We start from the raw sequence: 72,089 nt of genomic DNA, 5'->3' as shown, positions 1-72,089 counted from the left end.
TATTATAACCGTCATCATTATACAGGCTTTAGGTTCCTAGTGAATACCTCTCTGGCCTCCTTTATATTCATATTATAACCGTCATCATTATACAGGCTTTAGGTTCCTAGTGAATACCTCTCTGGCCTCCTTTATATTCATATTATAACCGTCATCATTATACAGGCTTTAGGTTCCTAGTGAATACCTCTCTGGCCTCCTTTATATTCATATTATAACCGTCATCATTATACAGGCTTTAGGTTCCTAGTGAATACCTCTCTGGCCTCCTTTATATTCATATTATAACCGTCATCATTATACAGGCTTTAGGTTCCTAGTGAATACACCTCTGGCCTCCTTTATATTCATATTATAACCGTCATCATTATACAGGCTTTAGGTTCCTAGTGAATACCTCTCTGGCCTCCTTTATATTCATATTATAACCGTCATCATTATACAGGCTTTAGGTTCCTAGTGAATACCTCTCTGGCCTCCCTTTATATTCATATTATAACCGTCATCATTATACAGGCTTTAGGTTCCTAGTGAATACACCTCTGGCCTCCTTTATATTCATATTATAACCGTCATCATTATACAGGCTTTAGGTTCCTAGTGAATACCTCTCTGGCCTCCTTTATATTCATATTATAACCGTCATCATTATACAGGCTTTAGGTTCCTAGTGAATACATCTCTGGCCTCCTTTATAGACGTCATATTATAACCGTCATCATTATACAGGCTTTAGGTTCCTAGTGAATACACCTCTGGCCTCCTTTATATTCATATTATAACCGTCATCATTATACAGGCTTTAGGTTCCTAGTGAATACCTCTCTGGCCTCCTTTATATTCATATTATAACCGTCATCATTATACAGGCTTTAGGTTCCTAGTGAATACCTCTCTGGCCTCCTTTATAGACTTCATATTATAACCGTCATCATTATACAGGCTTTAGGTTCCTAGTGAATACCCCTCTGGCCTCCTTTATATTCATATTATAACCGTCATCATTATACAGGCTTTAGGTTCCTAGTGAATACCTCTCTGGCCTCCTTTATATTCATATTATAACCGTCATCATTATACAGGCTTTAGGTTCCTAGTGAATACCTCTCTGGCCTCCTTTATATTCATATTATAACCGTCATCATTATACAGGCTTTAGGTTCCTAGTGAATACCTCTCTGGCCTCCTTTATAGCGTCATATTATAACCGTCATCATTATACAGGCTTTAGGTTCCTAGTGAATACACCTCTGGCCTCCTTTATAGACTTCATATTATAACCGCCATCATTATACAGGCTTTAGGTTCCTAGTGAATACCTCTCTGGCCTCCTTTATATTCATATTATAACCGTCATCATTATACAGGCTTTAGGTTCCTAGTGAATACCTCTCTGGCCTCCTTTATAGACTTCATATTATAACCGTCATCATTATACAGGCTTTAGGTTCCTAGTGAATACCTCTCTGGCCTCCTTTATAGACTTCATATTATAACCGTCATCATTATACAGGCTTTAGGTTCCTAGTGAATACATATCTGGCCTCCTTTATATTCATATTATAACCGTCATCATTATACAGGCTTTAGGTTCCTAGTGAATACCTCTCTGGCCTCCTTTATAGACTTCATATTATAACCGTCATCATTATACAGGCTTTAGGTTCCTAGTGAATACTCTCTGGCCTCCTTTATATTCATATTATAACCGTCATCATTATACAGGCTTTAGGTTCCTAGTGAATACCTCTCTGGCCTCCTTTATATTCATATTATAACCGTCATCATTATACAGGCTTTAGGTTCCTAGTGAATACCTCTCTGGCCTCCTTTATATTCATATTATAACCGTCATCATTATACAGGCTTTAGGTTCCTAGTGAATACCTCTCTGGCCTCCTTTATATTCATATTATAACCGTCATCATTATACAGGCTTTAGGTTCCTAGTGAATACCTCTCTGGCCTCCTTTATATTCATATTATAACCGTCATCATTATACAGGCTTTAGGTTCCTAGTGAATACCTCTCTGGCCTCCTTTATATTCATATTATAACCGTCATCATTATACAGGCTTTAGGTTCCTAGTGAATACCTCTCTGGCCTCCTTTATATTCATATTATAACCGTCATCATTATACAGGCTTTAGGTTCCTAGTGAATACCTCTCTGGCCTCCTTTATATTCATATTATAACCGCCATCATTATACAGGCTTTAGGTTCCTAGTGAATACCTCTCTGGCCTCCTTTATATTCATATTATAACCGTCATCATTATACAGGCTTTAGGTTCCTAGTGAATACACCTCTGGCCTCCTTTATATTCATATTATAACCGTCATCATTATACAGGCTTTAGGTTCCTAGTGAATACACCTCTGGCCTCCTTTATATTCATATTATAACCGTCATCATTATACAGGCTTTAGGTTCCTAGTGAATACACCTCTGGCCTCCTTTATATTCATATTATAACCGTCATCATTATACAGGCTTTAGGTTCCTAGTGAATACCTCTCTGGCCTCCTTTATAGACTTCATATTATAACCGTCATCATTATACAGGCTTTAGGTTCCTAGTGAATACCTCTCTGGCCTCCTTTATATTCATATTATAACCGTCATCATTATACAGGCTTTAGGTTCCTAGTGAATACACATCTGGCCTCCTTTATATTCATATTATAACCGTCATCATTATACAGGCTTTAGGTTCCTAGTGAATACCTCTCTGGCCTCCTTTATATTCATATTATAACCGTCATCATTATACAGGCTTTAGGTTCCTAGTGAATACCTCTCTGGCCTCCTTTATATTCATATTATAACCGTCATCATTATACAGGCTTTAGGTTCCTAGTGAATACCTCTCTGGCCTCCTTTATATTCATATTATAACCGTCATCATTATACAGGCTTTAGGTTCCTAGTGAATACCTCTCTGGCCTCCTTTATAGACTTCATATTATAACCGTCATCATTATACAGGCTTTAGGTTCCTAGTGAATACACCTATGGCCTCCTTTATAGACTTCATATTATAACCGTCATCATTATACAGGCTTTAGGTTCCTAGTGAATACACCTCTGGCCTCCCTTTATATTCATATTATAACCGTCATCATTATACAGGCTTTAGGTTCCTAGTGAATACACCTCTGGCCTCCTTTATATTCATATTATAACCGTCATCATTATACAGGCTTTAGGTTCCTAGTGAATACCTCTCTGGCCTCCCTTTATATTCATATTATAACCGTCATCATTATACAGGCTTTAGGTTCCTAGTGAATACCTCTCTGGCCTCCTTTATATTCATATTATAACCGTCATCATTATACAGGCTTTAGGTTCCTAGTGAATACACCTCTGGCCTCCTTTATATTCATATTATAACCGTCATCATTATACAGGCTTTAGGTTCCTAGTGAATACCTCTCTGGCCTCCTTTATATTCATATTATAACCGTCATCATTATACAGGCTTTAGGTTCCTAGTGAATACACCTCTGGCCTCCTTTATAGACTTCATATTATAACCGTCATCATTATACAGGCTTTAGGTTCCTAGTGAATACCTCTCTGGCCTCCTTTATATTCATATTATAACCGTCATCATTATACAGGCTTTAGGTTCCTAGTGAATACACCTCTGGCCTCCTTTATATTCATATTATAACCGTCATCATTATACAGGCTTTAGGTTCCTAGTGAATACCTCTCTGGCCTCCTTTATATTCATATTATAACCGTCATCATTATACAGGCTTTAGGTTCCTAGTGAATACACCTCTGGCCTCCTTTATATTCATATTATAACCGTCATCATTATACAGGCTTTAGGTTCCTAGTGAATACCTCTCTGGCCTCCTTTATATTCATATTATAACCGTCATCATTATACAGGCTTTAGGTTCCTAGTGAATACCTCTCTGGCCTCCTTTATATTCATATTATAACCGTCATCATTATACAGGCTTTAGGTTCCTAGTGAATACCTCTCTGGCCTCCTTTATACGCGTCGCATATTATAACCGTCATCATTATACAGGCTTTAGGTTCCTAGTGAATACACTCTCTGGCCTCCTTTATAGACTTCATATTATAACCGTCATCATTATACAGGCTTTAGGTTCCTAGTGAATACCTCTCTGGCCTCCTTTATATTCATATTATAACCGTCATCATTATACAGGCTTTAGGTTCCTAGTGAATACCTCTCTGGCCTCCTTTATAGACTTCATATTATAACCGTCATCATTATACAGGCTTTAGGTTCCTAGTGAATACCTCTCTGGCCTCCTTTATAGACTTCATATTATAACCGTCATCATTATACAGGCTTTAGGTTCCTAGTGAATACATATCTGGCCTCCTTTATATTCATATTATAACCGTCTATCATTATACAGGCTTTAGGTTCCTAGTGAATACCTCTCTGGCCTCCTTTATAGACTTCATATTATAACCGTCATCATTATACAGGCTTTAGGTTCCTAGTGAATACCTATCTGGCCTCCTTTATATTCATATTATAACCGTCATCATTATACAGGCTTTAGGTTCCTAGTGAATACCTCTCTGGCCTCCTTTATATTCATATTATAACCGTCATCATTATACAGGCTTTAGGTTCCTAGTGAATACCTCTCTGGCCTCCTTTATATTCATATTATAACCGTCATCATTATACAGGCTTTAGGTTCCTAGTGAATACCTCTCTGGCCTCCTTTATATTCATATTATAACCGTCATCATTATACAGGCTTTAGGTTCCTAGTGAATACACCTCTGGCCTCCTTTATATTCATATTATAACCGTCATCATTATACAGGCTTTAGGTTCCTAGTGAATACCTCTCTGGCCTCCTTTATATTCATATTATAACCGCTATCATTATACAGGCTTTAGGTTCCTAGTGAATACCTCTCTGGCCTCCTTTATATTCATATTATAACCGTCATCATTATACAGGCTTTAGGTTCCTAGTGAATACCTCTCTGGCCTCCTTTATATTCATATTATAACCGTCATCATTATACAGGCTTTAGGTTCCTAGTGAATACCTCTCTGGCCTCCCTTTATATTCATATTATAACCGTCATCATTATACAGGCTTTAGGTTCCTAGTGAATACACCTCTGGCCTCCTTTATATTCATATTATAACCGTCATCATTATACAGGCTTTAGGTTCCTAGTGAATACCTCTCTGGCCTCCTTTATATTCATATTATAACCGTCATCATTATACAGGCTTTAGGTTCCTAGTGAATACCCTCTGGCCTCCTTTATATTCATATTATAACCGTCATCATTATACAGGCTTTAGGTTCCTAGTGAATACCTCTCTGGCGTCCTTTATATTCATATTATAACCGTCATCATTATACAGGCTTTAGGTTCCTAGTGAATACCTCTCTGGCCTCCTTTATATTCATATTATAACCGTCATCATTATACAGGCTTTAGGGTTCCTAGTGAATACCTCTCTGGCCTCCCTTTATATTCATATTATAACCGTCATCATTATACAGGCTTTAGGTTCCTAGTGAATACCTCTCTGGCCTCCTTTATAGACTTCATATTATAACCGTCATCATTATACAGGCTTTAGGTTCCTAGTGAATACCTCTCTGGCCTCCTTTATATTCATATTATAACCGTCATCATTATACAGGCTTTAGGTTCCTAGTGAATACCTCTCGGCCTCCTTTATATTCATATTATAACCGTCATCATTATACAGGCTTTAGGTTCCTAGTGAATACCTCTCTGGCCTCCTTTATATTCATATTATAACCGTCATCATTATACAGGCTTTAGGTTCCTAGTGAATACACCTCTGGCCTCCTTTATATTCATATTATAACCGTCATCATTATACAGGCTTTAGGTTCCTAGTGAATACCTCTCTGGCCTCCTTTATATTCATATTATAACCGTCATCATTATACAGGCTTTAGGTTCCTAGTGAATACCTCTCTGGCCTCCTTTATATTCATATTATAACCGTCATCATTATACAGGCTTTAGGTTCCTAGTGAATACCTCTCTGGCCTCCTTTATAGACGTCATATTATAACCGCTCATCATTATACAGGCTTTAGGTTCCTAGTGAATACACCTCTGGCCTCCTTTATAGACTTCATATTATAACCGGTCATCATTATACAGGCTTTAGGTTCCTAGTGAATACCTCTCTGGCCTCCTTTATATTCATATTATAACCGTCATCATTATACAGGCTTTAGGTTCCTAGTGAATACCTCTCTGGCCTCCTTTATAGACTTCATATTATAACCGTCATCATTATACAGGCTTTAGGTTCCTAGTGAATTCCTCTCTGGCCTCCTTTATAGACTTCATATTATAACCGTCATCATTATACAGGCTTTAGGTTCCTAGTGAATACATATCTGGCCTCCTTTATATTCATATTATAACCGTCATCATTATACAGGCTTTAGGTTCCTAGTGAATACCTCTCTGGCCTCCTTTATAGACTTCATATTATAACCGTCATCATTATACAGGCTTTAGGTTCCTAGTGAATACCTATCTGGCCTCCTTTATATTCATATTATAACCGTCATCATTATACAGGCTTTAGGTTCCTAGTGAATACCTCTCTGGCCTCCTTTATATTCATATTATAACCGTCATCATTATACAGGCTTTAGGTTCCTAGTGAATACCTCTCTGGCCTCCTTTATATTCATATTATAACCGTCATCATTATACAGGCTTTAGGTTCCTAGTGAATACCTCTCTGGCCTCCTTTATATTCATATTATAACCGTCATCATTATACAGGCTTTAGGTTCCTAGTGAATACACCTCTGGCCTCCCTTTATATTCATATTATAACCGTCATCATTATACAGGCTTTAGGTTCCTAGTGAATACCTCTCTGGCCTCCCTTTATATTCATATTATAACCGTCATCATTATACAGGCTTTAGGTTCCTAGTGAATACCTCTCTGGCCTCCTTTATATTCATATTATAACCGCTCATCATTATACAGGCTTTAGGTTCCTAGTGAATACCTCTCTGGCCTCCTTTATATTCATATTATAACCGTCATCATTATACAGGCTTTAGGTTCCTAGTGAATACCTCTCTGGCCTCCTTTATATTCATATTATAACCGTCATCATTATACAGGCTTTAGGTTCCTAGTGAATACCTCTCTGGCCTCCTTTATATTCATATTATAACCGTCATCATTATACAGGCTTTAGGTTCCTAGTGAATACCTCTCTGGCCTCCTTTATATTCATATTATAACCGTCATCATTATACAGGCTTTAGGTTCCTAGTGAATACACTCTCTGGCCTCCTTTATATTCATATTATAACCGTCATCATTATACAGGCTTTAGGTTCCTAGTGAATACCTCTCTGGCCTCCTTTATATTCATATTATAACCGCCATCATTATACAGGCTTTAGGTTCCTAGTGAATACCTCTCTGGCCTCCTTTATATTCATATTATAACCGCCATCATTATACAGGCTTTAGGTTCCTAGTGAATACCTCTCTGGCCTCCTTTATATTCATATTATAACCGTCATCATTATACAGGCTTTAGGTTCCTAGTGAATACCTCTCTGGCCTCCTTTATAGACTTCATATTATAACCGTCATCATTATACAGGCTTTAGGTTCCTAGTGAATACCTCTCTGGCCTCCTTTATATTCATATTATAACCGCCATCATTATACAGGCTTTAGGTTCCTAGTGAATACACCTCTGGCCTCCTTTATAGACTTCATATTATAACCGTCATCATTATACAGGCTTTAGGTTCCTAGTGAATACACCTCTGGCCTCCTTTATATTCATATTATAACCGTCATCATTATACAGGCTTTAGGTTCCTAGTGAATACCCCTCTGGCCTCCTTTATATTCATATTATAACCGTCATCATTATACAGGCTTTAGGTTCCTAGTGAATACCCTCTGGCCTCCTTTATATTCATATTATAACCGTCATCATTATACAGGCTTTAGGTTCCTAGTGAATACCTCTCTGGCCTCCTTTATATTCATATTATAACCGTCATCATTATACAGGCTTTAGGTTCCTAGTGAATACCTCTCTGGCCTCCTTTATATTCATATTATAACCGTCATCATTATACAGGCTTTAGGTTCCTAGTGAATACCTCTCTGGCCTCCTTTATATTCATATTATAACCGTCATCATTATACAGGCTTTAGGTTCCTAGTGAATACCTCTCTGGCCTCCTTTATATTCATATTATAACCGCATCATTATACAGGCTTTAGGTTCCTAGTGAATACACCTCTGGCCTCCTTTATATTCATATTATAACCGTCATCATTATACAGGCTTTAGGTTCCTAGTGAATACCTCTCTGGCCTCCTTTATATTCATATTATAACCGTCATCATTATACAGGCTTTAGGTTCCTAGTGAATACCTCTCTGGCCTCCTTTATATTCATATTATAACCGTCATCATTATACAGGCTTTAGGTTCCTAGTGAATACCTCTCTGGCCTCCTTTATATTCATATTATAACCGTCATCATTATACAGGCTTTAGGTTCCTAGTGAATACCTCTCTGGCCTCCTTTATATTCATATTATAACCGTCATCATTATACAGGCTTTAGGTTCCTAGTGAATACCTCTCTGGCCTCCTTTATATTCATATTATAACCGTCATCATTATACAGGCTTTAGGTTCCTAGTGAATACCTCTCTGGCCTCCTTTATATTCATATTATAACCGTCATCATTATACAGGCTTTAGGTTCCTAGTGAATACCTCTCTGGCCTCCTTTATAGACTTCATATTATAACCGTCATCATTATACAGGCTTTAGGTTCCTAGTGAATACCTCTCTGGCCTCCTTTATAGGTCATATTATAACCGTCATCATTATACAGGCTTTAGGTTCCTAGTGAATACCCTCTGGCCTCCTTTATAGACTTCATATTATAACCGTCATCATTATACAGGCTTTAGGTTCCTAGTGAATACCTCTCTGGCCTCCTTTATATTCATATTATAACCGTCATCATTATACAGGCTTTAGGTTCCTAGTGAATACCTCTCTGGCCTCCTTTATATTCATATTATAACCGTCATCATTATACAGGCTTTAGGTTCCTAGTGAATACCTCTCTGGCCTCCTTTATAGACTTCATATTATAACCGTCATCATTATACAGGCTTTAGGTTCCTAGTGAATACCTCTCTGGCCTCCTTTATATTCATATTATAACCGTCATCATTATACAGGCTTTAGGTTCCTAGTGAATACCTCTCTGGCCTCCTTTATAGACTTCATATTATAACCGTCATCATTATACAGGCTTTAGGTTCCTAGTGAATACCTCTCTGGCCTCCTTTATATTCATATTATAACCGTCATCATTATACAGGCTTTAGGTTCCTAGTGAATACCTCTCTGGCCTCCTTTATATTCATATTATAACCGTCATCATTATACAGGCTTTAGGTTCCTAGTGAATACATCTCTGGCCTCCTTTATATTCATATTATAACCGTCTATCATTATACAGGCTTTAGGTTCCTAGTGAATACCTCTCTGGCCTCCTTTATATTCATATTATAACCGTCATCATTATACAGGCTTTAGGTTCCTAGTGAATACCTCTCTGGCCTCCTTTATATTCATATTATAACCGTCATCATTATACAGGCTTTAGGTTCCTAGTGAATACCTCTCTGGCCTCCTTTATATTCATATTATAACCGTCATCATTATACAGGCTTTAGGTTCCTAGTGAATACCTCTCTGGCCTCCTTTATATTCATATTATAACCGTCATCATTATACAGGCTTTAGGTTCCTAGTGAATACCTCTCTGGCCTCCTTTATATTCATATTATAACCGTCATCATTATACAGGCTTTAGGTTCCTAGTGAATACCTCTCTGGCCTCCTTTATATTCATATTATAACCGTCATCATTATACAGGCTTTAGGTTCCTAGTGAATACACCTCTGGCCTCCTTTATATTCATATTATAACCGTCATCATTATACAGGCTTTAGGTTCCTAGTGAATACCTCTCTGGCCTCCTTTATATTCATATTATAACCGTCATCATTATACAGGCTTTAGGTTCCTAGTGAATACCTCTCTGGCCTCCTTTATATTCATATTATAACCGTCATCATTATACAGGCTTTAGGTTCCTAGTGAATACCTCTCTGGCCTCCTTTATATTCATATTATAACCGTCATCATTATACAGGCTTTAGGTTCCTAGTGAATACCTCTCTGGCCTCCTTTATAGCTTCATATTATAACCGTCATCATTATACAGGCTTTAGGGTTCCTAGTGAATACCTCTCTGGCCTCCTTTATATTCATATTATAACCGTCATCATTATACAGGCTTTAGGTTCCTAGTGAATACCTCTCTGGCCTCCTTTATAGACTTCATATTATAACCGTCATCATTATACAGGCTTTAGGTTCCTAGTGAATACCTCTCTGGCCTCCTTTATATTCATATTATAACCGTCATCATTATACAGGCTTTAGGTTCCTAGTGAATACACCTCTGGCCTCCTTTATATTCATATTATAACCGTCATCATTATACAGGCTTTAGGTTCCTAGTGAATACCTCTCTGGCCTCCTTTATATTCATATTATAACCGTCATCATTATACAGGCTTTAGGTTCCTAGTGAATACCTCTCTGGCCTCCTTTATATTCATATTATAACCGTCATCATTATACAGGCTTTAGGTTCCTAGTGAATACACCTCTGGCCTCCTTTATATTCATATTATAACCGTCATCATTATACAGGCTTTAGGTTCCTAGTGAATACCTCTCTGGCCTCCTTTATATTCATATTATAACCGTCATCATTATACAGGCTTTAGGTTCCTAGTGAATACCTCTCTGGCCTCCCTTTATATTCATATTATAACCGTCATCATTATACAGGCTTTAGGTTCCTAGTGAATACCTCTCTGGCCTCCTTTATATTCATATTATAACCGTCATCATTATACAGGCTTTAGGTTCCTAGTGAATACCTCTCTGGCCTCCTTTATATTCATATTATAACCGTCATCATTATACAGGCTTTAGGTTCCTAGTGAATACCTCTCTGGCCTCCTTTATATTCATATTATAACCGTCATCATTATACAGGCTTTAGGTTCCTAGTGAATACCTCTCTGGCCTCCTTTATATTCATATTATAACCGTCATCATTATACAGGCTTTAGGTTCCTAGTGAATACCTCTCTGGCCTCCTTTATATTCATATTATAACCGTCATCATTATACAGGCTTTAGGTTCCTAGTGAATACCTCTCTGGCCTCCTTTATAGACGTCATATTATAACCGCCATCATTATACAGGCTTTAGGTTCCTAGTGAATACCTCTCTGGCCTCCCTTTATATTCATATTATAACCGTCATCATTATACAGGCTTTAGGTTCCTAGTGAATACCTCTCTGGCCTCCTTTATATTCATATTATAACCGTCATCATTATACAGGCTTTAGGTTCCTAGTGAATACCTCTCTGGCCTCCTTTATAGTCATATTATAACCGTCATCATTATACAGGCTTTAGGTTCCTAGTGAATACCTCTCTGGCCTCCTTTATAGTTCATATTATAACCGCCATCATTATACAGGCTTTAGGTTCCTAGTGAATACCTCTCTGGCCTCCTTTATATTCATATTATAACCGTCATCATTATACAGGCTTTAGGTTCCTAGTGAATACCTCTCTGGCCTCCTTTATAGACTTCATATTATAACCGTCATCATTATACAGGCTTTAGGTTCCTAGTGAATACCTCTCTGGCCTCCTTTATATTCATATTATAACCGTCATCATTATACAGGCTTTAGGTTCCTAGTGAATACCTCTCTGGCCTCCTTTATATTCATATTATAACCGTCATCATTATACAGGCTTTAGGTTCCTAGTGAATACCTCTCTGGCCTCCTTTATAGACGTTCATATTATAACCGTCATCATTATACAGGCTTTAGGTTCCTAGTGAATACATCTCTGGCCTCCTTTATATCGTCATATTATAACCGTCATCATTATACAGGCTTTAGGTTCCTAGTGAATACCTCTCTGGCCTCCTTTATATTCATATTATAACCGTCATCATTATACAGGCTTTAGGTTCCTAGTGAATACCTCTCTGGCCTCCTTTATAGTTCATATTATAACCGTCATCATTATACAGGCTTTAGGTTCCTAGTGAATACCTCTCTGGCCTCCTTTATATCTCATATTATAACCGTCATCATTATACAGGCTTTAGGTTCCTAGTGAATACCTCTCTGGCCTCCTTTATATTCATATTATAACCGTCATCATTATACAGGCTTTAGGTTCCTAGTGAATACCTCTCTGGCCTCCTTTATATTCATATTATAACCGTCATCATTATACAGGCTTTAGGTTCCTAGTGAATACCTCTCTGGCCTCCTTTATATTCATATTATAACCGTCATCATTATACAGGCTTTAGGTTCCTAGTGAATACCTCTCTGGCCTCCTTTATATTCATATTATAACCGTCATCATTATACAGGCTTTAGGTTCCTAGTGAATACCTCTCTGGCCTCCTTTATATTCATATTATAACCGTCATCATTATACAGGCTTTAGGTTCCTAGTGAATACCTCTCTGGCCTCCTTTATATTCATATTATAACCGTCATCATTATACAGGCTTTAGGTTCCTAGTGAATACCTCTCTGGCCTCCCTTTATATTCATATTATAACCGTCATCATTATACAGGCTTTAGGTTCCTAGTGAATACACCTCTGGCCTCCTTTATATTCATATTATAACCGTCATCATTATACAGGCTTTAGGTTCCTAGTGAATACCTCTCTGGCCTCCTTTATATTCATATTATAACCCGTCATCATTATACAGGCTTTAGGTTCCTAGTGAATACATCTCTGGCCTCCTTTATATCGTCATATTATAACCGTCATCATTATACAGGCTTTAGGTTCCTAGTGAATACATCTCTGGCCTCCTTTATATTCATATTATAACCGTCATCATTATACAGGCTTTAGGTTCCTAGTGAATACCTCTCTGGCCTCCTTTATATTCATATTATAACCGTCATCATTATACAGGCTTTAGGTTCCTAGTGAATACCTCTCTGGCCTCCTTTATAGACTTCATATTATAACCGTCATCATTATACAGGCTTTAGGTTCCTAGTGAATACACCTCTGGCCTCCTTTATATTCATATTATAACCGTCATCATTATACAGGCTTTAGGTTCCTAGTGAATACCTCTCTGGCCTCCTTTATATTCATATTATAACCGTCATCATTATACAGGCTTTAGGTTCCTAGTTAAAACCTCTCTGGCCTCCTTTATATTCATATTATAACCGTCATCATTATACAGGCTTTAGGTTCCTAGTGAATACCTCTCTGGCCTCCTTTATATTCATATTATAACCGTCATCATTATACAGGCTTTAGGTTCCTAGTGAATACCTCTCTGGCCTCCTTTATATTCATATTATAACCGTCATCATTATACAGGCTTTAGGTTCCTAGTGAATACCTCTCTGGCCTCCTTTATATTCATATTATAACCGTCATCATTATACAGGCTTTAGGTTCCTAGTGAATACCTCTCTGGCCTCCTTTATAGACTTCATATTATAACCGTCATCATTATACAGGCTTTAGGTTCCTAGTGAATACACCTCTGGCCTCCCTTTATATTCATATTATAACCGTCATCATTATACAGGCTTTAGGTTCCTAGTGAATACCTCTCTGGCCTCCTTTATATTCATATTATAACCGTCATCATTATACAGGCTTTAGGTTCCTAGTGAATACCTCTCTGGCCTCCTTTATAGTCATATTATAACCGTCATCATTATACAGGCTTTAGGTTCCTAGTGAATACCTCTCTGGCCTCCTTTATACTTCATATTATAACCGTCATCATTATACAGGCTTTAGGTTCCTAGTGAATACCTCTCTGGCCTCCTTTATATTCATATTATAACCGTCATCATTATACAGGCTTTAGGTTCCTAGTGAATACCTCTCTGGCCTCCTTTATATTCATATTATAACCGTCATCATTATACAGGCTTTAGGTTCCTAGTGAATACCTCTCTGGCCTCCTTTATATTCATATTATAACCGTCATCATTATACAGGCTTTAGGTTCCTAGTGAATACCCCTCTGGCCTCCTTTATATTCATATTATAACCGTCATCATTATACAGGCTTTAGGTTCCTAGTGAATACCTCTCTGGCCTCCTTTATATTCATATTATAACCGTCATCATTATACAGGCTTTAGGTTCCTAGTGAATACACCTCTGGCCTCCTTTATATTCATATTATAACCGTCATCATTATACAGGCTTTAGGTTCCTAGTGAATACCTCTCTGGCCTCCTTTATATTCATATTATAACCGTCATCATTATACAGGCTTTAGGTTCCTAGTGAATACCTCTCTGGCCTCCTTTATATTCATATTATAACCGTCATCATTATACAGGCTTTAGGTTCCTAGTGAATACACCTCTGGCCTCCTTTATATTCATATTATAACCGTCATCATTATACAGGCTTTAGGTTCCTAGTGAATACCTCTCTGGCCTCCTTTATATTCATATTATAACCGTCATCATTATACAGGCTTTAGGTTCCTAGTGAATACACTCTCTGGCCTCCTTTATAGCTTCATATTATAACCGTCATCATTATACAGGCTTTAGGTTCCTAGTGAATACCTCTCTGGCCTCCTTTATATTCATATTATAACCGGCATCATTATACAGGCTTTAGGTTCCTAGTGAATACCTCTCTGGCCTCCTTTATATTCATATTATAACCGTCATCATTATACAGGCTTTAGGTTCCTAGTGAATACCTCTCTGGCCTCCTTTATATTCATATTATAACCGTCATCATTATACAGGCTTTAGGTTCCTAGTGAATACCTCTCTGGCCTCCTTTATATTCATATTATAACCGTCATCATTATACAGGCTTTAGGTTCCTAGTGAATACCTCTCTGGCCTCCTTTATATTCATATTATAACCGTCATCATTATACAGGCTTTAGGTTCCTAGTGAATACCTCTCTGGCCTCCTTTATATTCATATTATAACCGTCATCATTATACAGGCTTTAGGTTCCTAGTGAATACCTCTCTGGCCTCCTTTATATTCATATTATAACCGTCATCATTATACAGGCTTTAGGTTCCTAGTGAATACCTCTCTGGCCTCCTTTATATTCATATTATAACCGTCATCATTATACAGGCTTTAGGTTCCTAGTGAATACCTCTCTGGCCTCCTTTATATTCATATTATAACCGTCATCATTATACAGGCTTTAGGTTCCTAGTGAATACATCTCTGGCCTCCTTTATATTCATATTATAACCGTCATCATTATACAGGCTTTAGGTTCCTAGTGAATACCCTCTGGCCTCCTTTATATTCATATTATAACCGTCATCATTATACAGGCTTTAGGTTCCTAGTGAATACATCTCTGGCCTCCTTTATATGTCATATTATAACCGTCATCATTATACAGGCTTTAGGTTCCTAGTGAATACATCTCTGGCCTCCTTTATAGACTTCATATTATAACCGTCATCATTATACAGGCTTTAGGTTCCTAGTGAATACCTCTCTGGCCTCCTTTATATTCATATTATAACCGTCATCATTATACAGGCTTTAGGTTCCTAGTGAATACCTCTCTGGCCTCCTTTATATTCATATTATAACCGTCATCATTATACAGGCTTTAGGTTCCTAGTGAATACCTCTCTGGCCTCCTTTATAGACTTCATATTATAACCGTCATCATTATACAGGCTTTAGGTTCCTAGTGAATACACTCTCTGGCCTCCTTTATATTCATATTATAACCGTCATCATTATACAGGCTTTAGGTTCCTAGTGAATACCTCTCTGGCCTCCTTTATATTCATATTATAACCGTCATCATTATACAGGCTTTAGGTTCCTAGTGAATACCCCTCTGGCCTCCTTTATATTCATATTATAACCGCTCATCATTATACAGGCTTTAGGTTCCTAGTGAATACCTCTCTGGCCTCCTTTATAGACGTCATATTATAACCGTCATCATTATACAGGCTTTAGGTTCCTAGTGAATACCTCTCTGGCCTCCTTTATAGTTCATATTATAACCGTCATCATTATACAGGCTTTAGGTTCCTAGTGAATACCTCTCTGGCCTCCTTTATAGATTCATATTATAACCGTCATCATTATACAGGCTTTAGGTTCCTAGTGAATACCTCTCTGGCCTCCTTTATAGACTTCATATTATAACCGTCATCATTATACAGGCTTTAGGTTCCTAGTGAATACATCTCTGGCCTCCTTTATATTCATATTATAACCGTCATCATTATACAGGCTTTAGGTTCCTAGTGAATACCTCTCTGGCCTCCTTTATACTTCATATTATAACCGTCATCATTATACAGGCTTTAGGTTCCTAGTGAATACCTCTCTGGCCTCCTTTATACTTCATATTATAACCGTCATCATTATACAGGCTTTAGGTTCCTAGTGAATACCTCTCTGGCCTCCTTTATATTCATATTATAACCGTCATCATTATACAGGCTTTAGGTTCCTAGTGAATACCTCTCTGGCCTCCTTTATAGACTTCATATTATAACCGTCATCATTATACAGGCTTTAGGTTCCTAGTGAATACCTCTCTGGCCTCCTTTATATTCATATTATAACCGTCATCATTATACAGGCTTTAGGTTCCTAGTGAATACCTCTCTGGCCTCCTTTATACTTCATATTATAACCGTCATCATTATACAGGCTTTAGGTTCCTAGTGAATACACTCTCTGGCCTCCTTTATATTCATATTATAACCGTCATCATTATACAGGCTTTAGGTTCCTAGTGAATACCTCTCTGGCCTCCTTTATATTCATATTATAACCGTCATCATTATACAGGCTTTAGGTTCCTAGTGAATACCTCTCTGGCCTCCTTTATAGTTCATATTATAACCGTCATCATTATACAGGCTTTAGGTTCCTAGTGAATACCTCTCTGGCCTCCTTTATATTCATATTATAACCGTCATCATTATACAGGCTTTAGGTTCCTAGTGAATACCTCTCTGGCCTCCTTTATAATTCATATTATAACCGTCATCATTATACAGGCTTTAGGTTCCTAGTGAATACATCTCTGGCCTCCTTTATAATTCATATTATAACCGTCATCATTATACAGGCTTTAGGTTCCTAGTGAATACCTCTCTGGCCTCCTTTATAGATTCATATTATAACCGTCATCATTATACAGGCTTTAGGTTCCTAGTGAATACCCTCTGGCCTCCTTTATATTCATATTATAACCGTCATCATTATACAGGCTTTAGGTTCCTAGTGAATACCTCTCTGGCCTCCTTTATATTCATATTATAACCGTCATCATTATACAGGCTTTAGGTTCCTAGTGAATACCTCTCTGGCCTCCTTTATATTCATATTATAACCGTCATCATTATACAGGCTTTAGGTTCCTAGTGAATACCTCTCTGGCCTCCTTTATATTCATATTATAACCGTCATCATTATACAGGCTTTAGGTTCCTAGTGAATACACCTCTGGCCTCCTTTATATTCATATTATAACCGTCATCATTATACAGGCTTTAGGTTCCTAGTGAATACCTCTCTGGCCTCCTTTATATTCATATTATAACCGTCATCATTATACAGGCTTTAGGTTCCTAGTGAATACCTCTCTGGCCTCCTTTATATTCATATTATAACCGTCATCATTATACAGGCTTTAGGTTCCTAGTGAATACACCTCTGGCCTCCTTTATATTCATATTATAACCGTCATCATTATACAGGCTTTAGGTTCCTAGTGAATACACCTCTGGCCTCCTTTATATTCATATTATAACCGTCATCATTATACAGGCTTTAGGTTCCTAGTGAATACCTCTCTGGCCTCCTTTATATTCATATTATAACCGTCATCATTATACAGGCTTTAGGTTCCTAGTGAATACATCTCTGGCCTCCTTTATATTCATATTATAACCGTCATCATTATACAGGCTTTAGGTTCCTAGTGAATACCCCTCTGGCCTCCTTTATATTCATATTATAACCGTCATCATTATACAGGCTTTAGGTTCCTAGTGAATACCTCTCTGGCCTCCTTTATATTCATATTATAACCGTCATCATTATACAGGCTTTAGGTTCCTAGTGAATACCTCTCTGGCCTCCTTTATATTCATATTATAACCGTCATCATTATACAGGCTTTAGGTTCCTAGTGAATACCTCTCTGGCCTCCTTTATATTCATATTATAACCGTCATCATTATACAGGCTTTAGGTTCCTAGTGAATACCTCTCTGGCCTCCTTTATACTTCATATTATAACCGTCATCATTATACAGGCTTTAGGTTCCTAGTGAATACCTCTCTGGCCTCCTTTATATTCATATTATAACCGTCATCATTATACAGGCTTTAGGTTCCTAGTGAATACCTCTCTGGCCTCCTTTATAATTCATATTATAACCGTCATCATTATACAGGCTTTAGGTTCCTAGTGAATACCTCTCTGGCCTCCTTTATAGACTTCATATTATAACCGTCATCATTATACAGGCTTTAGGTTCCTAGTGAATACCCTCTGGCCTCCTTTATATTCATATTATAACCGTCATCATTATACAGGCTTTAGGTTCCTAGTGAATACCTCTCTGGCCTCCTTTATATTCATATTATAACCGTCATCATTATACAGGCTTTAGGTTCCTAGTGAATACCTCTCTGGCCTCCTTTATATTCATATTATAACCGTCATCATTATACAGGCTTTAGGTTCCTAGTGAATACCTCTCTGGCCTCCTTTATATTCATATTATAACCGTCATCATTATACAGGCTTTAGGTTCCTAGTGAATACCTCTCTGGCCTCCTTTATATTCATATTATAACCGTCATCATTATACAGGCTTTAGGTTCCTAGTGAATACCTCTCTGGCCTCCTTTATATTCATATTATAACCGTCATCATTATACAGGCTTTAGGTTCCTAGTGAATACCTCTCTGGCCTCCTTTATATTCATATTATAACCGTCATCATTATACAGGCTTTAGGTTCCTAGTGAATACCTCTCTGGCCTCCTTTATATTCATATTATAACCGTCATCATTATACAGGCTTTAGGTTCCTAGTGAATACCTCTCTGGCCTCCTTTATATTCATATTATAACCGTCATCATTATACAGGCTTTAGGTTCCTAGTGAATACCTCTCTGGCCTCCTTTATATTCATATTATAACCGTCATCATTATACAGGCTTTAGGTTCCTAGTGAATACCTCTCTGGCCTCCTTTATATTCATATTATAACCGTCATCATTATACAGGCTTTAGGTTCCTAGTGAATACCTCTCTGGCCTCCTTTATAATTCATATTATAACCGTCATCATTATACAGGCTTTAGGTTCCTAGTGAATACCCTCTGGCCTCCTTTATATTCATATTATAACCGTCATCATTATACAGGCTTTAGGTTCCTAGTGAATACCTCTCTGGCCTCCTTTATAGACTTCATATTATAACCGTCATCATTATACAGGCTTTAGGTTCCTAGTGAATACACCTCTGGCCTCCTTTATAGACTTCATATTATAACCGTCATCATTATACAGGCTTTAGGTTCCTAGTGAATACCTCTCTGGCCTCCTTTATAGACTTCATATTATAACCGTCATCATTATACAGGCTTTAGGTTCCTAGTGAATACCTCTCTGGCCTCCTTTATAGACTTCATATTATAACCGTCATCATTATACAGGCTTTAGGTTCCTAGTGAATACCTCTCTGGCCTCCTTTATATTCATATTATAACCGTCATCATTATACAGGCTTTAGGTTCCTAGTGAATACCTCTCTGGCCTCCTTTATAGACTTCATATTATAACCGTCATCATTATACAGGCTTTAGGTTCCTAGTGAATACCTCTCTGGCCTCCTTTATAACTTCATATTATAACCGTCATCATTATACAGGCTTTAGGTTCCTAGTGAATACACTCTCTGGCCTCCTTTATATTCATATTATAACCGTCATCATTATACAGGCTTTAGGTTCCTAGTGAATACCTCTCTGGCCTCCTTTATAGACTTCATATTATAACCGTCATCATTATACAGGCTTTAGGTTCCTAGTGAATACCTCTCTGGCCTCCTTTATATTCATATTATAACCGTCATCATTATACAGGCTTTAGGTTCCTAGTGAATACCTCTCTGGCCTCCTTTATATTCATATTATAACCGTCATCATTATACAGGCTTTAGGTTCCTAGTGAATACCTCTCTGGCCTCCTTTATATTCATATTATAACCGTCATCATTATACAGGCTTTAGGTTCCTAGTGAATACCTCTCTGGCCTCCTTTATATTCATATTATAACCGTCATCATTATACAGGCTTTAGGTTCCTAGTGAATACATCTCTGGCCTCCTTTATAGATTCATATTATAACCGTCATCATTATACAGGCTTTAGGTTCCTAGTGAATACCTCTCTGGCCTCCTTTATATTCATATTATAACCGTCATCATTATACAGGCTTTAGGTTCCTAGTGAATACCTCTCTGGCCTCCTTTATATTCATATTATAACCGTCATCATTATACAGGCTTTAGGTTCCTAGTGAATACCTCTCTGGCCTCCTTTATACTTCATATTATAACCGTCATCATTATACAGGCTTTAGGTTCCTAGTGAATACCTCTCTGGCCTCCTTTATATTCATATTATAACCGTCATCATTATACAGGCTTTAGGTTCCTAGTGAATACACCTCTGGCCTCCTTTATACTTCATATTATAACCGTCATCATTATACAGGCTTTAGGTTCCTAGTGAATACCTCTCTGGCCTCCTTTATATTCATATTATAACCGTCATCATTATACAGGCTTTAGGTTCCTAGTGAATACCTCTCTGGCCTCCTTTATACTTCATATTATAACCGTCATCATTATACAGGCTTTAGGTTCCTAGTGAATACCTCTCTGGCCTCCTTTATAGACTTCATATTATAACCGTCATCATTATACAGGCTTTAGGTTCCTAGTGAATACCTCTCTGGCCTCCTTTATATTCATATTATAACCGTCATCATTATACAGGCTTTAGGTTCCTAGTGAATACCTCTCTGGCCTCCTTTATACTTCATATTATAACCGTCATCATTATACAGGCTTTAGGTTCCTAGTGAATACCTCTCTGGCCTCCTTTATATTCATATTATAACCGTCATCATTATACAGGCTTTAGGTTCCTAGTGAATACCTCTCTGGCCTCCTTTATATTCATATTATAACCGTCATCATTATACAGGCTTTAGGTTCCTAGTGAATACACTCTCTGGCCTCCTTTATATTCATATTATAACCGCCATCATTATACAGGCTTTAGGTTCCTAGTGAATACCTCTCTGGCCTCCTTTATATTCATATTATAACCGTCATCATTATACAGGCTTTAGGTTCCTAGTGAATACCTCTCTGGCCTCCTTTATATTCATATTATAACCGTCATCATTATACAGGCTTTAGGTTCCTAGTGAATACCTCTCTGGCCTCCTTTATATTCATATTATAACCGTCATCATTATACAGGCTTTAGGTTCCTAGTGAATACATCTCTGGCCTCCTTTATATTCATATTATAACCGTCATCATTATACAGGCTTTAGGTTCCTAGTGAATACCTCTCTGGCCTCCTTTATATTCATATTATAACCGTCATCATTATACAGGCTTTAGGTTCCTAGTGAATACCTCTCTGGCCTCCTTTATATTCATATTATAACCGTCATCATTATACAGGCTTTAGGTTCCTAGTGAATACCTCTCTGGCCTCCTTTATATTCATATTATAACCGTCATCATTATACAGGCTTTAGGTTCCTAGTGAATACCTCTCTGGCCTCCTTTATATTCATATTATAACCGTCGTCATTATACAGCCTGTGGGCTATCAAAATTATCATTAAGTTAATCTTCATGACGTGTTATTTGTGTTTAACCGTTATTTAACCTGTATTTAACTTAGAATGTCAACATGAGCACAATGCGTCCCATCTAGTGTAATATTTCTACACAGTGAGTCCCATCTAGTGTAATATTTCTACACAGTGAGTCCCATCTAGTGTAATATTTCTACACAGTGAGTCCCATCTAGTGTAATATTTCTACACAGTGAGTCCCACAGTTTAGTATGTTTGAAATAGTGAGTCCTATCTAGCTTAATATTTCTACAATAAGAGAGATACAATGGAGAGCTACCCTCCTGTAGGTTTTAACTCCAACCCTGTTCCTGGAGAGATACCCTCCTGTAGGTTTAACAGAAACATTCTTTCATGTATCTCTCCAGGAACAGGGTTGGACAGCCCTGCTGTATTTCTTTAGTGAACATCAACACAAAACGCTCTACAAAATCCATTTATTTTGTTCCTTTACAACGCATTATTAATATAAATCATCTTACAGACAGACATATGGACGAAGAGACAGACAGACAGACAGACAGACCTACAGACATACAGACCTAGAGAACAGACAGAATATCCAAAAACCAGGAAAAACATTCTATAGTTAAAACAACATTTCTCCTACAAAAGTAAAAAAGACATGATAGAAAAACAAGTAAATTGGTAATCATATTACTGGTATATGTACAAAGAAACAAACAAAGTTGTATGAATGCTTTCAGTAAACTGTTATTCTGTAAAGTATTAATGCTTTCAGTAAACTGTTATTCTGTAAAGTATTAATGCTTTCAGTAAACTGTTATTCTGCAAAGTATTAATGCTTTCAGTAAACAGTTATTCTGTAAAGTATTAATGCTTTCAGTAAACGGTTATTCTGCAAAGTATTAATGCTTTCAGTAAACTGTTATTCTGTAAAGTATTAATGCTTTCAGTAAACCGTTATTCTGTAAAGTATTAATGCTTTCAGTAAACTGTTATTCTGTAAAGTATTAATGCTTTCAGTAAACCGTTATTCTGTAAAGTATTAATGCTTTCAGTAAACTGTTATTCTGTAAAGTATTAATGCTTTCAGTAAACGGTTATTCTGTAAAGCTAAAAACGGTCTATGGTATCGTAACGCCTCGAAAACTCATTACTGCGACTGAATCAGTAGGGGGGAGGAAATAAAACGTGACACATTTAAAGGAAAAACGTTAAAGAAGGAAAGGAATGTCACGTGTAAAAGAGGACGTGGTCATCTTATAGACGTGACACTGATCTAAGGTCAGTCTACTAGTTAAGGTGAGGAAATGGAGAATGTTCTCCCTGATCTGTGCTTCTCCAGAGAGGCACTAGATCAGGGGTGTCCATGGAGGGCAGTCTCTGTCTCTGCTGGTTTTAGTTATTTCCTTTCAATATTTTTACATTTACATTTGAGTCATTTAGCAGACGCTCTTATCCAGAGCGACTTACAGTTAAGTGCATACATTATTATTTTTCATACCCCCTGTGGGAATCGAACCCACAACCCTGGCGTTGCAAACGCCATGCTCTACCAACTGAGCTACATCCCTGCCGGCCATTCCCTCCCCTATCCTGGACGACGCAGGGCCAATTGTGCGCCGCCCATGGGTCTCCCGGTCGCGGCCGGCTACGGCAGAGCCTGGATTCGAACCAGGATCTCTAGTGCGATGCAGTGCCTTAGACCACTGCGCCACTCGGGAGATGTGTGTCAGATGAAGCCCTAGACAACCAGGTGAGGGGAGGTCCTAACTAATCACTATGTGTCAGATGAAGACAACCAGGTGAGGGGGGAGGTCCTAACTAATCACTATGTGTCAGATGAAGACAACCAGGTGAGGGGGAGGTCCTAACTAATCACTATGTGTCAGATGAAGACAACCAGGTGAGGGGAGGTCCTAACTAATCACTATGTGTCAGATGAAGACAACCAGGTGAGGGGAGGTCCTAACTAATCACTATGTGTCAGATGAAGACAACCAGGTGAGGGGAGGTCCTAACTAATCACTATGTGTCAGATGAAGACAACCAGGTGAGGGGAGGTCCTAACTAATCACTATGTGTCAGATGAAGACAACCAGGTGAGGGGAGGTCCTAACTAATCACTATGTGTCAGATGAAGACAACCAGGTGAGGGGGGAGGTCCTAACTAATCACTATGTGTCAGATGAAGACAACCAGGTGAGGGGAGGTCCTAACTAATCACTATGTGTCAGATGAAGACAACCAGGTGAGGGGAGGTCCTAACTAATCACTATGTGTCAGATGAAGACAACCAGGTGAGGGGAGGTCCTAACTAATCACTATGTGTCAGATGAAGACAACCAGGTGAGGGGAGGTCCTAACTAATCACTATGTGTCAGATGAAGACAACCAGGTGAGGGGAGGTCCTAACTAATCACTATGTGTCAGATGAAGACAACCAGGTGAGGGGGGCGGTCCTAACTAATCACTTGACCTCAATTCATCAATCAAGTACAAGGGAGGAGTGAACCTGCAGACACACTGCCCTACATGGAATGAGTTCGACACCTGTTTTAGGTGCTGGACGTGGACAGGATGTGACATCGTCAACAGGAAGTAGTGATGTCTAGATGCTGGACGTAGAGAGGATGTCCTCCACCAGGCGTTTGTAAACCCAGGAGTCTCCCTTCAGCCTCTGTCTCCTCACACACACCACCTACAACACACAGCATCAATATCAATAACCTGATCCCTGCTGGGTGCTAGGAATCAATAACCTGATCCCTGCTGGGTGCTAGGAATCAATAACCTGATCCCTGCTGGGTGCTAGGAATCAATAACCTGATCCCTGCTGGGTGCTAGGAATCAATAACCTGATCCCTGCTGGGTGCTAGGAATCAATAACCTGATCCCTGCTGGGTGCTAGTAATCAATAACCTGATCCCTGCTGGGTGTTAGTAATCAATAACCTGATCCCTGCTGGGTGTTAGTAATCAATAACCTGATCCCTGCTGGGTGTTAGTAATCAATAACCTGATCCCTGCTGGGTGTTAGTAATCAATAACCTGATCCCTGCTGGGTGTTAATAATCAATAACCTGATCCCTGCTGGGTGTTAATAATCAATAACCTGATCCCTGCTGGGTGTTAATAATCAATAACCTGATCCCTGCTGGGTGTTAGTAATCAATAACCTGATCCCTGCTGGGTGTTAATAATCAATAACCTGATCCCTGCTGGGTGTTAATAATCAATAACCTGATCCCTGCTGGGTGTTAATAATCAATAACCTGATCCCTGCTGGGTGTTAGTAATCAATAACCTGATCCCTGCTGGGTGTTAGTAATCAATAACCTGATCCCTGCTGGGTGTTAGTAATCAATAAGCTGATCCCTGCTGGGTGTTAGTAATCAATAATGTGATAATTGCTGGGTGTTAATATTCAATAATGTGATCAGCCTATCTCCTCAATTCACCACCTAGAACACACATCAATAATCAATAGGGTGGTCCACTTTGGGAAAGCCTGTGGAAGCAAGAGGATTGTCAATAACCAACAGTAATCATCAATAACCTGATCAGTAGTAATAAATATGTACCTCAGGTCTGTGCAGTAGACACACCTCTAGCTCAAAAGCCATGGTGACCTTCCCAAAGTCCCCCTGGGTACGACACTTCAGAGTGTAGCTGGGGAGAGGAGACACACACACACACACACACACACACACACACACACACACACACACACACACACACACACACACACACACACACACACACACACACACACACACACACACACACACACACACACACACACACACACACACACACACACACATTATAGTGGGTAAGACATTCCAGAGTGTAGCTGGAAGGAAAGGGAACATTCTTCTGTCTAGATTATGTGTATTGTATTCCGTGTATTGTATTCCATGGCTGGCGGTCCTTTTACACATTCTCAGATGTGTGTGTGTGGGTGTGTGGTGTGTATGTGTGGTGTGTGTGGTGTGTGTGTGTGTGGTGTGGTGTGTGTGTGTGTGTGTGTGTGTGTGTGTGTGTGTGTGTGTGTGTGTGTGTGTGTGTGTGTGTGGTGTGGTGTGGTGTGGTGTGTGTGTGTGTGTGTGTGTGTGTGTGTGTGTGTGTGTGTGTGTGTGTGTGTGTGTGTGTGTGTGTGTGTGTGTGTGTGTGTGTGTGTGTGTGGTGTGTGTGGTGTGTGTGTGTGTGTGCGCTCACCCTTTCTGTGTGAAGTCGACGTGTTTCTCCGGTAGGATGGAGAGGATCTGGTTCAACACCTGGTCTGGGTTGGTCTGACTGGTCAACGTTACATTATACTGGGCCTGGGGGGGAGGAGAGAGAGAGATCCTGTCTGTACCTTGATCCTGTCTGTATTTGTGTACCTTGATCATGTCTGTACCTTGATCCTGTCTGTATGTCTGTACCTTGATCCTGTCTGTACCTTGATCCTGTCTGTATGTCTGTACCTTGATCCTGTCTGTACCTTGATCCTGTCTGTATGTCTGTACCTTGATCCTGTCTGTATGTCTGTACCTTGATCCTGTCTGTATGTGTGTACCTTTATCCTGTCTGTATGTGTGTACCTTGATCCTGTCTGTATGTCTGTACCTTGATCCTGTCTGTATGTCTGTACCTTGATCCTGTCTGTACCTTGATCCTGTCTGTATGTGTGTACCTTGATCCTGTCTGTATGTCTGTACCTTGATCCTGTCTGTACCTTAATCCTGTCTGTATGTGTGTACCTTTATCCTGTCTGTATGTGTGTACCTTGATCCTGTCTGTATGTCTGTACCTTGATCCTGTCTGTATGTCTGTACCTTGATCCTGTCTGTATGTCTGTACCTTGATCCTGTCTGTACCTTGATCCTGTCTGTATGTGTGTACCTTGATCCTGTCTGTACCTTGATCCTGTCTGTATGTCTATACCTTGATCCTGTCTGTATGTCTGTACCTTGATCCTGTCTGTTCCTTGATCATGTCTGTATGTCTGTACCTTGATCCTGTCTGTATGTCTGTACCTTGATCCTGTCTGTATGTGTGTACCTTGATCCTGTCTGTACCTTGATCCTGTCTGTATGTCTGTACCTTGATCCTGTCTGTATGTCTGTACCTTGATCCTGTCTGTATGTCTGTACCTTGATCCTGTCTGTATGTGTGTACCTTGATCCTGTCTGTACCTTGATCCTGTCTGTATGTGTGTACCTTGATCCTGTCTGTATGTCTGTACCTTGATCCTGTCTGTACCTTGATCCTGTCTGTATCCTTGATCCTGTCTGTATGTCTGTACCTTGATCCTGTCTGTATGTGTGTACCTTGATCCTGTCTGTATCCCTTGATCCTGTCTGTATGTGTGTACCTTGATCCTGTCTGTATGTCTGTACCTTGATCCTGTCTGTATGTCTGTACCTTGATCCTGTCTGTATGTGTGTACCTTGATCCTGTCTGTACCTTGATCCTGTCTGTATGTCTGTACCTTGATCCTGTCTGTATGTCTGTACCTTGATCCTGTCTGTATGTCTGTACCTTGATCCTGTCTGTATGTGTGTACCTTGATCCTGTCTGTACCTTGATCCTGTCTGTATGTGTGTACCTTGATCCTGTCTGTATGTCTGTACCTTGATCCTGTCTGTACCTTGATCCTGTCTGTACCTTGATCCTGTCTGTATGTCTGTACCTTGATCCTGTCTGTATGTGTGTACCTTGATCCTGTCTGTACCTTGATCCTGTCTGTATGTGTGTACCTTGATCCTGTCTGTATGTCTGTACCTTGATCCTGTCTGTATGTCTGTACCTTGATCCTGTCTGTATGTCTGTACCTTGATCCTGTCTGTATGTGTGTACCTTGATCCTGTCTGTATGTGTGTACCTTGATCCTACGTGGTCCGTCCCTTAGCCCTCGTCTCTTGCTGGGTGTTAGCATGGTGATGACTTTATCCAGCCCTCTCTCCAGACTGCCGAACACCTTCCCCCCTCTCCTCTTCTGGCTGCTGTCCCCCCCAGACACCCCCGCCAGGTCTAACGACCGAGACCTAAGAGATGCAGGGAGGAGGACAATGATCTCTAGACCAGTTTACTTTTCACCCCCTTTTTCCTCCCAAATTTCATGATTGGTAGTTACGAGCTTGTCTCATCGCAGCTACTCCCCAACGGACTCGGGAGAGGCGGAAGTCGAGAGTCGGCTTGCAGGCGCCCGGCCCGCCACAAGGAGACGCTAGAGCGCGATGAGCCAAGGCCAAACCCTCCCCTGACCCGGACCACGCTGGGCCAACTGTGCGCTGTGACAGCCTGGGATCGAACCCGGGACTGTAGTGACCCATCAGCACTGCGATGCAGCGCCTTAGACCGCTGCGTTCTAATCTAGAGTTTAGTCAGCACTCTACCCAGGGATAGAATGGATACTTTCTATTGTCTGTCTTTTACAAGTCATCCTCAGTCCCTGACTACCACAGAAAGAACCTAGGGATAGAATGGATACTTTCTATTTCCAGTCTTTATCAAGCCCTTAGACCAGTGGTTCTTAAACCTCTCCTCAAGTACCTCCGGCCGCTCCATGTCCAGAACCAGCACAGCTGATTCAAACTCATCAACTAATCATCAAGCCCCTTGACTAGGGCCATTTCTCTTTTGGCCAAAAGTCCCTCCGTCTTTTTATCTATAACATGTCTTGCACTACTAACCTACATTTGTTTTGACCACTTTTACACATTCATTTGCCTGATGGAGAGTGGAGCAGGAGTCTGATTTCATACAAGCGCATTTTCATCCATGTTGCCTCTCCTCGATTACCTTTGACCTTTTTAATGTTGCCTCTCCTCGATTACCTTTGACCTTTTTAATGTTGCCTCTCCTCGATTACCTTTGACCTTTTTAATGTTGCCTCTCCTCGATTACCTTTGACCTTTTTAATGTTGCCTCTCCTCGATTACCTTTGACCTTTTTAAAAACGGAGGTGAGAAGAGGACACAGGAGTTGAGCCAATCCCAACGGAGTAAAGCGCTGTGTGACTCAGGTGGGATGGTTCAGAGCGACAACAGAACGGTGAAATGTCCTGGGGTCCCCGAGGAGAGGTTTGAAAAACACTGTTGTTGAACACTAGGGACTGCAGTCAATATCAGGGCAGTCAAACTCAATCCCAGGAGGGCGGTGTGTCTGCAGGTTTTCCCCTCTCTCCTCCTCCCTCTCTCCTCCTCCCTCTCTCCTCCTCTCTCTCCTCCTCCCTCTCTCCTCCTCCCTCTCTCCTCCTCCCTCTCTCCTCCTCCCTCCCTCCTCCTCCCTCTCTCCTCCTCCCTCTCTCCTCCTCCCTCTCTCTCCTCCTCCCTCTCTCTCCTCCTCCCTCCCTCCTCCCTCTCTCCTCCTCTCTCTCTCCTCCTCTCCTCCTCTCTCCTCCTCCTCCTCTCTCCTCCTCCCTCCCTCCTCCTCCCTCTCTCCTCCTCCCTCTCTCCTCCTCCCTCTCTCCTCCCTCCCTCCCCCAGGAGGGCAGTGTGTCTGCAGGTTCTCCCCTCTCTCCTCCTCCCTCTCTCCTCCTCCCTCCCCCTGGAGGTTGGTGTGTCTGCAGGTTCTCTCTTTCCTCCTCCTGGATTTGTACTTGATTGATCAATAAAAGGTCACTGATTGGTTAAGAAACCAGCAGAGACACGGCCCTTCAGAGTTTGACACCCCTGTTCTAGAATGACTTCAGCACATTCTAATCTAGAGTTTAGTCAGCACTCTACCTAGGGATAGAATGGATACTTTCTGTTGTCTGTCTTTAACAAGTCATCATCAGTAACCTTCTCTCTGGGCTGAAGGTCAGTATCTCCAGCTCTCCTTCCTCCATCATACATTCTCTCTGGGCTGAAGGTCAGTATCTCCAGCTCTCCTTCCTCCATCATACCTTCTCTCTGGGCTGAAGGTCAGTATCTCCAGCTCTCCTTCCTCCATCATACCTTCTCTCTGGGCTGAAGGTCAGTATCTCCAGCTCTCCTTCCTCCATCATACCTTCTCTCTGGGCTGAAGGTCAGTATCTCCAGCTCTCCTTCCTCCATCATACCTTCTCTCTGGGCTGAAGGTCAGCATCTACAGATCTCCTTCCTCCATCATACCTTCTCTCTGGGCTGAAGGCCAGTCAGTATCTACAGCTCTCCTTCCTCCATCATACCTTCTCTCTGGGCTGAAGGTCAGTATCTCCAGCTCTCCTTCCTCCATCATACCTTCTCTCTGGGCTGAAGGTCAGTATCTACAGCTCTCCTTCCTCCATCATACCTTCGCTCTGGGCTGAAGGTCAGTATCTCCAGCTCTCCTTCCTCCATCATACCTTCTCTCTGGGCTGAAGGTCAGTATCTACAGCTCTCCTTCCTCCATCATACCTTCTCTCTGGGCGGAAGGTCAGTATCTCCAGCTCTCCTTCCTCCATCATACCTTCTCTCTGGGCTGAAGGTCAGTATCTACAGCTCTCCTTCCTCCATCATACCTTCTCTCTGGGCTGAAGGTCAGTCAGTATCTACAGCTCTCCTTCCTCCATCATACCTTCTCTCTGGGCTGAAGGTCAGCATCTCCAGCTCTTCTTCCTCCATTCTGTCCACTCTCTCCCGCTCTCTCTTCCTCGACGGGTCCTTAGACGCACTGCCTCCTCCTGCAACACACACACACACACACACACACACACACACACACACACACACACACACACACACACACACACACACACACACACAGGGGGAGAGTGTGTAAAACATGTCAGTACACACCACATGGGACAGACAGCAGGGAAAGAGACAGCTACACCTGTCATAGCACACGCCTAGGGACACACACACACACACACACACACACAGACACACACACACACACACTCACACAGTCCCTCGTGTGTTAGTCTGGACAGAGCCGTCAGCTGCAGCAGGACTGGAGAGGTGGGTTATACATGAGACAGAGAGAATGTGTGTGTGTGTGTGTGTGTGTGTGTGTTCTGTGTGTGTGATATTAATATTATTAGTGAAAAAACTGGTCATATAGATCTAATAGTCCGTATTAATTGTCAGAAGTAAAAGCATCCAGTGAAAGGCTGAGAGAGCAGGCTACCCATCTCCATCTCTCTCATTGGAACGCAGAGGGCTAACAACTAATAGCTAACAGCATTAGCATCCCACTCATTCACAGATATCTGTAATAGCGTTAGCGACGCTAGTTAGCATTAGGCAACATATTATAAAAATGGAGGAACACCTTTGGGTCGACAGTGATCATAATTACACACACACACTGAGAAATAAAATCAGATGAATATGAGCGTCTTTGGCACAAAGCTGCTAAATGACTATTACCAGAATACAATTTACTTGCAAATGTGCCACTTCTGATTCTGAGTGGCGGTGGGGGGGGGGGGGGTGTACGGCCCTATGAAACCACCATACGGAATCACAGTATCCAGACAATAAAATGGAATTCAACAATATTCCTAAAAATTTATTGAACTTAGTAGGGAATCGACTAAATGTATTGAACATGTAATGAATTAGCCCAAGTGTATCATAAAGACGTGAACAGAATGGCACCAGTGATTCGTATCCTGCTACTTTCTGAAGAGGAAAGGAGAATGTCGGTCTGGGTGTGGTCTGCCTGGGTGCGGTCTGCCTGGGTGCGGTCTGCCTGGGTGTGGTCTGCCTGGGTGCGGTCTGCCTGGGTGTGGTCTGCCTGGGTGTGGTCTGCCTGGGTGCGGTCTGCCTGGGTGCGGTCTGCCTGGGTGCGGTCTGCCTGGGTGCGGTCTGCCTGGGTGCGGTCTGCCTGGGTGTGGTCTGCCTGGGTGTGGTCTGCCTGGGTGTGGTCTGCCTGGGTGTGGTCTGCCTGGGTGTGGTCTGCCTGGGTGCGGTCTGCCTGGGTGCGGTCTGCCTGGGTGTGGTCTGCCTGGGTGTGGTCTGCCTGGGTGTGGTCTGCCTGGGTGTGGTCTGCCTGGGTGCGGTCTGCCTGGGTGTGGTCTGCCTGGGTGTGGTCTGCCTGGGTGTGGTCTGCCCGTCTACCACTTTATGTAGCTGTTAGCGGTGATGCTAATGAAAACAGTCTTCTGGTAGATGGAAAGACTTCCCCCAAAACCTTCCCAATTAAATGTTAGCTACAAAGTAGCCTCTGCTTACAAGGCAGAATGATATCATGATTATTTGCATCAATCCAGCGGGTATTTGTTTAGAAAACTCTGCAATGACGTGTGTTCAACAGAAACACCGCTAACAGCAGCCTCTTGATAGGTGTGGAATTAAAGGGTAACTACACCCCAAAAATATACATTTCTCTAAAATCTCCCAGACCTCAAAAGTGGTTCTTCTGATGTCATTTAAGCATTGTTGTGGACTTATAACATCCAATTTAGTTGTTTAAAAAAATAAAATAAAAATAAAAAAGGGAAAAGCAAAACCTGGAAAAAAAAATGGGAAAAAAAGGAATTTGGGGGAAAAAAAACAAACAGAATCAAGCAAAATAAAACAGGTTTTACAGCCCTGGGTCCGTCTGTGGTCTGTCTGTGGTCTGTCTGTGGTCTGTCTGTGGTCTGTCTGTGTTTGTGTCTGTGGTTCTGTTCTGTCTGTGTGTGTGTACCCAGTTTGTGTGTGCGATGTGTGTGTGTGTGTGTGTGTGTGTGTGTGTGTGTGTGTGTGTGTGTCCGTAAGGTGGGTGGTCTTACCTGTGGGTGTGTCTACCTTGCTGTTATTATGGGTTGGTGTAGTCAAGACTCTCTTATTGGGCCGAGTTGCCTTCCTATTGGCTACTGGGGATCGGGGGGCGGGCAGAGCAAATATATCAGCGTCCTTATTGGCCACGGCAACATTCTCTTTGTTTTCAGTGGTCCGTTCCCGCCTCGGTCCCACCTCTCCTGGCGGCGGTGGTGTGTGATTGGTTCCCTCTCTGGAGTGGGGGCGTGGTTAGTTTGGGCCCGCCTCTTTTCAGCTGACGGACAGGTCGCTCTCTTTAGGAAGACAGAAACAAGAATGTTGATAACAAGTCACACACACACACACAACACACAGTGATGACCCCTGACCTCTTGTTGGGGTGTGAGCGGAACACAGGGCAGGTCGTCGTCACAGCAACAGTCCTCAGCTTCATCATCATCATCATCCTCACCGAAAAGTATAGTCTTCTTAGACAGGAGTGAGATAGAGAGGAGAGAGAGAGAGAGAAAGTGAAAAGGAACGTAAATATGTTTTGACTTTTCAAGGCAATGAAGCTTCTAAAACTGGACTGAGAGAAGGAGAGAGAAGGAGAAAGAAGAGGAGGAGAGAGAAGGAGAAAGAAGAGGAGGAGAGGAGGAGAGGCAGAGAGGAGGAGAGAGGAGGAGAAAGAAGAGGAGGAGAGAGGAGAGGCAGAGAGGAGGAGAGAGAAGAGGCAGAGAGGAGAGGCAGAGAGGAGGAGAGAGAAGAGGCAGAGAGGAGGAGAGAGGAGAGGCAGAGAGGAGGAGAGAGGAGAGGCAGAGAGAAGGAGAGGAGGAGAGAGAAGGAGAAAGAAGAGGAGGAGAGAGAAGAGGCAGAGAGGAGGAGAGAGAAGAGGCAGAGAGGAGGAGAAAGAAGAGGAGGAGAGAGAAGAGGCAGAGAGGAGGAGAGAGAAGAGGCAGAGAGGAGGAGAGAGAAGAGGCAGAGAGAAGGAGAGAGAAGAGGGGAAGAGAGAAGAGGCAGAGAGGAGGAGAGAGAAGAGGCAGAGAGAAGGAGAGAGAAGAGGGGAAGAGAGAAGAGGCAGAGAGGAGGAGAGAGAAGAGGCAGAGAGAAGGAGAGAGAAGAGGGGAAGAGAGAAGAGGCAGAGAGGAGGAGAGAGAAGAGGCAGAGAGAAGGAGAGAGAAGAGGGGAAGAGAGAAGAGGCAGAGAGGAGGAGAGAGAAGAGGCAGAGAGGAGGAGAGAGAAGAGGGGAAGAGAGAAGAGGCAGAGAGGAGGAGAGAGAAGAGGCAGAGAGGAGGAGAGAGAAGAGAGAGAAGAGGCAGAGAGGAGGAGAGAGGAGGAGAGAGAAGAGGCAGAGAGGAGGAAAGAGGAGGAGAGAAGAGGCATAGAAGAGGAGAGAGAAGAGGCAGAGAGGAGGAGAGAGAAGAGGCAGAGGAGAGAGGAGAGGCAGAGAGGAGGAGAGAGAAGAGGCAGAGAGGAGGAGAGAGGAGGAGAGAGGAGAGGCAGAGAGGAGGAGAGAGGAGAGGCAGAGAGGAGGAAAGAGGAGAGGCAGAGAGGAGGAGAGAGAGAGAGAAGAGCCAGAGAGGAGGAGAGAGGAGGAGAGAGAAGAGGAGGAGAGAGAAGAGGCAGAGAGGAGGAGAGAGAAGAGGCAGAGAGGAGGAAAGAGGAGGAGAGAGAAGAGGCAGAGAGGAGGAGAGAGGAGGAGAGAGAAGAGGCAGAGGAGAGAGGAGAGGCAGAGAGGAGGAGAGAGAAGAGGCAGAGGAGAGAGGAGAGGCAGAGAGGAGGAGAGAGAAGAGGCAGAGAGGAGGAGAGAGAAGAGGCAGAGAGGAGGAGAGAGAAGAGGCAGAGAGGAGGAGAGAGAGGCAGAGAGGAGAAGAGAGAAGAGGCAGAGAGGAGGCAGAGAGGAGGAGAGAGGAGAGAGAAGAGGCAGAGAGGAGGAGAGAGAAGAGGCAGAGAGGAGGAGAGAGGAGAGGCAGAGAGGAGGAGAGAGAAGAGGCAGAGAGGAGGAGAGAGGAGGAGAGAGAAGAGGCAGAGAGGAGGAGAGAGAAGAGGCAGAGAGGAGGAGAGAGAAGAGGCAGAGAGGAGGCAGAGAGGAGGAGAGAGGAGAGAGAATAGGCAGAGAGGAGGAGAGAGGAGGAGAGAGAAGAGGCAGAGGAGGAGAGAGAAGAGGCAGAGAGGAGGAGAGAGAAGAGGCAGAGAGGAGGAGAGAGAAGAGGAGGAGAGAGAAGAGGCAGAGAGGAGGAGAGAGGAGAGGCATAGAGGAGGAGAGAGGAGGAGAGAGGAGAGGCAGAGAGGAGGAGAGAGAAGAGGCAGAGAGGAGGAGAGAGAAGAGGCAGAGAGAAGGAGAGAGGAGAGGCAGAGAGGAGGAGAGAGGAGAGGCAGAGAGGAGGAAAGAGGAGAGGCAGAGAGGAGGAGAGAGAGAGAGAAGAGCCAGAGAGGAGGAGAGAGGAGGGGAGAGAAGAGGAGGAGAGAGAAGAGGCAGAGAGGAGGAGAGAGGACAGGCAGAGAGGAGGAAAGAGAAGAGGCAGAGAGGAGGAGAGAGAAGAGGCAGAGAGGAGGAGAGAGGAGAAAGGAGAGAGAAGAGGCAGAGAGGAGGAGAGAGAAGAGGCAGAGAGGAGGAGGAGGAGAGGCAGAGAGGAGGAGAGAGAAGAGGGGAAGAGAGAAGAGGCAGAGAGGAGGAGAGAGAAGAGGAGGAGAGAGAAGAGGCAGAGAGGAGGAGAGAGGAGAGGCAGAGAGGAGGAGAGAGAAGAGGCAGAGAGGAGGAGAGAGAAGAGGCAGAGAGGAGGAGAGAGAAGAGGCAGAGAGGAGGAGAGAGAAAAGGCAGAGAGGAGGAGAGAGAAGAGGCAGAGAGGAGGAGAGAGAAGAGGCAGAGAGGAGGGGAGAGAAGAGGAGGAGAGAGAAGAGGCAGAGAGGAGGAGAGAGGAGGAGAGAGAAGAGGCAGAGAGGAGGCGAGAGGAGGAGAGAGGAGAGGCAGAGAGGAGGAGAGCGAGAGAGAGAGAAGAGGCAGAGAGGAGGAGAGGAGGAGAGAGGAGGAGAGAGAAGAGGCAGAGAGGAGGAGAGAGAAGAGGCAGAGAGGAGGAGGAGGAGGAGAGGCAGAGAGGAGGAGAGAGAAGAGGGGAAGAGAGAAGAGGCAGAGAGGAGGAGAGAGAAGAGGAGGAGAGAGAAGAGGCTGAGAGGAGGAGAGAGAAGAGGCAGAGAGGAGAAGAGAGAAGAGGCAGAGAGGAGGCAGAGAGGAGAGAGGAGAGAGAAGAGGCAGAGAGGAGGAGAGAGGAGGAGAGAGAAGAGGCAGAGAGGAGGAGAGAGGAGAGGCAGAGAGGCGGAGAGAGAAGAGGCAGAGAGGAGGAGAGAGAAGAGGCAGAGAGGAGGAGAGAGAAGACGCAGAGAGGAGGAGAGAGAGGAGGCAGAGAGGAGGAGAGGAGGAGAGAGAAGAGGCAGAGAGGAGGAGAGAGAAGAGGCAGAGAGGAGGAGAGATAAGAGGCAGAGAGGAGGAGAGATAAGAGGCAGAGAGGAGGAGAGAGAGGAGGCAGAGAGGAGGAGAGAGAAGAGGCAGAGATGAGGAGAGAGGAGGAGAGAGAAGAGGCAGAGAGGAGGAGAGAGAAGAGGCAGAGAGGAGGAGAGAGAAGAGGCAGAGAGGAGGAGAGAAGAGGCAGAGAGGAGGAGAGAGGAGGAGAGAGAAGAGGCAGAGAGGAGGAGAGAGAAGAGGCAGAGAGGAGGAGAGAGAAGAGGCAGAGAGGAGGAGAGAGAAGAGGCAGAGAGGAGGAGAGAGAAGAGGCAGAGAGAAGAGGCAGAGAGAAGAGGCAGAGAGAAGAGGCAGAGAGGAGGAGAGAGAAGAGGCAGAGAGGAGGAGAGAGAAGAGGCAGAGAGGAGAAGAGAGAAGAGGCAGAGAGGAGGCAGAGAGGAGGAGAGAGAAGAGGCAGAGAGGAGAAGAGAGAAGAGGCAGAGAGGAGGCAGAGAGGAGGAGAGAGGAGGAGAGAGAAGAGGCAGAGAGGAGGAGAGAGGAGGCAGAGAGGAGGAGAGAGAAGAGGCAGAGAGGAGGAGAGAGAAGAGGCAGAGAGGAGGAGAGAGAAGAGGCAGAGAGGAGGAGAGAGAAGAGGCAGAGAGGAGAAGAGAGAAGAGGCAGAGAGGAGAAGAGAGAAGAGGCAGAGAGGAGGCAGAGAGGAGGAGAGAGGAGAGAGAAGAGGCAGAGAGGAGGAGAGAGAAGAGGCAGAGAGGAGGAGAGAGAAGAGGCGGAGAGGAGAAGAGAGAAGAGGCAGAGAGGAGGCAGAGAGGAGGAGAGAGGAGAGAGAAGAGGCAGAGAGGAGGAGAGAGGGAGGAGAGAGAAGAGGCAGAGAGGAGGAGAGAGGAGAGGCAGAGAGGAGGAGAGAGAAGAGGCAGAGAGGAGGAGAGAGGAGGAGAGAGAAGAGGCAGAGAGGAGGAGAGAGAAGAGGCAGAGAGGAGGAGAGAGAAGAGGAGGAGAGAGAAGAGGCAGAGAGGATGAGAGAGGAGAGGCATAGAGGAGGAGAGAGGAGGAGAGAGAAGAGGGGAAGAGAGAAGAGGCAGAGAGGAGGAGAGAGGAGGAGAGAGGAGAGGCAGAGAGGAGGAGAGAGAGAGAGAAGAGGCAGAGAGGAGGAGAGGAGGAGAGAGGAGGAGAGAGAAGAGGCAGAGAGGAGGAGAGAGAAGAGGCAGAGAGAAGGAGAGAGAAGAGGCAGAGAGGTGGAGAGAGGAGAAAGGAGAGAGGTAGAATGAGAAGGAGAGGATTAGAGATGAAGGGAGGAGAAGGAGAAGAGGAGAGAGAGAGGGATAGAAAGGTATTATATTTTGTTGCATTACGAAGTGGTTTACAGTGGATTTGGCATTTTTTAGTCAATGATTTACACAAAATACTCAAAGAATGTCAAAGTGGAAAAAAAATTCTAAAAGAGATTCAAAATTACTGAAAAATGAAACACTAACTCAGTGTAGAAAACATTTAAGAACACCTTCCCAATATTGAGTTGCAAGGTGTGGAAAGCGTTCCACAGGGATGCTGGCCCACAGTTGTGTCAAGTTGGCTGGATGTCCTTTGGGTGGTGGACCATTCTTGATACACACGGGAAACTGTAGAGCGAGAAAAACCCAGCGGCGTTGCAGTTCTTGACACAAACCGGTGCGCCTGGCACCTACTACCGTACCCCGTTCAAAGGCACACATACACAATCCGTGTTTCAATTGTCTCAAGGCTTAAAAATCCTTCTTTAACCTGTCTCCTCTCCGCCATCAAGTGGATTTAACAGGTGACATCAATAAGGGATCATAGATTCATCTAGTCAGTCTGTCATGGAAAGAGCAGGTGTCCTTAATGTTTTGACACTCAGTGTATATATTTGAGAGAGAGAGAGAGAGAGACAGAGAGAGACAGAGAGAGACAGAGAGAGACAGAGAGAGAGAGAGCTGAGAGAGAGAGAGAGAGAGAGAGAGAGAGAGAGAGAGTGAGAGAGAGAGAGAGAGAGAGAGAGAGAGAGAGCTGAGAGAGAGAGAGAGACAGAGAGAGACAGAGAGAGACAGAGAGAGACAGAGAGAGAGAGAGCTGAGAGAGAGAGAGAGAGAGAGAGAGAGAGAGAGAGAGAGAGAGAGAGAGAGAGAGAGAGAGAGAGACAGAGAGAGACAGAGAGAGACAGAGAGAGACAGAGAGAGACAGAGAGAGAGAGAGCTGAGAGAGAGAGAGAACACGAAGAGAGGTTGCAGTAGATTCTGACCTGTACTCCCAGGTGTAGAGGTGAACAGGATATGACATCACAGACAGGAAGTTGAGGCCTGATCCGGACAGGCTTCCCTCTCTGTTTCTTAGAGAGCAGCAACAGGTAGGTGGCAGTGGTCTGGTCGTACCTCCACTGTGTACACAGATATATATACAGTACCAGTCAAAAGACACACCTACTCATTCAAGGGTTTTTCTATATTTGTAATAATATAATAATAATATGCCATTTAGCAGACGCTTTTATCCAAAGCGACTTACAGTCATGCTTGCATACATATATATTTTTTTGTGTACGGGTGGTCCCGGGGATCGAACCCACTACCTTGGCGTTACAAGCGCCGTGCTCTACCAGCTGAGCTACAGAGGACCACATTGTAGAATAATAGTGAAGACATCAAAACTATGAAATAACACACATGGAATCATGTAGTAACCCAAAAAAAGTGTTAAACAAATCAAAATATATTTTATATTTGAGATTCTTCAAAGTAGCCACCCTTTGCCTTTGATGACAGCTTTGCACACTCTTGGCCAAAAAACAACAGCCTGGAATGAGTAGGTGTGTCCAAACTTTTGAGTGGTACTGTACATTTACATTTATAAACAGAAACACACACCTCTGATGAATGAATGTACAAAATAATTGTCAGGGTTCATTCAATCAGCTGTGCTATACTGCCATCTACTGGTGACAGTGGTCAACAACACACACAGGTTTTATACACAGTGTCTCCTATATTAATTTAGCCCACAGCTGCTAAATTGTTGGCACCACTGCAGAAAAATATGTTTTAAAAAAAAGGCAAAAATATATATATCTTTTAAAATTACATTTTTTGGGGCATATTTCTGCTGAGACGCGCTTTTAAATGGATAGTCGTTAGTTGACTCAATGACTGGAAGTCTATGGGAACCCACCGGCGACCCTTGCCACCACTGCTGAATAAAATCCTACCACACACACACACCTACCTCATTGACCAGTTGTAGGGTGCTCTGTCTGGAGTTCCTCAGGCTGACGGACATCTCAGTGATGCAGTCCTCATCTATATAACCCAACTAGTGTGGAGAGAGAGGGAGGGAGGAGAGAGAGAGGAGAGAGGGAGGGAGGAGAGAGAGGGAGGAGAGAGAGAGAGATGGAGGGAGGAGAGAGAGAGAGAGGGAGGAGAGAGAGAGAGAGAGAGAGAGAGAGAGAGAGAGAGGAGAGAGGGAGGAGAGAGAGAGAGAGAGAGAGGGAGGGAGGAGAGAGAGAGGAGAGAGAGGAGAGAGGGAGGGAGGAGAGAGAGGGAGGAGAGAGAGGGAGGAGAGAAAGGGAGGGAGGGAGGAGAGAGAGAGAGAGAGAGAGGGAGGGAGGAGAGAGAGAGGAGAGAGAGGAGAGAGGGAGGGAGGAGAGAGAGAGAGAGAGAGAGAGAGAGGAGAGAGGGAGGAGAGAGAGAGAGAGAGGGGGGGAGGAGAGAGAGAAAGAGGAGAGAGAGAGAGAGAGAGAGAGAGAGAGAGAGAGAGGAAGAGAGAGAGAGAGAGAGAGAGAAAGAGGAGAGAGAGAAAAAGAGAGAGACAGATATTTTTTTTTGTGTCATTTAGCAGACGCTCTGCTCCAGAGCAACTTACAGTTAGTGAGTGCATACATTATTTCATTATTTTTCATACTGGCCCCCCCCATGGGAATCGAACCCACAACCCTGGCGTTGCAAACGCCATGCTCTACCAACTGAGCTACATCCCTGCCGGCCATTCCCTCCCCTAACCTGGACGACGCTGGGCCAATTGTGCTCCGCCCCCATGGGTCTCCCGGTCGCGGGCCGGCTGCGACAGAGCCTGGATTCGAACCAGGATCTCTAGTGGCACAGCTAGCACTGCGATGCAGTGCCTTAGACCACTGCGCCACTCGACACATTCATGTAGGAACTGTGTGTGTCTGAGTGTGTTAGCGTTGAGCGATTAAACGAAATGTTGGTTATTTTTCCGTTTTTTAAAACGCTAATTAGCCGACATCGGTTCAATTATTAGAATTCCATTTTATTCCGTTTCTTTCTGAGCTCAATGTGCAGTTTCTCTAGAGAGAACTCAGATGAAGCCTGGACTGTGCCATGTAGTAGTGAGTTTGTAGTTTCCAAAAGGCCAATATTCTAACATAGTTTAGCGCAGAAAACGTGGTAATGAACTACAATGACCATAATCCAATTGCGCGCCTACTTGTCCGGTCTGGGCAGACACGGAGAGAAGAGACGGAAGGATGTGCGATCAAGAGAGCGGTTGCTTCTCGAGGAATCTCTCTCTACCTGAAAAATACATGATCTAAGTGATCGATAGCTGGTATTCAGCAGTCATAAAAGTCTGCCTTATTACACTGAAGAAACTACTAAAATAGTGATTTAGTCAGACAGCAGCTCAGTAGAGATGAGATGGATGATCTTGGCATGAAATAATAAAGTCATCAAATAAAACTAATGTAATCTACACAACAACTGGAATATTTTATTAAAGTAATGTGAATAACTGATGGTTAATAAGTGATAAGCTGTAATGAGGAGTCACTACCGTTATGGGACTTGTATTAATTGTTGTATTCTGTGTTACAGCATTCAACCAACACAATGCATTATGCATTTAATGTTTTAAAAAAATAACCGAAACCGTGATAATTTCTAAATAATCAAACCGAAACAACCTCAAAAAACACTGTTAGGTGTGTTCAGGTGTGTTTGTTTAGGTGAGTGTGTGTGTGTTTAGGTGTGTGTGTGTGTTTAGGTGTGTGTGTGTGTTTAGGTGTGTGTGTGTGTTTAGGTGTGTGTGTGTGTGTTCAGGTGTGTGTGTGTGTGTTCAGGTGTGTGTGTGTGTTTAGGTGTGTGTGTGTGTTTAGGTGTGTGTGTGTGTTTAGGTGTGTGTGTGTGTTTAGGTGAGTGTGTGTGTTTAGGTGTGTGTGTGTGTTTAGGTGTGTGTGTGTGTGTTTAGGTGTGTGTGTGTATTTAGGTGTGTGTGTGTGTTTAGGTGTGTGTGTGTGTTTAGGTGTGTGTGTGTGTTCAGGTGTGTGTGTGTGTTTAGGTGTGTGTGTGTGTGTTCAGGTGTGTGTGTGTTTAGGTGTGTGTGTGTGTTTAGGTGTGTGTGTGTGTTTAGGTGTGTGTGTGTGTGTTTAGGTGTGTGTGTGTGTTCAGGTGTGTGTGTGTGTGTTCAGGTGTGTGTGTGTGTGTTCAGGTGTGTGTGTAGGTGTGTGTAGGTGTGTTTGTGTGTAGGTGTGTTTGTGTGTTCAGGTGTGTGTGTGTGTGTGTGTGTGTTCAGGTGTGTGTGTGTGTGTTCAGGTGTGTGTGTAGGTGTGTGTAGGTGTGTTTGTGTGTAGGTGTGTTTGTGTGTTCAGGTGTGTGTGTGTGTGTGTGTGTGTTCAGGTGTGTGTAGGTTGTTACGTTCCCACAAGACAAATTCAAACCGTCGTCCCAACAAAGGGAACTACCAAAGAAAATCTCTTTAACAACCAAAACCAACCAGGTGGGGTTTAGGAGGGTTCTGAGAGACACTATGGGGGGTCCACTGGAGGTCGACTAGCAACAACAACTGGGCCCTAAAAGATACCCACCATGAGACCCACTGAACCTGCTCCAGAACAGGCAAACAAACTTAAAGACAGGAAGCAAACCACAAAGTGGAGCAAAATGAAATCAGATAAAGGATTGTTTGTCTAGAAATCAAACAGGGAGCGCCAACTAAAGGTGTTGACCCTCCACATCTCTCAATACAACTAAAGGTGTTGACCCTCCACATCTCTCAATACAACTAAAGGTGTTAACCCTCCACATCTCTCAAGACAACTAAAGGTGTTAACCCTCCACATCTCTCAATACAACTAAAGGTGTTGACCCTCCACATCTCTCAATACAACTAAAGGTGTTAACCCTCCACATCTCTCAAGACAACTAAAGGTGTTAACCCTCCACATCTCTCAAGACAACTAAAGGTGTTAACCCTCCACATCTATCAAGACAACTAAAGGTGTTAACCCTCCACATCTATCAAGACAACTAAAGGTGTTAACCCTCCACATCTCTCAAGACAACTAAAGGTGTTAACCCTCCACATCTCTCAAGACAACTAAAGGTGTTAACCCTCCACATCTATCAAGACAACTAAAGGTGTTAACCCTCCACATCTCTCAAGACAACTAAAGGTGTTGACCCTCCACATCTCTCAAGACAACTAAAGGTGTTAACCCTCCACATCTATCAAGACAACTAAAGGTGTTAACCCCTCCACATCTCTCAAGACAACTAAAGGAGTTAACCCTCCGCATCTATCAAGACAACTAAAGGTGTTAACCCTCCACATCTATCAAGACAACTAAAGGTGTTGACCCTCCAGATCTATCAAGACAACTAAAGGTGTTAACCCTCCACATCTATCAAGACAACTAAAGGTGTTGACCTTCCACATCTATCAAGACAACTAAAGGTGTTAACCATCCACATCTATCAAGACAACTAAAGGTGTTAACCCTCCACATCTATCAAGACAACTAAAGGTGTTAACCCCTCCACATCTCTCAAGACAACTAAAGGTGTTAACCCTCCACATCTATCAAGACAACTAAAGGTGTTAACCCTCCACATCTATCAAGACAACTAAAGGTGTTAACCCTCCACATCTCTCAAGACAACTAAAGGTGTTAACCCCTCCACATCTATCAGGACAACTAAAGGTGTTGACCCTCCGCATCTCTCAAGACAACTAAAGGAGTTAACCCTCCACATCTATCAAGACAACTAAAGGTGTTGACCCTCCACATCTATCAAGACAACTAAAGGAGTTAACCCTCCACATCTATCAAGACAACTGGAGCACTGGGCCAGCCACTCTTAAAGATCACCTAGGCCAGCACAGGTGAAACGCCTTCCCACTAATGAGATGGCAACCAGCACAGGTGAAACGCCTTCCCACTAATGAGATGGCAACCAGCACAGGTGAAACGCCTTCCCACTAAGTGTTCTTAGGTGTGTTTAGGTGTGTTCTTAAGTGTGTTCTTAGGTGTGTTTAGGTGTGTTCTTAAGTGTGTTCTTAGGTGTGTTTAAGTGTGTTCTTAAGTGTGTCCTTAGGTGTGTGTTCTTAGGTGTGTTTAAGTGTGTTCTTAAGTGTGTTCTTAGGTGTGTGTTCTTAGGTGTGTTTAAGTGTGTTCTTAAGTGTGTTCTGAAGTGTGTCCTTAGGTGTGTTTAAGTGTGTTCTTAAGTGTGTCCTTAGGTGTGTGTTCTTAGGTGTGTTTAAGTGTGTTCTTAAGTGTGTCCTTAGGTGTGTGTTCTTAGGTGTGTTTAAGTGTGTTCTTAAGTGTGTGTAGGTGTGTGTAGGTGTTGTGTAGGTGTTGTGTAGGTGTGTGTAGGTGCTGTATTCTTACAGGCTGCTTGCTGTTCCACTCTACTGGGCTGCCATAGCCAGATATCATCCAGGGGTGGTCTAGGAGCTGTCTGACGGTCACGCGACGCTTAGGATCCACCTAAACACACACACAATGAATAACTACTATACACAACCTGATCATATGTCAACATCAGAGAGAGAGAGAGAGAGACAGAGAGACAGAGAGAGGCATAGAGAGAGAGAGAGCGAGAGAGGGAGAGGGGGAGAGAGAGAGACAGAGAGAGAGAGAGAGAGAGAGAGAGAGGTGTAGGAGGAGTTGTGTACCTGCATCATCTGGTTGAGTAGCAGGATGCTCCCAGGAGACACCCAGTGAGGGTTGAGGTATTTACCTCTCTAAAACAACATGGAGGTTAGTTCACACTAGGGCTTTGAATCTTGCTTTCATTATGCTCCCAAATATTTAGCTGTGCAAAAGAGAAAAAACGAACTGAAGACAATCATGGTTGAACCGTTTCTACAGAGAGAACTAACTGAAGAAAATCATGGTTGAACCGTTTCTACAGAGAAAAGACAGTCATGGTTGAACCGTTTCTACAGAGAAAACTAACTGAAGACAATCATGGTTGAACCGTTTCTACAGAGAAAAGACAGTCATGGTTGAACCGTTTCTACAGAGAAAACTAACTGAAGACAATCGTGGTTGAACCGTTTCTACAGAGAAAACTAACTGAAGACAATCATGGTTGAACCATTTCTACAGAGAAAAGACAGTCATGGTTGAACCATTTCTACAGAGAAAAGACAGTCATGGTTGAACCGTTTCTACAGAGAAAAGACAGTCATGGTTGAACCGTTTCTACAGAGAAAACTAACTGAAGACAATCATGGTTGAACCCTTTCTACAGAGAAAACTAACTGAAGACAATCATGGTTGAACCGTTTCTACAGAGAAAAAGTTATGAACTATGTTGTAGGCGCTAAATGTCAGGCCGTGTTTCCATTCAGAAATTGTGGGCCGTCCTAAAACCAGGAACTGGCTGAACCATTTGGTAAACAACCTGTCATGTTACCTTAGATACCTTGGTGACAACCATGTAACTTCACCAATACACACACACACACACACACACACACACACACACACACACACACACACACACTATCTTACGGTGATTTTCCTGTAGAGCACCATAGAGTTGTCGTCATCAAAGGGCAGATATCCACACAGCAGAGCAAACAGCAACACCCCCATACTCCACACATCAGCCTGGAAACACAACACACACACACACACACACACACACACACACACACACATTATACACAGCAGAGCAAACAGCAACACCCCCATACTCCACACATCAGCCTGGAAACACAACACACACACACATACATTATACACACACACATTATACACACACAACACACACATTATACACACACACATTATATACACACACACACACATTATACACACACACACACATTATACACACACACACACACACATTATACACACACACATACACATTATACACATTATATACACACACACACACATTATACACACACACACACACATTATACACACACACATTATACACACACACACACACACACATTATACACACACACATACACATTATACACACACACACACACACACTTATACACACATTATACACACACACACATTATACACACACACACATTATACACACACACACATTATACACACACACATTATACACACACACACACACACACACACACATACACATTATACACACACACATACACGTTATACACACACACACACATTATACACACACACACACACACATACACATTATACACACACACATACACAGCAGAGGAAACAGCTACCCCACCCCCCATACTCCACACATCAGCCTGGTAACACAACACACACACACACACACACATTATACACACACACACACAGACATATTATACCCCCCCTCCCCGGTGTCTCACCTCAGAGCCGATGTAGGCTTTCCCCTGGATGAGTTCTGGAGCAGCATAGGCCGGACTCCCACAACACGTCATCAACTCATAGCTCAGACCCCCCTATAACACAGTGATTAGACTGGACCACCACAACACGTCATCAACTCATAGCTCAGACCCCCCCTATAACACAGTGATTAGACTGGACTCCCACAACACGTCATCAACTCATAGCTCAGACCCCCCTATAACACAGTGATTAGACTGGACCACCACAACACGTCATCAACTCATAGCTCAGACCCCCCCTATAACACAGTGATTAGACTGGACTCCCACAACACGTCATCAACTCATAGCTCAGACCCCCCCTATAACACAGTGATTAGACTGGACCACCACAACACGTCATCAACTCATAGCTCAGACCCCCCTATAACACAGTGATTAGACTGGACCACCACAACACGTCATCAACTCATAGCTCAGACCCCCCTATAACACAGTGATTAGACTGGACCACCACAACACGTCATCAACTCATAGCTCAGACCCCCCTATAACACAGTGATTAGACTGGACCACCACAACACGTCATCAACTCATAGCTCAGACCCCCCTATAACACAGTGATTAGACTGGACTACCACAACACGTCATCAACTCATAGCTCAGACCCCCCTATAACACAGTGATTAGACTGGACCACCACAACACGTCATCAACTCATAGCTCAGACCCCCCTATAACACAGTGATTAGACTGGACCACCACAACACGTCATCAACTCATAGCTCAGACCCCCCCTATAACACAGTGATTAGACTGGACCACCACAACACGTCATCAACTCATAGCTCAGACCCCCCTATAACACAGTGATTAGACTGGACTACCACAACACGTCATCAACTCATAGCTCAGACCCCCCTATAACACAGTGATTAGACTGGACCACCACAACACGTCATCAACTCATAGCTCAGACCCCCCCTATAACACAGTGATTAGACTGGACCACCACAACACGTCATCAACTCATAGCTCAGACCCCCCTATAACACAGTGATTAGACTGGACTACCACAACACGTCATCAACTCATAGCTCAGACCCCCCTATAACACAGTGATTAGACTGGACCACCACAACACGTCATCAACTCATAGCTCAGACCCCCCCCCCCTATAACACAGTGATTAGACTGGACTCCCACAACACGTCATCAACTCATAGCTCAGACCCCCCTATAACACAGTGATTAGACTGGACCACCACAACACGTCATCAACTCATAGCTCAGACCCCCCTATAACACAGTGATTAGACTGGACTCCCACAACACGTCATCAACTCATAGCTCAGACCCCCCTATAACACAGTGATTAGACTGGACCACCACAACACGTCATCAACTCATAGCTCAGACCCCCCTATAACACAGTGATTAGACTGGACTCCCACAACACGTCATCAACTCATAGCTCAGACCCCCCTATAACACAGTGATTAGACAGGACCACCACAACACGTCATCAACTCATAGCTCAGACCCCCCCCTATAACACAGTGATTAGACTGGACCACCACAACACGTCATCAACTCATAGCTCAGACCCCCCCTATAACACAGTGATTAGACTGGACCACCACAACACGTCATCAACTCATAGCTCAGACCCCCCCTATAACACAGTGATTAGACTGGACCACCACAACACGTCATCAACTCATAGCTCAGACCCCCCCTATAACACAGTGATTAGACAGGACCACCACAACACGTCATCAACTCATAGCTCAGACCCCCCCTATAACACAGTGATTAGACAGGACCACCACAACACGTCATCAACTCATAGCTCAGACCCCCCTATAACACAGTGATTAGACAGGACCACCACAACACGTCATCAACTCATAGCTCAGACCCCCCCCCTATAACACACACCGTGATTAGGCAGGACTTAGCACACAGAACACATTAAATCGAATCAATAAATGTATTTATCAATGACCACTAAGTCTTGGCACATATCACTGAGACAACATGACAGTGTGTGTGTCAGTGGGGTTACCTTAGGTTTGGCACAGAGACCAAAGTCGATCAGTTTCAGGTTGTGGTCTTCATCTATCAACAGGTTCTCCTGAGGGAGGGAGGGAGGGAGGCAGGGAGGGAGGGAGGGAGGCAGGGAGGGAGGGAGGGAGGGAGGGAGGGAGGGAGGGAGGGAGGGAGGGAGGGAGGGAGGGAGGATGGGAGGGAGGGAGGGAGGGGAGGCAGGGAGGGAGGGTGGGAGGGAGGGAGGGAGGGAGGGAGGGAGGGAGGCAGGGAGGAGGGAGGGAGGGAGGGGGAGGGAGGCAGGGAGGGAGGGAGGAGGGAGGAGGGAGGCAGGGAGGAGGGAGGGAGGGGAGGCAGGGAGGGAGGGAGGGAGGGAGGGAGGGAGGGAGGGAGGGTGGGAGGGAGGGAGGGAGGGAGGCAGGCAGGCAGGCAGGCAGGCAGGCAGGCAGGCAGGCAGGCAGGCAGGCAGGCAGGCAGGCAGGGAGGGAGGGAGGGAGGGAGGGAGGGAGGGAGGGAGGCAGGGAGGGAGGGAGGGAGGGAGGCAGGGAGGGAGGGAGGGAGGGAGGCAGGGAGGGAGGGAGGGAGGGAGACAGAGAGAGAAGCATTAATGGTAGTTATGTACATGTATTAAATATATACCACCTGATCACTGAACCAACAGCAGTGTTTAACCAAAGCAAGTCTGTGTGGCTTACAACGACTGCATTCAGCACCGTCACCACTAGCAACAACAACTGCATTCAGCACCATCACCACTAGCAACAACAACTGCATTCAGCACCATCACCACTAGCAACAACGACTGCATTCAGCACCATCACCACTAGCAACAACGACTGCATTCAGCACTGTCACCACTAGCAACAACAACTGCATTCAGCACCGTCACCACTAGCAACAACAACTGCATTCAGCACCATCACCACTAGCAACAACGACTGCATTCAGCACCATCACCACTAGCAACAACGACTGCATTCAGCACTGTCACCACTAGCAACAACAACTGCATTCAGCACCGTCACCACTAGCAACAACAACTGCATTCAGCACCATCACCACTAGCAACAACAACTGCATTCAGCACCGTCACCACTAGCAACAACAACTGCATTCAGCACCATCACCACTAGCAACAACAACTGCATTCAGCACCGTCACCACTAGCAACAACAACTGCCTTCAGCACCGTCACCACTAGCAACAACAACTGCCTTCAGCACCGTCACCACTAGCAACAACAACTGCATTCAGCACTGTCACCACTAGCAACAACAACTGCATTCAGCACCGTCACCACTAGCAACAACAACTGCCTTCAGCACCGTCACCACTAGCAACAACAACTGCATTCAGCACCGTCACCACTAGCAACAACAACTGCATTCAGCACCGTCACCACTAGCAACAACAACTGCCTTCAGTACCGTCACCACTAGCAACAACAACTGCCTTCAGTACCGTCACCACTAGCAACAACAACTGCATTCAGCACTGTCACCAACTGCATTTTAATATAGTGTCTGAAATGTCTTCCCTACTAGTGAAGGTACTGACAGGCCTTGTCCCAAATCTGTCTTCCCTACTACTGAAGGTGCTGACAGGCCTTGTCCCAAATCTGTCTTCCCTACTACTGAAGGTACTGACAGGCCTTGTCCCAAATCTGTCTTCCCTACTACTGAAGGTACTGACAGGCCTTGTCCCAAATCTGTCTTCCCTACTACTGAAGGTACTGACAGGCCTTGTCCCAAATCTGTCTTCCCTACTACTGAAGGTGCTGACAGGCCTTGTCCCAAATCTGTCTTCCCTACTACTGAAGGTGCTGACAGGCCTTGTCCCAAATCTGTCTTCCCTACTACTGAAGGTGCTGACAGGCCTTGTCCCAAATCTGTCTTCCCTACTACTGAAGGTACTGACAGGCCTTGTCCCAAATCTGTCTTCCCTACTACTGAAGGTGCTGACAGGCCTTGTCCCAAATCTGTCTTCCCTACTACTGAAGGTGCTGACAGGCCTTGTCCCAAATCTGTCTTCCCTACTACTGAAGGTGCTGACAGGCCTTGTCCCAAATCGGTCTTCCCTACTACTGAAGGTACTGACAGGCCTGCAGTACATACTGTGTACTAATCATACTACATAGTATTTAGTATGGACTGTTCAGTAAAAACTAATGCAGTAAGCAGCCAGTAGGGGACAGTGGGGGGCGATTGTAACATACTCTATTGGTCAGAGACCACCTGAACTAAGGAAGTCCTGTTTATATAAGAAACTTCCATCTGTCTTCTAAACAATTTAAATGTCTGTAAAGAAGATGGTCGGATCACAATATTGATTTTAATCCCAAAAAAAGTCTGGAAATGATCTTTGACCCCGTGGCAGAGCAATTGTAAATCGTCCGACACCGCCCCTTTCTTAATTTTGGGGCGTGCCTTTACTGGTTCATCGATGTGTCGTAGCTAGTTCGTTAGCTAAGCTAGCCACTGTAGCTAGCCAGTAAACTCCTCCAGTATGTGTTGATGTGTCGTAGCTAGTTCGTTAGCTAAGCTAGCCACTGTAGCTAGCCAGTAAACTCCTCCAGTATGTGTTGATGTGTCGTAGCTAGTTCGTTAGCTAAGCTAGCCACTGTAGCTAGCCAGTAACTCCTCCAGTATGTGTTGATGTGTCGTAGCTAGTTCGTTAGATAAGCTAGCCACTGTAGCTAGCCAGTAACTCCTCCAGTATGTGTTGATGCGTCGTAGCTAGTTCGTTAGCTAAGCTAGCCACTGTAGCTGGCCAGTAAGTCCTCCAGTATGTGTTGATGTGTCGTAGCTAGTTCGTTAGCTAAGCTAGCCACTGTATTTTGTATTTAGAGGGAAGCTGTACAGATCGGTAAGAAATGGCACATCCATTTGTTTTTTGTTTTTAAGCATTAAATGACCTGGTATGATGGTGCATTGATCAGTTACACAGTTTAAAGCTGTTATTTTAGCGTTTTTTTCCCCCAAAGTCAACCTTTAAAGTCAGTATTTGTATAATTAATGTATAATTCATGCAATCTTAAAGTTAAAATCACTTGTTTTCATCATTTGGCTGCTTGGCTCAGAGTCATTTTAAAGGGATAGTTCATGATTTTAGCAATGAGTGTATCCGCTGTGGACGTATCCCTGGTTACCTACCGGTATGAGGTCTCTGTGAGCGTATCCCTGGTTATCTACAGGTTTGAGGTCTCTGTGAGCGTATCCCTGGTTACCTACCGGTTTGAGGTCTCAGTGAGCGTATCCCTGGTTACCTACCAGTTTTAGGTCTCTGTGGGCGTATCCCTGGTTACCTACTGGTTCGAGGTCTCTGTGGGCGTATCCCTGGTTACCTACCGGTTCGAGGTCTCTGTGGGCGTATCCCTGGTTACCTACCGGTTTGAGGTCTCTGTGGGCGTATCCCTGGTTACCTACTGGTTCGAGGTCTCTGTGGGCGTATCCCTGGTTACCTACCGGTTTGAGGTCTCTGTGGGCATATCCCTGGTTACCTACCGGTTTGAGGTCTCTGTGGGCGTATCCCTGGTTACCTACTGGTTTGAGGTCTCTGTGGGCGTATACCTGGTTACCTACCGGTTTGAGGTCTCTGTGGGCATATCCCTGGTTACCTACCGGTTTGAGGTCTCTGTGGGCGTACCCCTGGTTATCTACAGGTTTGACGTCTCTGTGAGCGTATCCCTGGTTACCTACCGGTTTGAGGTCTCTGTGGGCGTACCCCTGGCTGTGGACGTAGGCCAGCGCTGAGACGATCTGCCTGAAGAACACCCTGGTCTCCTCTTCAGACAGACGGTCCTTAGCTATGATGTAGTCAAACAGCTCTCCTCCTGGACAATACTGGAGGAGGAGGAGACACAGACAGACAGACGGTATTAGTCTATATCATGGTGCAGTCTACAGATATGCTGATGTGTGGGGTCCTACCTCCAGCACCATGTATATCTTGGTATTAGTCTATATCATGGTACAGTCTACAGACATGCTGATGAGTGGGGTCCTACCTCCAGCACCATGTATATCTTGGTATTAGTCTATATCATGGTGCAGTCTACAGGCATGCTGATGTGTGGGGTCCTACCTCCAGCACCATGTATATCTTGGTATTAGTCTATATCATGGTGCAGTCTACAGATATGCTGATGTGTGGGGGTCCTACCTCCAGCACCATGTATATCTTGGTATTAGTCTATATCATGGTGCAGTCTACAGACATGCTGATGAGTGGGGTCCTACCTCCAGCACCATGTATATCTTGGTATTAGTCTCAATCACATGGTACAGTCTACAGACATGCTGATGGCTCAGACTCTTCATGGCCTCTATCTCCACCTTCACACGAGGAAGGTCCTCCTGCACAGAATAAAATATATATATATATTTTTTTAAACTTTGTGTTTCTTTAACAAGCCATTCACATTTGATTAAAACCACCACAGTAAAAACACAGTAAATATTAGAGAGACAGAGAGAGAGAGAGCGAGAGAGAGAGAGAGAGAGAGAGAGAGAGAGAGAGACACAGAGAGAGAGAGAGAGAGACAGAGAGAGAGAGAGAGAGAGAGAGAGAGCGAGAGAGACAGGAAGAGAGAGAATGAAATAGGGAGAGCGAGAGAGTGGGAATGAGAGTGAAAGAGGGAGGAAGAGAGAGAGGAAGAAAGAGATGAGAGAGAGAGGGAGGGAGACTCACCCCCAGTTCCTTCTTCTCCATGATTTTAATGGCCACCTTCTCTCCTGTCAGGATGTGGCGACCCAGCTTGACCTTAGCAAAGCCTCCTGATGGACACACAACACACCCAGCTTGACCTTAGCAAAGCCTCCTGATGGACACACAACACACCCAGCTTGACCTTAGCAAAGCCTCCCGATGGACACACAACACACCCAGCTTGACCTTAGCAAAGCCTCCCGATGGACACACAACACACCCAGCTGCATAGCAGATCAGATAAGACACACACACAGGTCAGAACAGATAACACACACACACAGGGACCAGACACAGACCACACACAGCTACATGCACACAGAGCTGCATGAATGAACACACACACTCCAGGTTCCTCCTGTGTCAGGTATGGGGTGGTTGTGTCAGGTATGGGGTGGTTGTGTCAGGTATGGGGTGGTTGTGTCGGGTATGGATGCGGTGGTTTGCGTCGGGATGTCTCACCCGAGCCGATGGTCTCGTAGACTTCATAGTACTTGAGGAGTTCCGCCGCGCTGTCCATGGGCATCTCGTCGACCACACAACCTCACCGCTGCGACAAAAGCACACAGTGACATTTAGCCAAAAGGCTCCAGAAGGCTAGTTCCAATTGGTGGCTACTGGCTAACATAGCATCCACACACGTTGCAAATCTGTCTCGCAAACTGTCTAGTCTGGCTTAGCTAGTTAACGTTAGCTGCCTGTCAACTGACAACCTTCGGTCTCCTTTGAAAAGTCTATAAGCTAAATGTTAACTTACACGAAAATGTTTCAACGCATAAGATGACAAGAATAACATACTTACACTTCTAGCATATATAAATACCGTAGCAAGCTGTGACAGGACTTATCAATTCTAACCAGCTCGCTACATTATTACGTTAGCTAGCTAATTTAATGACTTGCGGTTGCCAAGTTTGCTAAGGTTTCACCTAGCTAGACTAACGTTATTTTCGCACTGTTTGGCTAGCTGAGTTATCCTTCGAACCTACCTTAAATACAAACTTGGATCTAGTCCGTAAAGCAGCAAATGTTATCACGAATGTGGAAATATATACTTTGGAAATGTACTATGCGACCTTCTCGCTCAGTGACGTTTTGTTGCAGAAGTTTGAATTTCCCACTACGGGTGACGAAATGTCCTTACTTCCGGTTTCCGCATTCAACGTGTCCCCTGCCTCCCTCTATCGTTCAGTAACGGCACTGCAGCTATACAACGGATTCTACACTACAAGACCCTAACGACAGATCTACGATCAGATCATTCTAGCCCACAATCCTAACCTTTAAAGGGCCAAACAGCCGTTGAAACAATAACAAAGCATTCCACGCCACTGTTTCGGTAAAAAGCTGAGGGGCTGATAGGGGCTGGAGAAATGGAATCACTCTCAAATTTATAGACATAGCTATGGATGCAAGGACTGACCATCCATAAAATTATAGTTTTGAAGGTAAACTCAGCGAAATGACGTTGCCACGAGCATAGCCTGGGCAGCCGCTAGTGGGCTTTGCATTATCCTCTGGGCTTTATGGATCTCCACTATCCTCTGGGCTTTATGGATCTCCACTATCCTCTGGGCTTTATGGATCTCCACTATCCTCTGGGCTTTATGGATCTCCACTATCCTCTGGGCTTTATGGATCTCCACTATCCTCTGGGCTTTATGGATCTCCACTATCCTCTGGGCTTTATGGACCTCCACTATCCTCTGGGCTTTATGGATCTCCACTATCCTCTGGGCTTTATGGATCTCCACTATCCTCTGGGCTTTATGGACCTCCACTATCCTCTGGGCTTGATGTACACAGCTGGGGATGCACTCCTGTCCCCCGGCGACGGGTTCCTAACGAAAACATTATCCATTCAGGCTGGAAAGGCTTCGATGTCCTCCTTAAGTAGTTTTAATGGAGAGAAGGCAAAAAAAAAAAAAAAAAAGGGAAAATATGCATACTTTCTTTATTAAACACCATTTTCCAGCACCATGCTAGAGTGGTTAATGCCTAGGAATGCTACTTCCTGATGTGGCGTATTGTATTTTGCGTTGTTTACCCTTGGCTGAAGATAGTGGAGATCCATAAAGCCCACTAGCAGCTGTCCACGCTACCAACGAGCAGCACCAGAGATATTGAGATGAGAGAGACGCAACACTTCGCTCTCACACGGTCACACACAGTATCTGCTCATGTGCACACTGGTTCGCTTCACGGTAGCCAGGGCACCAAAACAGCAGAGAAGTTGAGTCTCGCGCTTCAACGCTCTTAGTAGTTCCCGGAAATTGACCCACTATGCTGTTTACTTTCTGCATCCACGTCATATTGCTGAGTCTACCTTTAACCACGTCTTGAGGCTATACAGTGTATATTTACATTGTTTACTAACATTGGAGTAAAATATAAACGCCTGGAATATTTCAATTTTGGAGAATCTCTTATAAAACGGGTTAAAGTTATGTATAGTAACTCTAGGTGTAAAATAGTAAATAATGGTTACTTCACAGAAAGTTTTAAACTGTCAAGAGGAGTAGAACAAGGTTGTCCACTATCGGTATATCTATTTATTATGGCCATCGAGATGTTAGCTATTAAAATCAGATCCAACAATAATATTAAGGAGTTAGAAATCCAGTGCTTAAAAACAAAGGTGTCATTGTACGCTGATGATTCATGTTTTCTTTTAAATCCACAACTTGAATCCCTCCACAGCCTCATAGAGGATATAGATAGTTTTTCTAACCTCTGGATTACAACCAAATTATGATAAGTGTACTATATTACGTATTGGATCACTAAGAAATAAAACGTTCACATTAAACAAAATACAACTTTTAAATTACCATGTAGTTTACCAATAAAATGGTCTGACGGTGAAGTGGACATACTTGGTATTCATATCCCGAAATAAATGATCTCACTACAATACATTTTAATAGAAAGTTTGCAAAAATAGATAAGATACCTGTCTATTTGTGGAAAAATCACCCTGATTAACTCTTTAGTCATATCACAAAATTGAACGGGCCTATTTATATAATGAATATGAATTTGGAGGGCAGAAATTATTAAATATTAAAGCATTAGACCTCTCACTAAAAGCTTCAGTTGTACAAAAGTTATACTTAAATCCGACCTGGTGTCACGAGTTGCTAAGCCAGAACCCAGAAGCAGACCAGGACAAGGTAAGTTGAAACGAAGGTGAGTGTTTATTTACAAATTCAAGAGTGATGCTGAATAATCAAGGGAACAGAGCGGGCGGCGTTGATTAGTTGTTGGGGGTGCAGTGGTTGATCCCATCCTGGGTCGGCAGCCGCCGACCACCAGGCAGAGGTTGGATGAAGGTTCCGGACGGGTGACTGCAGATGGAACAAAACGGGGGTAAGTAAGCAACAAACCAACAAGGTGCAAAAACAACAAAACTAACGCTAGGCTCTAAGACTGATACTCTGGTAAACCTACTGTTCATGGCTAACGATCCGGCAGGGAATGGATGTTAGGCCAGAGCCTAAGAAGGGTGATGATCAGGACCAGGTGTGCAGATTGCTGACGGGATGCAGGTGCGGAAATCAAGAGAGCTCCCCGGAGCGTTCCCGAACCCTCGGGAAACTGGAGATCACGAACAGAAAAACTAGTCACCAGACAGGACCCGACTCAGACTGCCGGGATCGTTACAGTACCCCCCTCCGACGAACGCCACCGGGCGGACTCCCCGCGCGCCAGGATGGAGGCGGTAGAAGTCACTGATGAGGTCAGCATCTAGGACCTGTCGCCGCGGAATCCAACTCCTCTCTTCAGGACCATACCCCTCCCAGTCCACGAGATACTGGAAACCCCGGCCCCGCCGTCTGGAATCCATGATGCGACGCACCGTGTAGGCAGGACCACCTCCGATCATCCGAGGAGGAGGAGGAGGAGGCGGAGGAGGCAACAGAGGACTGAGGAAAACAGGCTTGAGGCAGGAGACATGAAAGGTGGGATGGACTCTGAGCGTCCTCGGGAGTTTGAGTCGAACTGCCACCGGATTGATCACCTTCTCCACCACAAACGGACCAATGAACCTCGGTAACAACTTCCTAGACTCAGTCCGTAACGGAAGATCCCGTGTGGCCAACCAGACCCTATCTCCGATGGAATAGGTGGGAGCGGGGATCCGGCGACGATTCGCCTGGAGCTGATACCGGTCCGAAACTCTAAGGAGTGCCTTTCTGGCCCGATGCCAGGTCCGGTGGCAACGACGAATATGGGCCTGAACAGAAGGCACTGAGAGCTCCTTCTCCTGAGAAGGGAACAGGGGAGGTTGGTAGCCATACAGGCACTGGAAGGGAGACATCCCAGTGGCAGATGTAGGGGAGAGTATTGTGGGCATACTCAACCCAAGGCAACTGAGAGACCCAGGAGGTGGGGTTGGAAGAGACCAGGCAGCGTAGCGTGGATTCCATCTTCTGGTTGGCTCTCTCCGCCTGACCATTGGATTGGGGGTGAAACCCAGATGTGAGACTGACTGTAGCTCCAATGGCCAAACAGAAGGACTTCCAGACAGCAGAGGTAAACTGAGGGCCACGGTCGGAAACGATATCACTGGGCAAACCGTGGACCCTGAAAACCTCCCTAACCAGGATCTCGGACGTCTCCGAGGCAGAGGGAAGCTTGGCAATTGGCACAAAGTGGGGCGAACTTGCTGAATCTGTCCACGATAGTCAGAACGACCGTGTTCCCCTCAGAAGCGGGCAACCCAGTGACGAAGTCCAGGGGCCAGATGCGACCATGGTCGCCGGGGAATAGGAAGGGGGGTGAAGTAGTCCAGAGCTGGGCCGATTGGTACTCTTATTCTGCGCACACACTGGACAGGCAGCAACAAAACCCCGAGTATCCTCGGCCATGGCAGGCCACCAAAAACGTCTGCGAAGAAACGCCATTGTCCGAGCCACGCCAGGGTGACAAGCCATCTTGCTGGCGTGGGACCATTTGAGGACAGCAGGACGAACCGACTCAGGCACAAACAACCGACCGGGTGGACCGTTACCGGGACCGGGCTGAGTCCGAAGGGCCGCCAGCACCTCCTCCTCAACCTTCCACATAACTGCTCCCACGACGCAGTTCCGGGGGAGAATTGTCTCGGTCTTGGACCCACTCTCCTCCGTCTTGGAGAACATCCGGGACAAGGCGTCCGCCTTGCCGTTCTTAGATCCAGGTCGGAACGTCAGGGAAAACTTGAATCGTCCGAAAAACAACGCCCACCTGGCCTGACGGGAGTTGAGACGTTTAGCCGATTGCACGTAAGCAAGATTCTTGTGGTCAGTCCAGACAATAAACGGTTGCTCCGACCCCTCCAACCAGTGGCGCCACTCCTCCAAGGCAAGTTTCACCGCGAGAAGCTCCCGGTTACCCACATCGTAATTCCTCTCCGCAGGCGAAAGGCGACGAGAGTAGTAGGCGCAGGGATGGAGTTTACTGTCCGTGGAGCATCGCTGCGACAGGATGGCGCCAACTCCCACATCAGACGCGTCCACTTCAACGACGAACTGACGGGCCGTGTCCGGTTGAGAGAGAATCGGTGCGTTGGTGAATCGCCTCTTCAAATCCAGAAACGCTCGATCCGCCTCCGGATTCCACTTGAAGGTCCTGATACTGGAAGTCAAGGCAGTTAACGGAGCGGCCACACGGCTGTAATCCCGGATGAATCTGCGGTAGAAATTCGCAAACCCCAAAAAATCTCTGGAGCTGCAATCTCGTACCGGGCTGGGCCCATTCCAGAACCGCTCTAACCTTCTCCTGGTCCATCCTAATCTCTCCCCTGGAGATGATGTACCCGAGAAAGGATGTCGTGTGGGCGTGAAACTCGCACTTCTCGGCCTTCACGAACAGGCGATTCTCCAACAATCGCTGCAGAACCTGCCGGACATGCTGGACGTGGTCGGAAGGTTCCTTCGAGAAGATCAGAATGTCATCCAGGTAAACAAACACAAAGAGACCGATCATATCTCTCAGGACGTCGTTCACCATACTCTGGAATACCGCTGGAGCATTGGTCAGTCCAAACGGCATCACCTGATACTCGAAGTGACCCATCGGTGTATTGAAACCCGTCAACCACTCGTCCCCCTCTCTGATCCGGACCATGTGATACGCATTGCGTAGGTCTAGCTTGGTGAACACCGTAGCACCCTGTAAGGAGTCGAAGGCAGAACTCATCAAGGGCAGGGGATACTTGTTCTTGACCGTGATGTCATTCAACCCCCGATAATCAATACACGGTCGAAGAGAGCCATCCTTCTTACCCACAAAGAAGAATCCTGCCCCCCAGGGGTGATGACGAGGGACGAACGAGACCAGCAGCTAGGGACTCCTTGATGTAGGTCTCCAAAGCCTCACGTTCAGGTCGGGAGATACTGTATAACCTTCCCTTGGGGTAGACAGCTCCAGGGAACAGGTTGATGGCACAATCATATGGTCGGTGGGGAGGGAGTGACAGAGCCTTCTGCTTACTGAACACTTCCCCCAAATCGTGATATGTCTCGGGAACCAGGGACAAATCTGGGGGTTTAGCCTCAATCACCTGACTGGGAACCGAATGGGGGCAGGCAGTCTTGAGACAGTTAGCATGACAATCAAGGCTCCAACTCGTTACCTTGCCCGTCACCCAATCGAACGTGGGATTGTGTTCCTTCAGCCAGGGGTATCCAAGGACCAGAGGAACATGGGAAGACGGCAGAATGAAGAATGAAATCATCTCAGAATGATTCCCCGACAACCGCATCTTAACCGGTTCAGTCCTCATCGTGATACGTGCCAGACTACTGCCGTCCAGAGTGGTAGCTTCAATGGCTTCCGGCAATTGCTCCTTGGAAAGCCCCAGCTGTTCCACCAACTCGGCATCTAGAAAGCTTCCATCGGCACCTGAATCGATAAAAGCGTTAATCGCTAAGCTCTGATTCCTGTTCATAAGGGTAGCCGGAAACGGGGGTCTGACAGAGGTATTGAGAGGTCGAAACTGGCTCGCTAAAAGTCCTCCCAACTTTAGCGAGCCGCGCAGTTTGACGACCCGACTGGAACCTGAGAAGCTGATCGGTTGGACGGAACCCATTGCTTCTCCCTCCTTCGGCTCTCGGACTCGATTATCCACCCGAATAGACAAGGCTACCAAGCTGTCCAGGTCACTAGGCTCCGGATAGGAGATCAACTCATCCTTGAGCTGCTCCGACAGACCCTGGTAAAAGGCCGCTTGCAGAGCCTCCTCATTCCACCCACTCTCCACAGCCAACGTCTTGAACTCGATCACGAAGTCGGCCACGCTGCGAGTTCCTTGGCGAAGCGAAAACAGGCGCCTAGCTGCGTCCCTCCCTCGGACGGAATGGTCGAAGAGCTTCCTCATCTCGGCCGTGAACCCCTGGTATGAAGCCATGCAGGGATCCTGTCGTTCCCAAACGGCTGAAGCCCACTCCAGCGCTCGACCACGCAACAACTCAATCACAAAGGCTATCCTAGCCTTGTCTGTGGCATAAGAGTAGGGCTGTAGATCGAACACTAATCCACACTGCATAAGGAAGGAACGGCATCTTCCCAGCTCCCCCTCATATTTATCCGGCGTCGGAACCTTGGGCTCACGGAAGGACACAGCTTCAGAAGCGGCAGGCGAGATGGGTGAAACCGGTAGTGGATCCTCCACCGGACACTTGCGTTGGTTCTGGACCTCCGTCAGACCGGTAGAAAGGTTCCGAACTGACAACGCGATCTCCTGTAGTACCGTGCTATGATGGCCCAACATCTTCTCCTGCTGGGTAATGGCATGGCGAACAGAGTCCAGGTCCGCTGGGTTCATTACTGGCCGGATCGTTCTGTCACGAGTTGCTAAGCCAGAACCCAGAAGCAGACCAGGACAAGGTAAGTTGAAACGAAGGTGAGTGTTTATTTACAAATTCAAGAGTGATGCTGAATAATCCAGGGAACAGAGCGGGCGGCGTTGATTAGTTGTTGGGGGTGCAGTGGTTGATCCCATCCTGGGTCGGCAGCCGCCCGACCACCAGGCAGAGGTTGGATGAAGGTTCCGGACGGGTGACTGCAGATGGAACAAAACGGGGGTAAGTAAGCAACAAACCAACAAGGTGCAAAAACAACAAAACTAACGCTAGGCTCTAAGACTGATACTCTGGTAAACCTACTGTTCATGGCTAACGATCCGGCAGGGAATGGATGTTAGGCCAGAGCCTAAGAAGGGTGATGATCAGGACCAGGTGTGCAGATTGCTGACGGGATGCAGGTGCGGAAATCAAGAGAGCTCCCCGGAGCGTTCCCGAACCCTCGGGAAACTGGAGATCACGAACAGAAAAACTAGTCACCAGACAGGACCCGACTCAGACTGCCGGGATCGTTACACCTGGTTCTCTAGCAAATTAGTAAGATTGTCTCACCCAATGTTCTAGAATGGCCTTTTCTCCTAGATTCAGATTACAACCTCTCACTTTCAGTTATTTGAAAAGGAAATAATCTCAAAAATATCGCTATTTTTATAACAAGCCATAGAAAGTTGGTTACAATTTCAGTTTAATCCACCAGAAAAGACAGAACAAATATTACAACAAATATTATGGTTAAACTCAAATATACTAATTGATCCCCAAAAAAACATTGTTCTCGAAAAAAAAACAAAAAAAAAACGGTATAATATTTTGTAAATTATATCATAAACAGGACTGGTGGAGTTACGGATTGGATATGAATCTCCACTATCCCTCTGGTGGAGTTACGTCACAGTTAAACTCAAATATACTAATTGATAAAAAAAACAATATTTTTTGAAAAAATGTTTAGAAAAGGTATAATCTTCGTAAATGATATCATAGGTAGGACTGGTGGCGTTATGTCGCACATGCAGCTAACAACAACATATGGAATTGTCTGCTCTACCCAAAATAACAACCAACTAATTGCAGCATTACTGCAATAATGAAAGAGGAAAGTGGAAGGGGAGAAAAAGTAAGGAACTTGTCTGTCGGCCTTGCATTAAAGAACATAATTGGTTAAAGAAAACTGTGATAAATAAAAAAGTATACCAGTTTCATTTAAGGACCAAAGGATTGACGTAAGTGATGTGTATTGTGTATTGTTATGTACATTGCGATGTGTATTGTGTGATGTATATGTTGATGTGTATTGTGTGATTTGTAGTGTGATGTGATGTGTAGTGTGATGTGTATTGTGTGATTTGTAGTGTGATTTGTAGTGTGTGATGTGTATTGTGATGTTTACTGTGATGTGTGTTGTAATGTGTATTGTGATGTGCACTGTGATGTGTATTGTTGTGTGTATTGTGGTGTGTATTGTGGTGATGCTCCACTGGATGTCGGCTATTTTGTTATTATTTTGTAGTTTATTTTTACATTAATTTCACAAAATGTTTCCGCTATAATTTCTTACAACCGACAATAACTTATGAACTTCAGATTGGCAGTTACTTACCTCAATTCCAGCTTCAACTTCGACTCATCTGCCCTGGGATCTTTCTGTAATTCCAACCCAATGATCCTGGAGACATTAAGGCGACCTCTTCCCTCCATCCTACAGTCACTGTAACAATGACGCTGTGAGTCGAGAAGCAGGCGACCCCTTCCCTCCATCCTACAGTCACTGTAACAATGACGCTGTGAGTCGAGAAGCAGGCGACCTCTTCCCCATATCCTACAGTCACTGTAACAATGACGCTGTGAGTCGAGAAGCAGGCGACCTCTTCCCTCCATCCTACAGTCACTGTAACAATGACGCTGTGAGTCGAGAAGCAGGCGACCCCTTCCCTCCATCCTACAGTCACTGTAACAATGACGCTGTGAGTCGAGAAGCAGGCGACCCCTCCCCTCCGTCCTACAGTCACTGTAACAATGACGCTGTGAGTCGAGAAGCAGGCGACCTCTTCCCTCCGTCCGACAGTCACTGTAACAATGACGCTGTGAGTCGAGAAGCAGGCGACCTCTTCCCTCCATCCTACAGTCACTGTAACAATGACGCTGTGAGTCGAGAAGCAGGCGACCCCTTCCCTCCGTCCTACAGTCACTGTAACAATGACGCTGTGAGTCGAGAAGCAGGTGAAGGTGAAACGTTTTAATAAAACAACAAACATGAAAAGGAGACGGCGTAACCGCGGGAAGGGAGGGAAGGTAATAAGGAAGGTAATGGAGTCCAGGTGGGAATCATAATGATCTGCAGGAGCGCATAATGATGGAGTCCAGGTGGGAATCATAATGATCTGCAGGAGCGCGTAATGATGGAGTCCAGGTGGGAATCATAATGATCTGCAGGAGTGTAATGATGGAGTCCAGGTGGGAATCATAATGATCTGCAGGAGCGCGTAATGATGGAGTCCAGGTGGGAATCATAATGATCTGCAGGAGCGCATAATGATGGAGTCCAGGTGTGCGTAATGATGAATCCCAGGACCGGTGGTCAGTATTCCGGCGACGTCGCACGCCAGAGGATGGGAGCAGGAGTAGACGTGACAGTCACTTGATAGTAAGATGGATGACCTCCGATCAAGGATTTTCTAACAATGGGTCTCTCGAAACTGCAATATACTCTGCTTTTCTGATACTTGGCTCTCGGACAAGATACCCCTCGTGGCTCATCCAACTCGATGGATTCTCCATTCATCGGGCGGACAGGACAGTGGAGTTGGATAAATCGAGGGTGGGAGGGATTTTGCCTCTTCATCAACAACAACTGGTGGAAGTGTCACCCGCTGTTAACCAGGTCTCGGAATACCTGAAAGGTCAAATGCCGACCCTTCTACCTCCCGAGGGAGTTTTCAGCTGTTATCGTGACTGTTGCATACATTTCACCTCAGGACAAGAAAAAAACTGTACGAGGCTATAAGCAAGCAGGAAAACATACACCCAGAGGCTGCTTTTCTGGTTGCCGGCAATTTTAATTCTGCATCATTAAGACACGCGATGCCCAACTTCCGTCAACACTTCCTCCCTCGCCACTATGGGAGATAAAGCAAGCGTACGAGGCACTCCCTCTAACGCCATTCGGGAAATCAGATCATGACTCTGTACTCCTGCTTCCTGTTTACAAGCAGAAACTCAGGAATTACCCGTTACTTGCTCCGTTGAGAAACGGACACCAGAATCAGAGAGTATGCTACAGAAGTGTTTCGCTAGCACTGTTTGGAATATGTTTCGGGACGCCGATAACGTCGACGAGCTAACCAGCGCCTTCATTCGGAATGCATTGTCGACGTTGTCCCCACAGTAAAGGTTAACTGCTTCCCCAATCAAAAGCCCTGGATTAACACAGAGGTTGGCGCTAAACTAAAGTACAGGGCTTTCCACACACAGGGCTATCATAGACAACCCTGGGGCTACAGCTGAGGACAGGAACAAGAACAGGAAGTCCCACTATGACCTCCGCAGAGTCATCAAACGAGCAAAAGGACAGTATAGGAATAAGGTGTTATCCTATTACACAGGCTCCGACGCATGTGGCAGGGGGCTACAGTCCATTACGGATTACAAGGGAAGACCCAACTGTGATCTGCCCAACCATGCCTCTCGACCAGAGGAACTCAATGCATTTTTATGCACGCTTTGACAACAACAACATCGTGCAACATCGTGATCTCGCTCTCAGAACAGCTGGCAGGTATATTCACGGTTATTTCCAACCTCTCCTTGTTCCAGTCTGTAATCACCACATGTTTTAAGACGACCACCATCATTCCTGTTTCCCAAGAACTCTAAGGATTCATGCACAACGACTACCGCCCTGTAGCACTCACTTCTGTAATCATGAAGTGCTCTGAAAGGCTGGTCATGGCTCACATCAACTCCATCCTCCCAGACGCCCTAGACCCACACCAATTTGCATACCGTCCCAACAGATCCACAGACGACAAAATCTCAATTGCACTCCACGCTGCCCTCACCCACCTAGAATGCTGTTCGTTGACTACAGCTCAGCGTTCAACGCCATTGTCCCCCCTCCAAGCTCATCACCAAGCTAGGGACCCTGTTCTGATGATTTGTGATACAAGATTCATTCATGTATGGGAGAAATCATCATCTGTATGCGGACAGAGAACATAGGACAAGCCATGTGGTATTGGTTGTCATGGGATAGGAACAGAAGGTCAGTGTGCCAAGATAGGTCAGTGTGCCAAGATAGGTCAGTGTGCCAAGATAGGTCAGTGTGCCAAGATAGGTCAGTGTCAGTAGATTGGGGGGCCGCTGGTGCTAATCTTAGGATGGGGTGCGTGATGGAATGGCCTGGCTAGGGTGCCACACGACACCAAGGAGGTGGATGATGAATCTTAGGATGGGGTGCGTGATGGAATGGCCTGGCTAGGGTGCCACACGACACCAAGGAGGTGGATGATGAATCTTAGGATGGGGTGCGTGATGGAATGGCCTGGCTAGGGTGCCACACGACACCAAGGAGGTGGATGATGAATCTTAGGATGGGGTGCGTGATGGAATGGCCTGGCTAGGGTGCCACACGACACCAAGGAGGTGGATGATGAATCTTAGGATGGGGTGCGTGATGGAATGGCCTGGCTAGGGTGCCACACGACACCAAGGAGGTGGATGATGAATCTTAGGATGGGGTGCGTGATGGAATGGATGAAATGGTGGTGGATGAGTGACAATCAATAATGGTTTAGCAGCTGGGTAAGATAAAAGTAGATTGGAAGGGCATTATATAAGCTAAGAGATTTGGTATGGGAAGTCGGTCATATGACAAGAGGCAAAGCACGTTCCATCTTGTCATATGATCCAGTACTGAAATAAATGTAAATCGAACTTCCAGCTGAGTGTCGACTGATCTCTTCCATCCGGAACTTCTCAATACCAGAAACTCCTCATAACAGATCCTAGGACTGAACACCTCCCTCTGCAACTGGATCCTGGACTTCCTGACGGGCTGCCCCCTGGTGGTGAGGGTAGGCAACAACACATCCGACACGCTGATCCTCAACACGGGGGCCCCACAGGGTTGTGTGCTTAGTCCCCTCCTGTACTCCCTGTTCACCCACGACTGCGTGGCCACGCACGACTCCAACACCATCGTCAAGTTTGCTGACGACAGTGGTAGGCCTGTGGCAGCCTACAGGGAGGAGGTCAGTGACCTGGCAGTGTGTTGCCGGGACAACAACCGCTCCCTTAACGTTAGTAAGACCAAGGAGCTGATAGTGGACTACAGGAAACGGGGGGGCCACGCCCCCATCCACATCGACAGGGCTGTAGTGGAGCGGGTCGTGAGTTTCAAGTTCATCGGTGTCCACATCACCAAGGACTTGGAATGGTCCACACACACACCAACACGGTCGGGAAGAAGAGCGACAGCGCCTCTTCCCCCTCGGTAGGTTGAAAAGGTTTGGTGTGGGCCCTGAAGATCCTCAAAAAGTTATACAGCTTTGAGAGCATCTTGACTGGCTGCATCACCGCCTGGTATGGCCATAGCACCGCCCTGGATCGCATGGTGCTACAGAGGGTGGTGCGGACAGCCCAGTACATCACTGGGGCCGAGCTCCCTGCAATCCAGGACATCTATATCAGGAGAAAGGTGAAAGGAAGGCCCGGAAAATCGAAAAAGACTCCAGCCACCCAAGCCATAGACTGTTCTCTCTGCTTCCGCACGGCAAGCGGTACCGGAGCATCAAGTCTGACACCAACAGGCTCCTGAACAGCTTCTGTCCCCAAGCCATAAATAGCTACACACTCACACACACTGTCACTCCAACACACACACAAACACTCACTCCATCATCTGCTCAATCACACATAATAAGCACATGCATTTATACCGACTACACACACGCCCACCCACTCACATACAAGCTGCTGCTACTCTGTTTATCATATATCCTGATGCCTAGTCACCTGACCCCTATACATATCTACCTCCATCACTCCAGTATCCCTGCACATTGTTAATATGGTACTGGAACTGACCCTGTATATAGTCACCTGACCCCTATACATATCTACCTCCATCACTCCAGTATCCCTGCACATTGTTAATATGGTACTGGAACTGACCCTGTATATAGTCACCTGACCCCTATACATATCTACCTCCATCACTCCAGTATCCCTGCACATTGTTAATATGGTACTGGAAATGACCCTGTACAGTGGGGGGGGGGGGGAAGCATTTAGTCAGCCACCAATTGTGTAAGTTCTCCCACTTAAAAAGATGAGAGAGGCCTGTAATTTTCATCATAGGTACACGTCAACTATGACAGACAAATTGAAGAAAAAAAATCCAGAAAATCACATTGTAGGATTTTTAATGAATTTATTTGCAAATTATGGTGGAAAATAAGTATTTGGTCACCTACAAACAAGCAAGATTTCTGACTCTCACAGACCTGTAACTTCTTCTTTAAGAGGCTCCTCTGTCCTCCACTCGTTACCTGTATTAATGGCACCTGTTTGAACTTGTTATCAGTATAAAAGACACCTGTCCACAACCTCAAACAGTCACAATCCAAACTCCACTATGACCAAGACCAAAGAGCTGTCAAAGGACACCAGAAACAAAATTGTAGACCTGCACCAGGCTGGGAAGACTGAATCTGCAATAGGTAAGCAGCTTGGTTTGAAGAAATCAACTGTGGGAGCAATTATTAGGAAATGGAAGACATACAAGACCACTGATCATCTCCCTCGATCTGGGGCTCCACGCAAGATCTCACCCCGTGGGGTCAAAATGATCACAAGAACGGTGAGCAAAAATCCCAGAACCACACGGGGGGACCTAGTGAATGACCTGCAGAGAGCTGGGACCAAAGTAACAAAGCCTACCATCAGTAACACACTACGCCGCCAGGGACTCAAATCCTGCAGTGCCAGACGTGTCCCCCTGCTTAAGCCAGTACATGTCCAGGCCCGTCTGAAGTTTGCTAGAGTGCATTTGGATGATCCAGAAGAGGATTGGGAGAATGTCATATGGTCAGATGAAACCAAAATAGAACTTCTTGGTAAAAACTCAACTCGTCGTGTTTGGAGGACAAAGAATGCTGAGTTGCATCCAAAGAACACCATACCTACTGTGAAGCATGGGGGTGGAAACATCATGCTTTGGGGCTGTTTTTCTGCAAAGGGACCAGGACGACTGATCCGTGTAAAGGAAAGAATGAATGGGACCATGTATCGTGAGATTTTGAGTGAAAACCTCCTTCCATCAGCAAGGGCATTGAAGATGAAACGTGGCTGGGTCTTTCAGCATGACAATGATCCCAAACACACCGCCCGGGCAACGAAGGAGTGGCTTCGTAAGAAGCATTTCAAGGTCCTGGAGTGGCCTAGCCAGTCTCCAGATCTCAACCCCATAGAAAATCTTTGGAGGGGAGTTGAAAGTCCGTGTTGCCCAGCGACAGCCCCAAAACATCACTGCTCTAGAGGAGATCTGCATGGAGGAATGGGCCAAAATACCAGCAACAGAGTGTGAAAACCTTGTGAAGACTTACAGAAAACGTTTGACCTGTGTCATTGCCAACAAAGGGTATATAACAAAGTATTGAGAAACTTTTGTTATTGACCAAATACTTATTTTCCACCATAATTTGCAAATAAATTCATTAAAAATCCTACAATGTGATTTTCAGGAATTTTTTTTCTCATTTTGTCTGTCATAGTTGAAGTGTACCTATGATGAACATTACAGGCCTCTCTCATCTTTTTAAGTGGGAGAACTTGTACAATTGGTGGCTGACTAAATACGTATTTTCCCCACTGTATATAGTCACCTTACCCCTATATATATATCTACCTCTATCACTCCAGTATCCCTGCACATTGTTAATATGGTACTGGAACTGACCCTGTATATAGTCACCTTACCCCTATACATATCTACCTCCATCACTCCAGTATCCCTGCACATTGTTAATATGGTACTGGAACTGACCCTGTATATAGTCACCTGACCCCTATACATATCTACCTCCATCACTCCAGTATCCCTGCACATTGTTAATATGGTACTGGAACTGACCCTGTATATAGTCACCTGACCCCTATACATATCTACCTCCATCACTCCAGTATCCCTGCACATTGTTAATATGGTACTGGAACTGACCCTGTATATAGTCACCTGACCCCTATACATATCTACCTCCATCACTCCAGTATCCCTGCACATTGTTAATATGGTACTGGAACTGACCCTGTATATAGTCACCTTACCCCTATACATATCCACCTCCATCACTCCAGTATCCCTGCACATTGTTAATATGGTACTGGAACTGACCCTGTATATAGTCACCTGACCCCTATACATATCTACCTCCATCACTCCAGTATCCCTGCACATTGTTAATATGGTACTGGAACTGACCCTGTATATAGTCACCTGACCCCTATACATATCTACCTCCATCACTCCAGTATCCCTGCACATTGTTCATATGGTACTGGAACTGACCCTGTATATAGTCACCTGACCCCTATACATATCTACTTCCATCACTCCAGTATCCCTGCACATTGTTAATATGGTACTGGAACTGACCCGGTATATAGTCACCTGACCCCTATACATATCTACCTCCATCACTCCAGTATCCCTGCACATTGTTAATATGGTTCTGGAACTGACCCTGTACATAGTCACCTTACTTTATCGTGTTCTTCTTATTTCATATTTTGTATGTTTTTGTTGTACCTGATGTTATTTTAATATTACATTGTTATTGATCACTGCATTGTTGGGGATAGAGCTGCATGAAAGACATTTCACTGTACTGGTGCACGTGCCATTAAAACTTGAAACTTGATGTGAGTGTGTTCTAAAAGTTATTTCAAGGTCCCTCTATGCTCGTAACTGGCCACATGTTTTGGCGTGCCTGCACTCACTCACTCACACACACACACACACTCACACACACACACACACACACACACACACACACACACACACACACACAGTATTCATGCATAATCCAACATGGCTTGAATGAAGCTGTCGCAGCGGAACACTGGTGTTCCGGTTCTAGAACTGTTGTCCGGTTGGAATTCCCAACATTCCAGAGCAGTCTTCCGGAGCCTTCCAGAATGTCTGGGTCTCAGCTCTGCAGGGGGGCGGCGTCTGATCCAGGATCAGGTTTCCCCACCTACTCTGAGATGCTTGATAGATACAGCCCCTGGGTCTCATGCTTCCGAACCACCTCCATTACACAAGACAGCAGAGCTTTACCGTAAAGATCGTTTGGAATATTTATTTATCTCTCCTCTGTCTTCACATCCGTCATTTTCCAGCAGTTAAAATCAGAAGGTCCGGAAACTTCTACAGTTAACTCTCACGGTGTGTGTGTGTGTGTGTGTGTGCGTGTGTTAGCAGGGCTGTGAAAATATTGCGTCCATATGTGTTTAAAGTTGAACCAATCATTTATGTCCAGATAAATATTATTACCATAAACAAGACGGAGAGAAGGTCAGCCAACACCATGAGAGAATGTGAGGTGAGACACACACACGCACACACACACACACACGCACACACACACACACACACACACACACCACGCACGCACACACACACACACACACACACACACACACACACACACACACACACACACACACACACACACACACACACACACACACGCACACACTCTATTCCCTATACAGTGCATTACTTTTGGCAAAAGCTGCATCATTAGTCCGGGGGCCTTAGCACCAAAAAGTGATGAAACCGTTACAGAGCGGATTAAAGCATCACATTTGGTAGAGATGCTCTTTGGGATGTGTATTAATTGATATTAGAAGGGGTGCCCAAACACTGGGGCATGGCACCCCTTATTCTTTTAAATATAATCCAATATGGCCGCCAATACTGAATACAATTTTGGATGGGTGATATTACCGTTGATTTCTTTTGGCCATATATGATACAAAAATATAGTGTATTTGTGACCATTCTTCGTTATATTTAATAGGTAACCTGCCTAAAGTGGCAAAAAATAGCCTGGAAACACCAGAAATCTACCTGGAAACCACTCAAATGTTCACCTTAACGATGTAAAAAAAAAAACATGTTATCAAGCTTCAAAATAACAAACGTCAACACACCCTAGGAGTTACATTGTTCTTGAATTTGAGAGACTGATGATTTTTGCCTGTGAACACAGAACTAGAAATGTTGGTCTTCGTGTTGAAACGTTAGAGACTTCGGCACCCTGGTTCTTTGCGCTGGACAGAACAAACCGCGCGTTGGTGGATTCCTAGCCACATCCGAGACGTGAAAACTCTACCGGCTGACATCAGAGAAGAATTCTCAGACTTCTGGGTCTTTGCCAGAAATACAACAAGTTCTCATTCATACCGCTTGACCAAAGCCCATGAGCAAAAACCATTAGCTGGTAAAAGGAACAGCGGCAGCCATTGGTCTAACAGAGAACCCCACTGCCGTCCGGAGATGGATGGTAACAGGACCTGAGCAGGCCAGACTACCGGAGATGGGATGGTAACAGGACCTGAGCAGGCCAGACTACCGGAGATGGATGGTAACAGGACCTGAGCAGGCCAGACTACCAGAGATGGGATGGTAACAGGACCTGAGCAGGCCAGACTACCGTAGATGGATGGTAACAGGACCTGAGCAGGCCAGACTACCGGAGATGGATGGTAACAGGACCTGAGCAGGCCAGACTACCAGAGATGGATGGTAACAGGACCTGAGCAGGCCAGACTACTGCAGATGGATGGTAACAGGACCTGAGCAGGCCAGACTACTGGAGATGGATGGTAACAGGACCTGAGCAGGCCAGACTACCGTAGATGGATGGTAACAGGACCTGAGCAGGCCAGACTACCGTAGATGGATGGTAACAGGACCTGAGCAGGCCAGACTACCAGAGATGGATGGTAACAGGACCTGAGCAGGCCAGACTAGTGGAGATGGATGGTAACAGGACCTGAGCAGGCCAGACTACCGGAGATGGATGGTAACAGGACCTGAGCAGGCCGGACTACCAGAGATGGATGGTAACAGGACCTGAGCAGGCCAGACTACCGTAGATGGATGGTAACAGGACCTGAGCAGGCCAGACTAGTGGAGATGGATGGTAACAGGACCTGAGCAGGCCGGACTACCGGAGATGGGTGGTAACAGGACCTGAGCAGGCCGGACTACCGGAGATGGATGGTAACAGGACCTGAGCAGGCCAGACTAGTGGAGATGGATGGTAACAGGACCTGAGCAGGCCGGACTACTGGAGATGGATGGTAACAGGACCTGAGCAGGCCAGACTACCGGAGATGGATGGTAACAGGACCTGAGCAGGCCAGACTACTGGTTAATTTTGAATCCCAGCTTTTTGAATGTAGAGTCGCCTTCAACACAAGCAAAGTTCATCACACCTGCAAACATTCAAAAAGCCCAAGTGGCCAGGTGCAACACAATGTCAAGCATGACGAGTCCATTCCTAGATAAACGTCCAGAGCTTCTGGTTTTGGAAACATGCAATTTGCGCGAGCAAAGATGTTATTACCACTGTCCACAACATTGAGAAACCAGGCACTTCTCAATATCATAAATATCTCCAGGAAGTCATTA

At 44.8% G+C, this 72,089-nt stretch overlaps 1 protein-coding gene across 1 annotated transcript; it reads right to left on the bottom strand.

The window, feature by feature from the left end:
• Nucleotides 1-23,826: 23,826 nt before the first annotated feature.
• On the bottom strand, nt 23,827-54,234 carry melk (maternal embryonic leucine zipper kinase). The gene is given in 20 exon segments (XM_041893745.2): nt 23,827-24,835; nt 25,718-25,805; nt 26,355-26,458; nt 28,003-28,165; nt 30,642-30,747; nt 32,788-32,965; nt 32,968-33,069; nt 33,145-33,243; nt 38,467-38,601; nt 39,444-39,530; nt 43,843-43,941; nt 44,130-44,198; nt 44,974-45,072; nt 45,804-45,896; nt 47,854-47,922; nt 51,533-51,676; nt 52,073-52,189; nt 52,524-52,609; nt 53,004-53,091; nt 53,531-54,234. Coding segments are annotated over 19 exon segments (1,992 nt in total). The 5' UTR covers nt 53,068-53,091; nt 53,531-54,234; the 3' UTR covers nt 23,827-24,745.
• Nucleotides 54,235-72,089: the final 17,855 nt, after the last annotated feature.

Source organism: Coregonus clupeaformis, unplaced genomic scaffold (genome assembly GCF_020615455.1).
Source record: "Coregonus clupeaformis isolate EN_2021a unplaced genomic scaffold, ASM2061545v1 scaf0390, whole genome shotgun sequence".
NCBI lineage: Eukaryota > Metazoa > Chordata > Actinopteri > Salmoniformes > Salmonidae > Coregonus > Coregonus clupeaformis.
This window is presented reverse-complemented; position numbering and strand designations above follow the sequence as displayed.